Source organism: Hordeum vulgare, chromosome 2H (genome assembly GCF_904849725.1).
Source record: "Hordeum vulgare subsp. vulgare chromosome 2H, MorexV3_pseudomolecules_assembly, whole genome shotgun sequence".
In the NCBI taxonomy this organism is placed as follows: Eukaryota; Viridiplantae; Streptophyta; class Magnoliopsida; order Poales; family Poaceae; genus Hordeum; species Hordeum vulgare.
This window is the reverse complement of record NC_058519.1, coordinates 444,907,815-444,979,903: the sequence shown is the minus strand read 5'-3', so window position 1 is coordinate 444,979,903 and position 72,089 is coordinate 444,907,815. Positions and strand designations below refer to the sequence as shown.

The window sequence follows — 72,089 nt, the reverse complement described above, 5'->3', positions numbered from 1 at the left end:
TTCCCTAAGTTTTCCCCGTCGATCCCCTCCTCTAGCCCTAGTTTCACCGGAGCCCGAGGAGCACCGCCGCTGTCGCTCATCGCCGGTAGCCCTCTGATGTCCAGCTCGTCCTCCCGAGAGCACCAGAAGCTCCAGGACGACGCGTAGATGCCGTAGCAACTAAGAACTAAGCCTGGATCCCTCTGGTTCAAAGCCCCCGACGACGCCCGAACTTCGGCCGCCGCTCCGGCTCGTCGCCGACGCCTCTTCCGGCGACCCTAGCCTCCCCAGATGGTCCTGCCAGATCGGCCACTTCGTGAGCTTGCTGTAGCTGCCAACCGCGTGCGTTTTCGTGCTGTGCAGCGCCGTCTAGGTCGCCTCCGGCGAGCCCTCCGCCGCGGGTTTGGTCGCCGGCGACCACCCTCCGGTGGCCGTCGACGTGGCCGATCAGTAGGGCGTAATCGCCCTCCCCTCAGTCGCTGACACAGGGCCCCACGCCTGGTCAAACCCCAATTAGGGGCTGGTCAGCGCGGGATTAGTCCCAGAGAGGCTGACCAGTGGGGCCCCCCTGTCAGGTTTGACCTGAACAGGTCGGCTGACCCGCTGACGTCAGCCTGATGCAATAAATGGAATTTCCAGTATAAAAATAATTCAGGAAATATTGCAAAAATCATAGAAATTAATCTATAACTCCAATGAAAATAATTTATATATGAAAAAGTATCAGAAAAATTCAAGGATTCTGATTATGCTATTTTCAACTATGTTTGGAAAAGTTACAGAACCCTAAATTGTGAAATAAAGAATAATTCAATTCTTTTAATCACTTTATAAATGGAAATTGCAAAAATATCCAAATTTCATTATAAATACAATGATCACACACTGCCCTAGAGATAAATCAGTACCATAACATGACATTTCATGCATGTTAACATTAGGTTGATCTGAGCATCAGGTCGAATCAATTAAACCGGTATCCGAGAATACCCGTTTGAATTGCTATTCGAATGTGATTCAAATCAACTCTAAACCTAAAACATCTTGATTATAATAACTTATCACTTGCATTCTCATGCCTTGCTCATGCATCATTTTGATTGCATATGATTGTTATTGAATGTTGCCGTTCATTTCGGTAGGCTCCGCACCCCCGGATTCCACCGAATATCCGTCCGACGGATATCGTTCCTCCTCTGAGCAACAAGGCAAGCAACCCTTTTGATCATCCCGATAACACCTATGTTCTTGCTCCTGCACCTATTTATTGCATTAGGATCAAATGCTTCAACTGCTTTTGCCACGATAGTTGGACCCACTTCCTTTGCATGACTTAACCTTGTCACAGTAAATAGTCGAACCTTGCAACCTAGCATACCTGCCCTTTGCATGTTCACAGAGATCAAATTTGGAGAAACTTCACCAACACTGATTCTTAAATTGTTTACCCCTAATTCATGATGTTATATATCCATGAATATATACTTTTATGATACGATGTTCTACAAAAGATTGACATATATATCTAAATAATTTGAATGCATGCTATGCGAGTGGTGAATCTAAGAAATATATACACTTGTTGAATATTGACATATATATATATCTAAAAAGTTTCAATCTCGATTATAGTTTGTACCTTTATTTGAACTTAAAAATGATCTTATAGGGACGTACAACATGAAAAACTTACCTTGTTCATTGATTGTCTTGGATCCTATAGTGGAAGCATCTTTAGCTGCTCTCTCAATCCTTCATGACAAAATGACCACTCTTATTTTGGATTCTTCATCTTGTCATAGAACTAAGAAATGTAATTACAATTATTCAGGAAAACATTTTTTTGTTGCATTAATGAAAGAACTAAGCAATATAATCCAAAGGTAGCCTAAGTTCTCGACGTCGACGATGCCCGACCCACATTCTCGTCGCTGACTCGGTGGCGACAGCCTGCTTGAGAGGCGCCATGTGCAGGACTGGGCTCCATCGGGCTAGCACTGGGAGGAGCTACCTTTCGGGGTGCGCAACTTGGTGAGAAACAGGGTTCCCGTTGTCGACCCAGAGCTTCTATGGTGGTGGTCACGTGGGCCACTTTCGGTGCCGAGGCTGCCGGCCCCCGAGGAGGAGGTACGTCATCGTGTCAGGGAGGAGGACGAGCACGTCCGTCTCTACATGGAATCGTTGGACGCCAGGTTCTCCAATACCTGGCAGGTTCTTCAGGGATCTCACCTGAGTTGTGATCCAGTGATGGTTCCTTCTCTTTGGGTGTACACCGCCCACGCCTCAGTACAACGGCATCTCTTTATTGGTTCATCAGTTTGATAATATTAATCGAGAGACGATGTGTTAGTGATAATATTTGAGAGATGTATGCGAGATTATATTCAATAATATTAATTGGATGATGCATTAATTAAGTTGATTATTCGATGTATTAGTGATATTATATATATGATGATCTTGCTAGGTAAAGTAAATACTAAATTGGTTTATCTTTCTTCTCGATTAGTTAAGCTATGACGGTAGAGACAGAGACCATGATCAACAATATGTCTTGTACGACATAATACGCTCGGGAAACCAAGAGAATGAAGAACTAGATGATGGCTCACAATATCTCAACCCATTTGGTGAGGGAATTGTGGAAGAACAACCAAGAGACGAAGGGGGACCAGACAATGATGACGAAGAACTTTTTCTCGAATCAATAAAGTCCGGCGAGGTATATATTTGGCCTATGGTGATCATTAGATGTATTAATAAATCTGTATATATATATATATTAACGAATATCTTTGTTAGCCCTCCGAATCGAGCAGATCGTCTACAAGCAGGGCACTACGAGGCCCGGCCAAAAAGTTGGCCGAGGGCACAAAGTACAACATCGACGACATAACAGAAGGTGGCAAACAGGTGATCCCAAACCTAATGTGGACAAATTTGTCCGTCAATGTGGAGTTATTGTCAGGGACCAAATCTTGATCTCCATTAAAGAGTTGCATAGGCCAAAGAAAGACCGAGAAGTTAGTTTTGTGGACGAAAGAGCAAAGAATCTGCTTTGGGATACGCTCATGACACATTTCACCCTACCAGAGCATTTTTCACATGCACAACGGGAGAAAGTCAAGAAGTATGCTCTTAAGAAGATGGACACATAATTCTGCAACTGGAAGAAAAGGTTATGGTCCGACTTCGGCAAACAAGACAAGACTCCATATTCACTCGACAATACGAGAAGTTAAAAGATCACTCGGACTTATTTGTGCAGTTCAAGCAATCAGAAACAGCTAAGGAGCGAGCGAGGATAAACAAGCAAAATGCTCAGAAAAAGGAGCATCACCATTCTCTGGGGCCACGTGGCTACAAGAGTGGCATCCCTAAGTGGGATGAATACAAGCAAAAGATGATTGATGAAGGGGTCACTCTGTAAACTATTACTTGGCCCGAAAGGTGCAGGAATTGGTTTTATGGGCATAGGGAAAAGTTGGACCCAAACACAGGGGTGATTCTGGAGCATGCAAGTCTTAAAAATGCCTCTAATGCTATACTTGCTGCAATAGAAGATGCTCAAACGGGGGTGTTCCAGCCCAAGAGAGAGAACGACGAGCTTATACGCGCCCTCAAGAATCCTGAACACCCGGGACGAACATGAGGCAAAGGTGTTGGTCTATGGGTTGAGGGGTTTAAGGACTGGAGCGACTCTTACAAAAGCCGTTCGAGAAAAAAGAATCTAGAGGCAGCCAAGAAGAAGCAGGATGCTGACCGGCTTGCGGAGTTGGAACACAAATACTTGCGGCAGTAGGAGCACATCGACACACTTATCCAGCAAAGGGCGTCTCAGCAGCTGGAGCAACCAGATCCATCATTCGATAGCACCATGCCAGTGGTGTCGAAAAGCAGCGTGGGTTCCACGAGGGTCATTGCCGATGATGCACTGCTGGCTCGTTACCCCGTGGATGGAATCACAAAGGCGAAAAGTTGTGAACTTCACATGAAACTCAAGAACATATCCATGAAGGTAGTGGACGGCTAAGCTTTACCAAATCCCCCTGATGCAACCTTACATTCCAGTCTGATTCCAACTGGCTATGCTCGCATCGAGGTGGATGAAGTGGTGCCAGGATATGAGTCACTAGAGCTCAACATTCATGGAGGTGAAGGGCAGCACACACTACAAGAAGTCTTACGTGGTCTGTGCTTATGGAGAAAGGACTGCATAGTCTTTCCAAGGCCACCGACTCCTCCAACAAGTCCGCCGTGTTAGCCGACTCCACCCCACCACCCCGACATGGAGCATAACGCTAGTCCGCCACCGCATCAGCTGACTCCATCCCACCCCGACATGAAGCCCAACGCGAGTCCGCCACCGTGTCAGCCGACTCCACCCCGCCGCCCCAGGACGGAGCCCATGGAGAGTACACGGTCATTTCATTTTCTGATGAAGAACTAGAGTCCAAAGTGGAAGAGATCGCCAAGGAAGAAACCGTCCCCTCCTGTCGAAAATAAGTTTTCTTACGAGAAGAGCACGGAGGAAAGAGACACCCAAGTGGCGGAGGAATTGAAGGCCCATTTTGGACCGAAATTGCCCCCGCCGCCAAAGGAGATAGTACCTCTGGAAACCGTACAACGCGTTCTGGTCAATCTTTCTAAACCGCCTCCGCCAGAAAGAAAATAAAACTATGAACGCTCTATTTGCAAGTCATGTCAAAAAGGGCTAACGATCCGTCCTAAAAAAAGCAGGAAAACCATTCCCCACCTGGGAGAACAGTCAGTGCAATCGATCCCGCCACTCAAGGTGGGTACCGAGGTTGTAATTAATGCCGCTGCAGCTAAAGAGATGGCTGAAAATATGGCTATATAGGCCACTGTCACCGTTGAACAACTCCTATGCGACAAGGAAATGCCCACGATGGAAGGGGAGAAACTAACATGGACATTTGCCCCCGGGCAAACTCCCGTCAGGCCTGAGCTTGTCAAGGAGCTACCAACACAAATGTACAGATTGCATACCTGGTACATGAGGGAAGCAAAACTCGGGCGAGAGAGCCTCATGGTGAAAGTCAAGGCACAACATTTTTTCAATGAAAAGGAAGTGTGGGTTGAAAATCCAGAATTGTGGTACTTATTCAATCAAGACGCGCTCTACAAATCTCTCGTCACTTGCTAATGTTTGTGAGTGATTTCTTTCTGTAATTTAAGTCTCTAGCTCATCAACTTGTTCATTTGCCTCTACATATCCTCACTATATTCTTTTGTGTGATGTTATGTAGAATGAAGATGTTTGAAATGAGAAGAGATGGAGTCTTTGGCGTTGGCTTCATTGACCCAAATACCATTAATGATAATATGTTAAAAGATCACAAATATGAAACATAGGACAACTTGTTCCGGTTTTTGGAGATACTAAATACCGAACCAAAAATATTATTTCCTTACACCTTCCGGTGAGTGTTACCTTCTTGTACTATAAATTCTATTTTGCTTACTCGATGTTAAGTACTCTACGTACGTATAGTACTTGATGACTTATGCATGCATCCCCTCTTATACAACGCAGTTTCCACTTGATCTTGCTAATCATTACGGTTGATAAGGGAACAATTCAAGCACTGGACTCACTAAAAAAAGACCTTGAAGAGTACATGAACCCGAGGTTGATTCTCGACGGGTAATTTCAATCATTATCACACTATGTCGGCCTCTTTAGTTCATTTCTTGATATCAAGTAATCGATGACTCCTTTATTCTTTTCTTTGCCAGGCAGGGTTTGTACACGCTTCATCAAGAAGTTTCGCGGTGAATGGAAACCAAAGCTGACATGGCAGCCCAAAGGGTAATTAAGTAGTACTAGCTAGCTATGTTCGCGCATCTCTTTAGTTCTAGTTTCAATACCATTATAATGCTCAATTATTATCTTACTGAATTCTATTCTCATAAAATGGTGCATGCGGCAGGAACAGTGGTGCATACTATGTTTGCGAGAACATTCGCTTTATTACCGAAGCAATGAAGAGCAAAGATCAACGTCGTAATCTTTAGGTACGTAAACACTATTCACAATTTGTTTTATCATGGTCTAATATATATACACACAACTAATATATTCACATTGGTCTCCTTCTTTAAAGATGGAAGAGATGCAGCAAGCGCTCCTGCCAAAGGAACGCATATAAGCACTTTAAGAGGAAATTTTGGGGTTTTTGCTTGAGCAGGTCATAGAGAATACCACTACACCAATTAATGCATGCATGTAATGATCTGCAAGTTGTAGGAGAAATTGTACATATCAAATTGTATATATATATATATCAAGAGGAAATTTCGGGGTTTTTGCTTGAGCAGGTCATAGACCCCGCCGGAGAATACCACTACACCAATTAATGCATGCATGTAATGATCTGCAAGTTGTAGGAGAAATTGTACATATCAAATTGTATATATATATATATATCAAGAGGAAATTTCGGGGTTTTTGCTTGAGCAGGTCATAGACCCCGCCGGAGAATACCACTACACCAATTAATGCATGCATGTAATGATCTGCAAGTTGTAGGAGAAATTGTACATATCAAATTGTATATATATATATATGTGTGTGTGTGTGTGTGTATGCATATATATGCATGGTACGAGAAATTCTATGATATACTACAAGAAATTCTATGATATATGATTGGTCCTACGAGAAATCCTATCATATATGCATAACGTGTACGGTATGTAGTAGCATAAGATATGTTCTAAATGAAAAATAATTAAACGGAAAACAGAAAATTAAAAGAAAAAATAAACAACAAACCAGTAAACCCCAAAACCCCAAATCCTGAAATCCTTTAGTCCCGGTTGGTGTTATCAATCGGGATTAAAGGTCCTCACCCCCCGGCGCACACTGTCAGCCATGTGGAAGGGAATTAGTCTCGGTTCGTGGAAAACCGGGACTAAAGGGGGGGGCTTTGGTCCCAAGTTATTAGTCCCGGTTGGTGTACCGGTAGTAAAGGCCCTTACCAATCGTACTATAGCCCTATTTTCTACTAGTGCATCAAACAATTTCAAATTCATGATATTCAATCCAACACAAAGAACTTCAATTAGTACCCCAAGATTTCTATCGAAGAAATTAGGGCAAGATGTGTATCAACCCATATGCGTAGATTACCCCAGTGTCACCTCGGGAATCCATAAGTTGAGTACAAGAACATATATCAAGTGTATCAATAGAACACCCCATTTTCACCACGGGTATCCTCATGCAAGACATACATCAAGTGATCTTAAATCTAATATTCAATTTGACATAATAAAACCTCAAAGGGAAAGATCCACTTCATCACAACAAGATAAGAAGGGATGAACACCATATGATGCAAGTATATTAACAAAGCCTATCATACATCAAGATCGCGACACCTCAAGAACACGAGAGAGAGAGAGAGAGAGAGAGAGAGAGAGATCAAACACATAGCTACGGGTACATACCCTCAGCCTCGAGGGTGAACTACTCCTTCCTCGTCATGGTAACTGCTCGGCTGATGAAAACGGCCTCCGGTGATGATTGCCCCCTTTGACAGGGTGCCGGAACAGGGCTACTGATGAGATCACTTCTGAAAGAGTCTTGCGGCGGCGGAGTGGAAGTTCTAGGTTTATTTTTGAGGGTTTATCTATTTATAGGATTTTTTAGCATTCTAATCATGCTAAATAGAGCGACAGGGTGCTCCCAAGGTAACAAAGCATGCCCTAGGAGGTGGCTGCACCCTGTTGCCTTGCGAGAAACTGGTGGCCCCCTCTGGTGGTTCTTCGCTCCATTATTTCTTATGTGTTCTAGAAAAAATATCAAAAAGTTTTGGGCGATTCTGAGACCTTTTTATTTTTTGCACAAAAACAACACCACGGTAGTTCTTGTGAAAACAATGACAATCCAGGTTAGTTCCAATTAAATTATATAAAGTGCATCAAAACTTTATAAAAATACAGTAAACATGGGTACATATGGCATAACTACTTCATAAATTACCAATATTTCATGGATACTTCATAAATTATCAGCACCCCCAAGCTTAATTCCTACTCGTCCTCGAGTGGGTGAATGATAAAAGTAATAATTTATGAAGTGTGAATGCTAGCATAGTGCATAATTTTGATCAATGATAATTTCAACCACTTTTCTAGCATCATAACTAGCAACTATTTCTCATAAAACTCACCATGATATAGTAGCAATCAATCCACACGTCATGGTTCGAACAATGCATTCTTTTGAAACTTAACAACCTATGTTCTTAGTCATCAAACAGTTTCAATGCATATTTATTTTTAGCAAAGTCTTAGTAGGAGCTCCATATACTCTACTCAAAGCATATTTTTAGAACAAACATCATCAAACGAACACACAAAAAGATCGGGGCTTAATGTTTCGCCTTCCAATGCACCTATCATAAAGATAATTGTCAACAATAACGAATCATGTTCAAATATATTTGAGTGGATACATATGCCTTGATATTTACCCACAACATGATTCTTTCCAACTAATAGATTGAGGTTGGAATAATAAAATGACTCAACATGAAAGTAAATAACTTCAAAGTAAATACATTGTCCCATCACACAAGAAAGCATGCATTTGTAGAGGGTCTAGAGCTTTTTGTTCAAAACAAAGATGAATATATTATGGGTGGCGTGCCTTTCCTTTCAACACCACAACAAGGGGTTTCAATATCTTCCATGCTAATCACATTATTGGCAGTTCTCAAGTAGAATTGAAATTTTTCTGCCCCTCGACCATTCAAACACATTGCATGGCTAACCGTATCCACGGGTGCCCTCCAAACAATCAACTTTCTAAGGGGACTTCCTGTTTATTTTATTTTTGTATTATGCAAGACTAGGCATCCTTTTTACCAGCCTCTCCCATGCAAAAGTGCATAAACACTCATCATGGAAATAACCTACTTAGCATGGAAGATACTAACCACCCGATCGCTCCATGAGCGGTACATGCACACAAAATAGAAGTTTATTTGAAGGTTTTAGACATGGCAGATGCAATTTACTTGGAATGGCAATGAAGTACCATAGATACGTAGGTATGGTATACTCTCATGGAAGAAATTTGGCTCGAGGATTTGTATGCACAAGTAGTATCTCTACTCAGTACGAAGTTAGGGCTAGCAAAAGGTTCTAAACAACCACCACATGTTGGAGGATCAATATAACTTCTATGCAAACATACTCAGACATAACCATTACATTCTCTTCCTTGTCCAACTTAAACAATTTGATCAAGGTTGAATATAATTAATGGGTATTCACAATCATAAAGATGTCAAAGATAATATATTTGTATGTGAAAGTTCTCTTTCCTATACTAATCATTCATGGATTGCTTGTATGACCAATATTGTGATTAGCAAACTTCAATAGATTTTATTTTCTAAGCCAAATGTGAAACTACTACTAAGAATATATCACATTGATAACTTCATATTTATGATATTTCATTTATTCACAATTTTCTCTTAGGATATATATGAAGCACAAGAGTATACATCAAACTACTCTCAAAAGATATAAGTAAAGATCAATGAGTAGTAACACAATTAAGTGGCTATGTGAGGACTCTCTATAAATAAATATTTTCATATCTGATAATTATTTAAAACATAAAAGAAAACTAAAACGCACTCCAAGAAAAGCACACATCATGTGAATGAATAAAAAGTTAGGATCAACATAGGCTAACCGATATTTGTTGACGGAGAGAGGTGGGGTGCGTAGCATCCCCAAGCTTAGATGCTTGAGACTTCTTGTCATATTGACTTGGGGAGCCTTGGGCATCCCTGATCTTGAGCTTTTGCATTTCGGTAATTCCTCTCATATGCCGGTTTCACTAAGTCTCAAAAACTTCATCCACACAAAACTCGAAATGAACTCGTGTGATAGGTTAGTACACATAGGAATAAACCAACACTTCATGTACTGCCAAGACAAGTTGCATAGTAATTTTACAAAATTAGGTACTATATACTATCGTTTCCGGTATTTATATGTACCAATATAAGCCATGAAAACTCTAGGATATAAGTAGATAATAAAACCATGGCAGCAATCTGTCCAAACAGAATAGTCTCTATAAATTCACTTCAAAAGTGAACTTATGTAAGTTCAAAAAATCTGAAAATTTAGGACATACTATATAATTTGTATGATAGTAATGTGTAAAAATTTCAGAAACTTTCCATGTTCTTGTAAAATAAATAAATTCAAATACGAGTAGTACAGTAAAAGTTTCTGCTTTTGAACATGACAAATCAAACATGCAATTCAAGCATCCTCAAGGAAATTCTTGGTCATTTTTATTGAAAAAATATTATAAATAAATTCAAAAAAGTTTTAAAAGAATAAAATGATCCTCCATGAAAAAATAATATTATGTGACGAATAAAAATATAGCTCCAAGTAAGATATATCAATAGTATTGAAGACGAAAGAGGGGATGCCTTTCGGGGCATCACCAATCTTAGACACTTGACTATTCCTTGGATATTACCTTGGGGTTCTTTTGGCATCCCCAATATTAAAATAACAGTTTTTTAGATCATGATGAGGTGCAACTTTGCAACAGATATTTAGGCATGTAGATGAATCCTAATATGCATTCAAATGAAATAAACATGTAGAGCATAATGACTCAACATGTGCATATGAAGATATCACACCTAGTATTTTGCCTTTCCTCACTAAGCTAACATAGCTAAAAAATTAGGGTCATCATTTTTTTCTCTGTGTGATGCAATGCTTGAACTGGTTGCTATTTACTTGCTTGTTTGATTGTGTTTTAATTCCCAAAAATTCTCTCTCTCACTAGACTAATCTCCTTGATCCAAATCTTTGCATGATGATCATGCACGTGTATAGGACCTAAAACTAATTTTTACAAAAGTTTATTCTAACCAAAAATAAATTATTTATACTAGCTTTTCAAAACCCCCTAAATTGAGGTTTGTACCACAAGTCCTCGAATTAGGGAGGAAGTTTTGCCCCAAATATTTTATTTGGATCCTATTATCCAAAAGACTACCCAAAACCACAAAAATATTATTTTAAAAGTTAATTTACCATTTTATTTAAATACCTTTTTGTGAGGCTAGATATGGTCTTTTATAGGGGAAAATTAATTTTGTTATTCCAATATATTTGAGAAAATTTAGGGAAACTTAGTGAACATATATTTTCCATATATAAAAGTTTCCACACATGGTCATGTTCAAGATATTGGACAAAACCCTTCAAAACTTTTTCTCTCTGTTTAAAGTATTTTAAATATTTCTATAATAAATATTCTCAAATAATTCCAGTAAAATTATAGCATGTCACACATGATATATGTGATGACCTTGCCAAGTGCTACCTCAATCCTAATTGTTTTGATACACCAACATATTCTAAAACCATCTTTGTCCAGATCCAAATGTCACATCCCTAACCCTTAAGCAAGATAGCATTGTGCTCATGTCTTCTTTGCATTTGCATCTAAGAAGTTTCAACAAAAACAACAAAGTGGCAAAGGAAAAACTCAAAACCCTAGCCACCATTTCAATTAAAGGAAATTTCAACTAGTTCAAAATCAATGAACCCAAAATGGCCTCAAGAAATGTTCAAACTTTCTGATAAATCATGAAAGTAAATGAGCATTGGAGAAAACTATTTTCTTGGCACTTTAAGCATTTTAAATAAATGCAAAAGCCACACGTTTCAAATTTAAAAACTTGAAATCAGAAACTATAATTTTCCAAAAATGTTGGAAGTCTTGGAAATGAGTGGGGATATTATAACAAATATTTCAGGAGGTCTAAAATAGTTTTTACTTTTTGTTTTGGAGCTGAAATAATTAGCAAAGCAATAATTAGCAAAACAGAAAAACAAAAATAGAGAAAATGGGAAAAAACTTACCTGTCGCCCAAGCCTGGCCCGGCCCATCTCCCCGCTCGTCCCCTCCCTCGCGCCAGTAGGTAGCAGGAGGTGGCCGCCGCCTCCTCCGGCGCGGCCACGCACCTGCGTACCTGCCTGGCCGCCGGTTCGCGCTGGTGACGACGGGGATAAGCTCCCCAGAGCTTCCCCTATCCATTCCCCGCCTCGGTTCTTCCCCTCCTCCCGGATCCCCTCCTTCTCCCTGCTGCCGCCATTAGAGCCGAGCTCGAGCTCGAGCTCGAGCTGCCCGTGCCCCTGGCCATAGGATCCCCTCCCAGAGCACGCCATTAGCTCCGCCTCGTCTCCCTGGTCGTCTCTGCAGAAGCCGAAGCCTCCTCGAGCCCTGCAACGGCCGCAACGCCGTCGTCTTCCTCCTCCGGCCGCCGGACCTCTTCCATCGATTCGTCGCCCCCAGGCCTTCCCCGAGCTGTCTGAGCTCTGCTCTGCACTCCCTGTGAGCATGCGGTCGTTTCCCCTAAGTTTTCCCCGTCGATCCCCTCCTCTAGCCCTAGTTTCACCGGAGCCCGACGAGGACCGCCGCTGCCGCTCGTCGCCGGTAGCCCTCCGATGTCCAGCTCGTCCTTCCGAGGGCACCAGCAGCTCCAGGACGACGCGTAGATGCCGTAGCAGCTAAGAACCGAACGTAGATCCCTCTGATTCAAAGACCCCGATGACGCCCGAGCCTTGGCCGCCTCCAAGCTCGTCGTCGGCGTCATCTCCGGCCAGATCAGCCCCGGCTAGGTGCAGAAATGAAGCTGCGGGAGACGTGTCGTTCCTGTGGTGCTCCCCGCGCAGCATTTGGCCCCCTGTGCGCCGTTTCCGAGCCCCTCCGCCGTGCTGGTGGTCGCCGGAGGCTCCCCGCCGGCGAGGACGACCTCGCCGCCGGTGGAGGTCGACGTGGCAAGCTAACCCAGCCGATTAGTGACTTAATCACTCGCTGACAAGTGGGCCCAAGGCCAAGTCAAACCTCAGTTAGGGCTGGTCAGCGCGGGATTAGTCCCAGAGAGGCTGACCAGTGGGGGCCCCCTGTCAGGTTTGACCTGAACAGGTCGGCTGACCTGCTGACGTCAGCCTGATGCAATAAATGGAATTTCCAGTTTAAAACTAATTCAGGAAATTGCTAAAATTTGTAAAAATCATAGAAATTAATCTGTAACTCCAATGAAAATAATTTATATATGAAAAAGTATCAGAAAAATTCAAGGATTCTGATTATGCTATTTTCAACTATGTTTGAAAAAGTTACAGAACCCTAAATTGTGAAATAAGGAATAATTCAATTCTCTTAATCACTTTATAAATGGAATTTGCAAAAATATTCAAATTTCATTATATATGCAATGATCACACACTGCCCTAATTACAAATCAGTACCATAACATGACATTTCATGCATGTTAACATTAAGTTGATCTGAGCATCAGGTCGAATCAATTAAACCGGTATCCGAGAATACCCGTTTGAATTGCTATTCGAATGTGATTCAAATCAACTCTAAACCTATTACATGTTGAAATTAATAACTTATCACCTTGCATTCTCATGCCATGCTCATGCATCATTTTGAGTGCATATGGTTGTTATTGAATGTTGCCGTTCATTTCGGTAGGCTCCGCACCCCCGGATTCCACCGAATATCCGTCTGACGGATATCGTTCCTCCTCTGAGCAACAAGGGAAGAAACCCTTTTGATCATCCCGATAACTCCTATGTTCTTGCTCCTGCACCTATTCATTGCATTAGGATCAAATGCTTCAACTGCTTTTGCCACGATAGTTGGACCCACTTCCTTTGCATGACTTAACCTTGTCACAGTAAATAGCCGAACCTTGCAACCTAGCATACCTGGTAGTTGCTTGAGCTATGATGTGCCTTATCCTGCTATGCATGCTATGCTTAGAGAGTTGTGTATGGTCTGTCATCTGGGAGATGAACAGAAATGAGGAATGTGTTCGGTGAGCAAAGGTTGTGTGTTGAACTTGATTTGGTAAAGGTACCAGTGAAAGGCTGTGTAGGAGTACATGGCGGGTTGTTTCATTGGAACCGTCCTTAGGAACTGAGTTCCGTGTATGTAATCCAAGACTAGATACTACCACATGCTGGGCCCTGAAATATGACCCCGCTCGGCCTATTAATCGCGTAGTACTCGGTCCAGGAGTTGCAAGTAGTTTCTGGTGTTTATAGTAATGCTGGAGGCCGTGCATGGTGCTGACCTGAGAGGTGGACCGTGATGCGGTAGGAAGTGGCACGGTGTACCAAGTGGCACCCGGATGGTGGGCTTGGGAACCCTGCGCACATCGTTTGAGGCCGTGGCGGAAACCTCGGCCGGACTTCCGTACGGGTTACTCTCAGATAGGCGATAAACCTGGACTAGGTACTAGTGTGGTTAACGGCCGTGGCCGACTCCCTCGCTGGGCTTCCGCTTGAAGGTTGCCGAGGTGCATGACGTGCACATGGCGATAAGTGGCGGGAGCATGTGTGACGAAGTACACCCCTGCAGGGTTATGATCTATTCGAATAGCCGCGTCCGCGGATATGGACTACTTGGAGACATATGTTGTTCATAGATAACTTCAATGGCTACTCATAAAATTGTCAAGATAAGCGTGAGTGTCGTGGACGGCATTTCCGTATGGAGACGGAATGATTCCACGATAGTGTATTGTTGTGGTGTTAGTGGACTCGTGTGCGAGAAATCAAGTTGTCAATTTTTAAAAAAAATGCAAGTTGTCTAGCCACGAGTCAAATGCTGGCTTTCCGCCTGAAACCCCACAATACCTTTTGATACCTTGCATGAGTAGTTAGTTCTCCTAAAGTCTTGCTGAGTACCTTCGTACTCATGTTTGCTTAATAAATGTTGCAGAGATTGCTAATGACCCTAATGGAGGGTTCTTCGTAGACATCGACGACGACGAGTAGCTGGTGTCCCAGCTACGATCTGGCCCTACGTCGGCTCTGTAGTATAGTCAGGCCATGTGCCTTCTAGTTGCCCTGTCTGTACTCAGACAGTTTATAACTCTTCCGCTGGCTTGTATTGTATGACTGCTATTATGGGTCGTGAGACCCTTAATGTGTAATATTATGTGTGTGGCTCTTCCGAGCCTCTTAAATAAAGCTTGTATGTTTATGGTTATGTTGTGATGCCATCGATGTATCTATACATATCGGTATGCCATGCGTACGTGTGTCGTACTTGATATGTATGGGGTTCGATTACTTAGTTGTGAACTTTAGTAGCACTCCTTACAAGGAAATGCCCCTTTGTGATCCAACGAGCCTTGGTAGTTCGCTACTGCTCCGGACACAATGGTTGACCGGCATGTGTCCTTCTTAGCTGCTGTGTCTGTCCCCTTTGGGGAAATGTCACGCGATGTAATGGAGTCCTTGTAGCTTGCTACGACTCGTCTACATTCGCTGATGACCGACACCTGCTTTGTTGGGTCATGTATGCCTGTCCTTGTGCGGTACTGCCACTTTGGTTTATGACTAGACATGTCGATCCGGGTTCTTTGACATTGGATTGCTAGCGACACCTTCGCATACGTGAGTCAAAAGACGCAAACGGTCCCGGCTAAGGTAAGGCTGCAGCCGTGGAGTTAACCGTGCGTGAGACCACAAAGGGATGCGATGTGTTACAGGCTGGATTCCTATGGCTTAGGATCGGGGTCCCGACAACGTTGGTATCAGAGCCTGACTGACTGTAGGATTACTAAGCCAAACTGGTCGAAGTTGAGTCTAGAATTTCTTAGTTATATATAAGGGAATTGTTTGGGGAAGGGAACGTAAGACTCTTGTTCTCCTCTCAAGATATTCTATTCTGGTCATCCTCGTCTTTTCTGCGGGAATTAAGGACTAGGTTACTCATCTTCTCCTAGGCTCGTGTTTCTGATCGGTAGATTATAGGACTACGGGTCGAGAGATATTGGGTTTCTTTTATTCCTAGGAAGCAGGAAGTAAGTTTGGTGACCAGAGAATTGAACTTGATAGTTGAGTGGTTACGCTATTCCATCTTTGGGTTGTCTCAAATTTGTTTTGAGCATTTACAGCCGTTATGCTGCCCAATTTTGCATTCAGAGCTCTAATGCTTTTGCATTACTCTCTATTTACAGATGCCTGGCCGTCCTTCTCGTCAGGTGGTACGTTTGACCAGGTGCATTGATGTACCGGGTCATACGGCCATGCTGGTCAGGGTGATGTCGGTGTGCGGTTACCGCTGGTACCCCGAGTACACGGTAGAGGAACAGTACCGAGACTTCAACCAGAGATAGTACATCTGCACTGTTAGGGTATTTCCAGACTACCCTGGAGCTGAGAAGCCAATCCATTGGTCCTATGGGTTGGGGGTCACCGTTGACATGGCAGTACAGGATGCTGCCTATTCAATGCTGACTATTATGAGAGCGAGACATGCACTGCTGTAGAATTCAGAGTTCTACTATGTTCCGGCCTCTTAGTCTGGTGAAGAGGGATACCTCAGTGGAGTCTATTTTGATTCTTCTATGGAGGATCCACTTTTGCAGTCCACTGTTGAGATGCTAGAGAACAGAGACAGGGATGCTCGTGCTCTCCGCATGGAGCTTTATGCTACCCGTGCCCGTCTGTGGACAGCTTTGACGCAGCTGGCACCGGTAGTCCAGACAGGGTATGGAGAGATGGAGATGCTGAACCCTGTTAGGACCCATCTTCCGGCCCACGTTGACTGGCCAGCTATAGGAGGAGTCACACCTCTTCGGGGACCCCTCTTACCACCAGTCAGGGGACCAAGGCCACATCCGTGTCCTTATGGATCCCAGGGATCTCAGGCTAGAGTGTTTCCTGATCCGCAGGTTGAGCTTCCAGGTCATGGAGGTAATCTCTATGAGATGTTCTATGCGGATGCCTGAGCTGTGAGCGGAAGGATAGTATGGTAGTAGCCGTATGTTCACAGTCCTGCGTGACTTGTGAAGTATGGTAGTAATGTGAAATGAATTCCGGAGGCCTAGATAAATAATGTATAGGAAGCTTGTAAGCCTCTGATGAGTAGTTCCACCATTTCAGTAGTTTGCTCTTCGAGTAAGTTTGTACTGAACTATGTAAGGGTGTGTATGAACCATGGTGTATATATAGCAGTTGCTTGTTACCATGTTGTTCGGATATTCATTTCCGCATTCCGTGTGTTCAGTACATTCCTAATCCATAGCTAGTATTGATATGATATTGGTCTAAGCTATGAGTTTGTTTGTCAGGATGGTGTTCACCAGGTTGAACCGTGCCCCTGCTCATGAGCAAGGTGAGGGTAGTCAAGCTTCGCAGGAAGACCTGCCTCACCCACCTTCTCTGGTAGAAGTGATGCTTGAGGCAGAAAGAAACAAAAGGGAGACCAACCGACTGCTAGAGCGTATTGAGCAGAATACGGCTCGACAGCCTAGGAATGCTGCAGTGTCTCTCAATGACTTTGTGAAGCTGAATCCTCCAAAGTTTCATCATTCCGTCGATCCCCTCGACGCTGATGACTGGTTGTGCAGCATCTCACGCAAGATTCGCTCTGCAAATGTGACTGAGGCCGACAAGGTGACCTTCGCGACGTATTTCCTGGAGGGACCCGCCAATCTGTGGTGGGAGAATTTTGAAGCTATGCGTCCCGCTGAACCAGTGGCCACATGGGCAGACTTCAGTGCAGCTTTTCGTCTACACCATATTCCAGAGGGCCTGATGGACAGAAAGAGAGAGGAGTTCTGTGCCTTCACTCAGGGCAAGTTGTCTGTGGATGCCTATAGTCGCGAGTTCGGTAACCTCGCCCACTATGCAACAGAAGAGGTGTCTACTGACGCCAAGAAGCAAGCAAGATTCCGTAAGGGTCTGAGCCCTGAGCTCCGTCGAGACCTACGCCTCCATGAGTGTGCAAGTTTTGAAGCCCTGGTCAACAAAGCGATCAGTGCGGAGACTGGTCATTCTGACTTCGAAGCCACAAGGAAGCACTCTCGTGACTTTGGCTCATCTACTGGTTCCGCGTTTCCAAAACGCAGGCTGTGGGTTCCAAACAGTTCTCTACCGCCAAGATACACTCCGAGGCCATCCTACGTGGCGCCTCAGACGAATCAGGCCAACCCTCCAGCAAAAGCTTATGGTGGTCCAGCTAGCAATGCTGCACCACGTGCCAACCAGGTGATATGCTACAAGTGTGGAGAACCAGGGCATTATTCCCGTGAGTGTCCTTAGAATGTGGGTGCCAAGCAACCCGGAAAGTCCGTCGGGCAGGCCAAGTCGGGCAAAGCGTTCTATGTGAAGCCAACTCCTGCACGTGGCCGTGTGAACTATGTGTTAGCAGAAGAAGCTATAGAGGATCCCGACGTCATGCTGGGTACGCTTCTTGTTAATCATCACCCAGCGTCCGTTCTCTTTGACACTGGGTCTTCTCATTCCTTCATTTTCAGAAAGTTATGCACAGTTGCATAACATGTCATTTTGTGATATGCCAACCCCATTGGTTGTCCAAACCCCTGGTAGTAAATGGCAAACTTCTAGGATAACCTATGGCAATGAAATTCTAGTAGACATGCTAGTTTTTCTAGCCTCATTGATAGCATTGAAATCTTCGGATATTAATATCATCTTGGGCATGGACTGGATGTCAGCTCACTATGCCAAGATTGATACTCAATCTAGAAATGTCCAGCTTACCCATTCCTCGGGTGAGATAGTAAATGTCTCTACTCGAGCTGCCAAATGCCAACTCTATTCCCTAAATGCCAACCCTCTTCCGGAACTTGAAGACATTCCGGTAGTCCGTGACTTACCGGATGTTTTTCCAGAGGAACTGCCAGGAATTCCACCTGACAGAGATGTAGAGTTTGTAATAGATCTTGTTCCGGGAACTGTTCCAATAGCCAGAAGACCTTATAAGATGGCACCCCTGGAGCTAGCCGAACTTAAGAAGCAATTAGATGAGGCCTTGAACAAAGGTTTCATTCGTCCTAGCTCTTCTCCTTGGGCTTGTCACGTCCTCTTCGTCAAGAAGAAAGACGGAACGGATCGGATGGTTGTAGATTACCGACCAGTTAACCTGGTCACCATAAAGAACAAGTATCCGCTCCCCAGGATCAACGATCTGTACGATCAGCTCGCTGGATCCTGAGTCTTCTCCAAAATGGATTTGAGGTTGGGATACCATCAAATCAAGATTAAGAACGGGGACATTCCAAAAACGGCCTTTGTTACTCGTTATGGCCAATATGAGTACACCGTTATGTCCTTCGGTTTAACCAATGCCCCAGCCACCTTCTCTCGGCTGATGAATTCAATCTTCATGGAGTATTTGGATAAATTCGTCGTGGTATACCTCGATGATATTCTCATCTACTCAAAGAATGAACTAGAACATGCCGAGCATCTAAGGCTGGTATTGATGAAACTTCGAGAGCATCGCCTTTATGCCAAATTTTCAAAATGTGAATTCTGGTTACCAGAAGTGACCTATCTAGGCCACGTAATCTCTGGTAAGGGTATTGCTGTCAATCCCGAGCGAGTTCAAGCTGTCCTTGATTGGACTCAACCTGAATCGGTTAAGCAAGTTAGGAGTTTTCTTGGTCTAGCGAGCTATTGTCGCCGCTTCGTCGAGAATTTCTCCAAGGTTGCAAAGCCTCTAACTGAACTCCTCAAGAAGGATAAAAAGTTCGAGTGGACACCACAGTGTGAGCATAGTTTTCAGGAACTGAAAAGACGCATGACTTCCGCACCTGTGTTGCTACCACCAGATTTTTCTAAGGACTTTGTTATCTATTGCGACGCCTCGCGACAAGGATTAGGTTGCATTCTCATGCAATATCGTCATGTGATCGCATACGCATCTCGACAGTTGCGTCCACATGAGGATAATTATCCCACACATGACCTTGAGCTTGCAGCTGTGGTCCATGCATTAAAAACCTGGCGACATTACCTTTTGGGTAATTGTTGCGAAATATTCACCGATCACCAAAGTCTGAAGTATATCTTCACCCAGCCGGATTTGAATCTCAGGCAAAGACGGTGGGTTGAGTTGATCTCGGATTACGACTTAGGGATAACTTACACCCCGGGGAAGGCCAATGTTATGGCCGATGCACTAAGTCGTAAATCTTATTATAACAATTTGATGCTACAACAAGGTCAACCACATCTCCATGAGGACTTTCGGAAGTTGAATCTTCATATTGTTCCTCAAGGATTCCTTTCTACCCTGGTGGCGAAGCCTACTCTTAAGGATCAAATTATAGCTGGCCAAAAGCGTGACAAGGGTATATCACGGATCAAGGAGAATATTTTTAGCGGAAACGCTAAAGAATTTTCCATGAATGATCAAGGTGTTGTGTTCTTCCAGAATCGTTTAGTGGTTCCTAAGAACCCACATCTAAGGTAGTTAATCCTTAAAGAGGCTCATGATTCTCCTCTCACCATTCATCCCGGTAGTACTAAGATGTATCAGGACCTACGCCAGAGGTTCTGGTGGACTAGGATGAAGAGAGAAATTGCTGAGTTCGTTGCTAACTGCGACGTTTGTCGCCGAGTTAAGGCAGAACATCAAAGGCCTGCTGGCACCCTTCAACCTTTAGCTATTCCTGAATGGAAATGGGATAAAGTTAGCATGGATTTCATTACCGGATTTCCCAAGACCAAGAAAGGAAATAATGCTATCTTTGTGGTCATTGACCGTCTTTCCAAAGTGGCTCATTTTCTTCTTGTTCGTGAGAGTATAACACCTAGCCAGCTAGCAGAGTTATATATCTCTCGAATAGTGTCTCTTCATGGTGTTCCCATGGAAATTAACTCGGACCGTGGGAGTATCTTTACTTCTCGCTTCTGGGAAAGTTTTCAGAATGCCATGGGGACTCACTTATCCTTTAGCACTGCCTTCCATCCCCAATCAAGTGGTCAAGTAGAAAGAGTGAATCAAATTCTAGAATATATGCTCCGAGCTTGTGTTATATCGTTCGGTATGAATTGGGAGAAGTGTCTTCCATTCGCCGAATTCGCTTATAACAATAGTTATCAATCAAGCTTGGGCAAAGCCCCTTTTGAAGTTCTCTATGGACGAAAATGTCGAACACCTCTTAATTGGTCAGAAACCGGAGAGAGGGAACTCTTTGGCCCGGACATGATCCAGGATGCAGAAGAGCAGGTTCGCATTATTCGTGAAAAGTTGAAAACAGCCCAGTCTCGTCAAAAGAGCCAATATGATCGTCATCATAAGGCTGTGACCTTTGAAGTTGACGAGAAGGCTTACCTTCGGGTTACACCTTTGAAGGGTACCCATCGTTTCGGTATCAAGGGCAAGTTGGCTCCTCGTTATATTGGACCTTTTCGCATTCTTGCCAAACGAGGAGAAGTTGCCTACCAGTTGGAACTTCCTCCGCATCTTTCCAAGGTTCATGATGTTTTCCACGTCTCGCAACTCAGGCGTTGCTTTTCGGATCCTATCCGTGAAGTGGACCACGAAACGCTTGATCTACAAGATAACCTTTCTTACCGAGAATACCCCGTGTGTATTCTTGATCAAGCTGAGCGTACCACTCGACGTCGAAACCTCAAGTTTCTTAAAGTTCAATGGTCAAATCATTCTGAAAAGGAGGCAACTTGGGAAAGAGAGGATCGTCTCCGACTCGAATATCCTGCGTTATTCCCGACGACTTCTAAATCTCGGGACGAGATTCTTTTGAGTGGGGGTGAGTCGTCACATCCCTAACCCTTAAGCAAGATAGCATTGTGCTCATGTCTTCTTTGCATTTGCATCTAAGAAGTTTCAACAAAAACAACAAAGTGGCAAAGGAAAAACTCAAAACCCTAGCCACCATTTCAATTAAAGGAAATTTCAACTAGTTCAAAATCAATGAACCCAAAATGGCCTCAAGAAATGTTCAAACTTTCTGATAAATCATGAAAGTAAATGAGCATTAGAGAAAACTATTTTCTTGGCACTTTAAGCATTTTAAATAAATGCAAAAGCCACTGGTTTCAAATTTAAAAACTTGAAATCAGAAACTATAATTTTCCAAAAATGTTGGGAGTCTTGGAAATGAGTGGGGATATTATAACAAATATTTCAGGAGGTCTAAAATAGTTTTTACTTTTTGTTTTGGAGCTGAAATAATTAGCAAAGCAATAATTAGCAAAAAAGAAAAACAAAAACAGAAAAATGGGAAAAAACTTACCTGTCGCCGAAGCCTGGCCCGGCCCATCTCCCCGCTCGTCCCCTCCCTCGCGCCAGTAGGCAGCAGGAGGTGGCCGCCGCCTCCTCCGGCGCGGCCACGCACCTGCATACCTGCCTGGCCGCCGGTTCGCGCTGGCGGCGATGGGGATAAGCTCCCCAGATCTTCCCCTATCCATTCCCCGCCTCGGTTCTTCCCCTCCTCCCGGATCCCCTCCTTCTCCCTGCTGCCGCCATTAGAGCCGAGCTCGAGCTCGAGCTGCCCGTGCCCTTGGCCATAGGATCCCCTCCCAGAGCACGCCATTAGCTCTGCCTCGTCGCCCTGGTCGTCTCTGCAGAAGCCAAAGCCTCCTCGAGCCCTGCAACGGCCGCAATGCCGTCGTCTTCCTCCTCCGGCCGCCGGACCTCTTCCGTCGATTCGTCGCCCCCAGGCCTTCCCCGAGCCGTCTGAGCTCTGCTCTGCACTCCCTATGAGCATGCGGTCGTTTCCCCTAAGTTTTCCCCGTCGATCCCCTCCTCTAGCCCTAGTATCACCGGAGCCCGACGAGGACCGCCGCTGTCGCTCGTCGCCGGTAGCCCTCCGATGTCCAGCTCGTCCTTCCGAGGGCACCAGCAGCTCCAGGACGACGCGTAGATGCCGTAGCAGCTAAGAACCGAGCGTAGATCCCTCTGATTCAAAGACCCCGATGACGCCCGAGCCTTGGCCGCCGCCAAGCTCGTCGCCGGCGTCATCTCCGGCCAGATCAGCCCCGGCTAGGTGCAGAAATGAAGCTGCGGGGGACGTGTCGTTCCTCTGGTGCTCCCCGCGCAGCATTTGGCCCCCTGTGCGCCGTTTCCGAGCCCCTCCGCCGTGCTGGTGGTCGCCGGAGGCTCCCCGCCGGCGAGGACGAACTCGCCGTCGGTGGAGGTCGACGTGGCAAGCTAACCCAGCCGATTAGTGACTTAATCACTCGCTCACAAGTGGGCCCAAGGCCAAGTCAAACCTCACTTAGGGATGGTCAGCGCGGGATTAGTCCCAGAGAGGCTGACCAGTGGGGCCCCCCTGTCAGGTTTGACCTGAACAGGTCGGCTGACCTGCTGACGTCAGCCTGATGCAATAAATGGAATTTCCAGTTTAAAACTAATTCAGGAAATTGCTAAAATTTGTAAAAATCATAGAAATTAATCTGTAACTCCAATGAAAATAATTTATATATGAAAAAGTATCAGAAAAATTCAAGGATTCTGATTATGCTATTTTCAACTATGTTTGAAAAAGTTACAGAACCCTAAATTGTGAAATAAGGAATAATTCAATTCTCTTAATCACTTTATAAATGGAATTTGCAAAAATATTCAAATTTCATTATATATGCAATGATCACACACTGCCCTAATTACAAATCAGTACCATAACATGACATTTCATGCATGTTAACATTAAGTTGATCTGAGCATCAGGTCGAATCAATTAAACCGGTATCCGAGAATACCCGTTTGAATTGCTATTCGAATGTGATTCAAATCAACTCTAAACCTATTACATGTTGAAATTAATAACTTATCACCTTTAATTCTCATGCCATGCTCATGCATCATTTTGAGTGCATATGATTGTTATTGAATGTTGCCGTTCATTCCGGTAGGCTCCGCACCCCCGGATTCCACCGAATATCCGTCTGACGGATATCGTTCCTCCTCTGAGCAACAAGGCAAGCAACCCTTTTGATCATCCCGATAACTCCTATGTTCTTGCTCCTGCACCTATTCATTGCATTAGGATCAAATGCTTCAACTGCTTTTGCCACGATAGTTGGACCCACTTCCTTTGCATGACTTAACCTTGTCACAGTAAATAGCCGAACCTTGCAACCTAGCATACCTGGTAGTTGCTTGAGCTATGATGTGCCTTATCCTGCTATGCATGCTATGCTTAGAGAGTTGTGTATGGTCTGTCATCTGGGAGATGAACAGAAATGAGGAATGTGTTCGGTGAGCAAAGGTTGTGTGTTGAACTTGATTTGGTAAAGGTACCGGTGAAAGGCTGTGTAGGAGTACATGGCGGGTTGTTTCATTGGAACCGTCCTTAGGAACTGAGATCCGTGTATGTAATCCAAGACTAGATACTACCACATGCTGGGCCTTGAAATATGACCCCGCTCGGCCTATTAATCGCGTAGTACTCGGTCCAGGAGTTGCAAGTAGTTTCTGGTGTTTATAGTAATGCTGGAGGCCGTGCATGGTGCTGACCTGAGAGGTGGACCGTGATGCGGTAGGAAGTGGCACGGTGTACCAAGTGGCACCCGGATGGTGGGCTTGGGAACCCTGCGCACATCGTTTGAGGCCGTGGCAGAAACCTCGGCCGGACTTCCGTACGGGTTACTCTCAGATAGGCGATAAACCTGGACTAGGTACTAGTGTGGTTAACGGTCGTGGCCGACTCCCTCGCTGGGCTTCCGCTTGAAGGTTGCCGAGGTGCATGACGTGCACATGGCGATAAGTGGCGGGAGCGTGTGTGACGAAGTACACCCCTGCAGGGTTATGATCTATTCGAATAGCTGCGTCCGCGGATATGGACTACTTGGAGACATATGTTGTTCATAGATAACTTCAATGGCTACTCATAAAATGGTCAAGATAAGCGTGAGTGTCGTGGACGGCATTTCCGTATGGAGACGGAATGATTCCACGATAGTGTATTGTTGTGGTGTTAGTGGACTCGTGTGCGAGAAATCAAGTTGTCAAATTTTTTAAAAAATGCAAGTTGTCTAGCCACGAGTCAAATGCTGGCTTTCCGCCTGAAACCCCACAATACCTTTTGATACCTTGCATGAGTAGTTAGTTCTCCTAAAGTCTTGCTGAGTACCTTCGTACTCATGTTTGCTTAATAAATGTTGCAGAGGTTGCTAATGACCCTAATGGAGGGTTCTTCGTAGACATCGACGACGACGAGTAGCTGGTGTCCCAGCTATGATCTGGCCCTACGTCGGCTCTGTAGTATAGTCAGGCCATGTGCCTTCTAGTTGCCCTGTCTGTACTCAGACAGTTTATAACTCTTCCGCTGGCTTGTATTGTATGACTGCTATTATGGGTCGTGAGACCCTTAATGTGTAATATTATGTGTGTGGCTCTTCCGAGCCTCTTAAATAAAGCTTGTATGTTTACGGTTATGTTGTGATGCCATCGATGTATCTATACATATCGGTATGCCATGCGTACGTGTGTCGTACTTGATATGTATGGGGTTCGATTACTTAGTTGTGAACTTTAGTAGCACTCCTTACAAGGAAATGCCCCTTTGTGATCCAACGAGCCTTGGTAGTTCGCTACTGCTCCGGACACAATGGTTGACCGGCATGTGTCCTTCTTAGCTGTTGTGTATGTCCCCTTTGGGGAAATGTCACGCGATGTAATGGAGTCCTTGTAGCTTGCTACGACTCGTCTACATTCGCTGATGACCGACACTTGCTTTGTTGGGTCATGTATGCCTGTCCTTGTGCGATACTGCCACTTTGGTTTATGACTAGACATGTCGATCCGGGTTCTTTGACATTGGATTGCTAGCGACACCTTCGCATACGTGAGTCAAAAGACGCAAACGGTCCCGGCTAAGGTAAGGCTGCAGCCGTGGAGTTAACCGTGCGTGAGACCACAAAGGGATGCGATGTGTTACAGGCTGGATTCCTATGGCTTAGGATCGGGGTCCCGACACCAAATTTGAGTAACTCTACATTGCCAAGATTCTCCAATGGTTCTCAAATTTTGTGGACATGATCAAACCCCCTAATAATGCATCCACACCAAGTGGTGCATCAAGGAGAACAGATCCACTTGTCCAACTCCCACCAAAGCCATTTCTGCTGATTTTTAGAATTGGGAAATTTTGCATTGTCAAGTTTCTACAATTCGGCATAAACGTTTTGGGCATGCTCTAAACATCAAATAATGCCACCGCAACAAGTGGTGCATTAGGGAGAAAAGATTTGCATGGCTAGATCTATGGAAATCCATTTCTGCCTATTTCTAGGGTTTATAGAGTTTACATTGGAAACTTTCATCACCAAATCCCAAAATTGGTGATTAACCTCATTTGTACCTATAATTCACTCATGTTAAGTTTAATAGCAATCAGAGCAAGTTATGTTTCCCAAAACAACATCAAACTCCTTTTACGATAAACTAGTGTGTAGGATCGATAGAAGGTGTGTCTAGAGGGGGGTGAATAGACTACTTGTCAAGATAAAAATCCTAGCCCTTATCCGATGTTATGGTTGGCAAAATTTAGCAATTCTAACAAGTCTAGTACACCCTACACATGCTAGACAACATACATGGCAGCGGAAAAGTAAAGACTTTGCACATGTAAAGGAGTAGAGTCTATGAGATCAAACGCAAAGAGGTTGACACGGTGATTTTTGGCATGGTTCCGATAGGTGGCCCTATCATACGTCCATGTTAGTGGAGACTTCAACCCACGGAGGCTAACGGCTACGAGAGTCCATGGAGGGCTCCACCCATAAGGGGTCCACGAAGAAGCGGCCTTGTCTATTCCACCACGGCTTCTGCCCACACAAGACTAGCGTGTGATAGTCTGGCTTATTAGGATGATAGACTACTCATATCAATAAGGAATTCCTTCTTTTCTGGAAGCCCATTCTAACAGAACTCCCAGGTTAAGCATGCTCGGCTTGGAGTAGTTCTAGGATGGGTGACCGACCGGGAAGTTGATCCCGAGTGTGCATGAGTGAGGACGAAGTGCGCAGAAAAGACTAGTATTGATATGTGGGGCCCAAGAAAGAAGGAATTCCTTATTGATATGAGTAGTCTATCATCCCTAATAAGCCAGGCTATCACACGGTTCAGAAGCAAACCAGGACTAATAATCCAAACGTAAAGTCTGTTTTCTACTAGTGATGCATGTCAAAAAATTAGCCAAGAGATACTTGAGGTGATATTGGAGTATCTAGTTGACATTAGGGTTTATTGATATGTATCATAGGTGTTATTCTAGTACGAACTCTAGGATTGTTTGTTACACTTATAGGAATATCTCAATAGATTGATCGGAAAGAATAGCTTTTAGGTGGCTCTACTACCTACAACAATTTCATCTTATGTTCTCCGATATATATGAACTTTGGAGTGATTCTTTGTCGCACGTTGAGGGATGATCATATGGTTGTATTATGTTAGCATTGTTGAGAGTTTGCACTAGTGAAAGTATTAACCCTATGACTTATTTCCAAGCATTGCAATACCTTTTATGCTCACTTTTACTATGTCTTACCTTCCTGAATTTATATTTTTAGATTACAAAAGCCTATTTCTACTATCCATGCTACACTTGTATCACCATCTCTTCGCTGAACTAGTGCACCTATACAGTTTATGATTGTATTGGGTGTGTTGGGGACATAAGAGATTTCTAGTATTTGATTGCAGGGTTGTTTGAGAAAGACCATCTTCCCCCTAGACCTCTCATGAATTAATAAACCATAGGTCATCGACTTGAGGTGAATTTGTCGTTGTTCTACTAAATACTGCACGTGGAGGCCCAACAACGTCTACAAGAATAAAGTTGTGTAGTGGACATCATTGACATCGTAATCCATGTTGTTTGCCTCCTCGTAGGCATAGTCCACTACATTTGTTAAGTCCTCAGTAGTAACAACTAGGTAGGTGGAGGTTCGGGAAAAGTCCCTGCTTCCCTAGGTTTGTCTTTGATCCAATCATAAATAGAGTTCTCATCGTTCGAGATTCGTAGATTGAATCCGATCTAACATCTCATTCTGGAGCGCGAGGTCGGCCTTGCCCATCGCTTGATAGTAGGCGGGGCTTACTGAAGTTTGCCCGAGAAGCCACCTGGCATAGCTTAGGGATTTTCGCTGGTCAGGCGTGATGCCTCCTTCAGTAATGCGGAGCTCGAATCCGAGCTTAAGGCAAGACCCGAGGTACGGATTGCTCCACATCCTTAAACGGATATTGAATCTGGTGTCGAGGCATCAGTGTCTATAATCCTCAGACTGGTATGAAACCCAACCCAAAAAGGCAAGTTCTCCATGTGAATACGAAGCATACTCCATATTGCCAAACCTGATGCTATGGACGACAGAGAGGTTCTCGACCTGGCCGAGGTGACCGGACAGGTCAGTGTGCATGCTGGTCAGATACAAAGATATTCCCATAGCCGATGTAGCCGTTGACCTAAAGATGATCCCTCAAGCCTTTGCGACCACACAATGGGATGTGTATGGTCCACCAAAGTCGATGCTAAAACCGGTGGATCTTGGGTAGGGGGGTCTCGAGCTGGTAAATTTGGCACGATGGTAACATGAAGTAAAGGGGTCACAATATTTACCCAGGTTTGGACCCTCTCGAAAGAGGTAAAAATCTACGCCTTGCTTGGATTGTATTGATTATGAACGGGGTATAAAGTATATGAAGATCTACCTCGACATCATATGAATGTGTTGTAGTTTCTAAAAAACTTGTCTTTGTGGAGCAAACCCCTTGGCTTATATAGGCATCAGAGTATCTAGGATTACAAGTATATCGGCTACAACTAGAGATAACATGTTGATCATTTGAATCTGCCTTGAAGTGTACGCCAAGTCTTCAGAGGATTTCATGTTGATTACGTTGAGGGCCATGGCCTGCATGGACCATTCTTCGGTTGTTAGTGGGTCCTTGACCCGACCCATGAATGACGGGTTGACATGTTGTGCACCCCCTAATCCAGGACAATGTCACACCTTGTCCCTCATTTCGTGGATGCGGTGGAGGAAAAGAACTTGGAGGATCATTTGGAGCCCTTTTGGGGGGTGGGGCAAGAGCGAAGACCTTACCAAGATCGCGGAGGATGCAACTGAAAGGGACCGGCAGATTTGGAAACCCGCCACCACTGATTGTCATGCTTGAGACGCGCCCACAAAGGCGCATTGCCAGACTCAGGCCAACATTGCCACACTCCCACTCTACCCCAACCCCATCGTCATCGTTGCCATCACCATGGTAGTTGTGGCCATAACTAGCCCCCGTCGGGTAATCCGACATCACCGCAATTATTAGCTAATTATTAATTTGATTAAATATTGTTATATGTTCTATCAATGTAAGTCACACTATGAATAATTTTTAGCCCAATTTATTAGGAATGAAATCAAATTGAATCAAATGTGTTTTGAATTTTCAATTATTGGGAAAGCATTGTTGTAGTCAATGACGAGCGGGACCCACACGTAAGAAAAATATATAGGCGGCATTTTTGTCAAATCTTTGTTCGTGCACACTCCCAGCAGTCTCAAAATCCCTGTCCATACATTGCCTAAGCTAGAGGTTGTCTAAGTTAAGACTCGTTCATGGAGCCATTTGATATGTTTTGTGCAAGTATTCCATCGAATAAACTCGATGTGTACTCCAATTTCTTTAACTTCCTGTCTCGACTAAATCAACAACGACCCTGCATCACTAGAGTCGTCGCCATAGAAGATCCAAGACCGTGACATGGCAATTAATTGGAGCATTCAAAGGACCGTGACGGGGTTCGGTTTCGAGCAGTTAGGTACAATGTGAGAGATAGGGAAGACAAACGCTTTTCAAAAACCGGCTGCACTTGTGTGGACCATCCAGCACCCAATCGCCAGCTGGTGATGTCTCATATATACCCCTAATCTATACGTACTAATAGATCAAGGTGTCTTTTTCCAAGTTTTTAATCCGTTCACCACGCAGGGTTCGGTGCTTGGTTAATTTTTTTTAATAGCGAGGTGATACTAATTATTTGTTCATCCGTATCCTAGAAAAAAGAACAGTTGGTCCAATTTTTTTGTGCATGGATTCACACTGTGGCCCAAGCCAGCCCACTTATCCCTAGCGGAAGGAAAAGAAAAAATAATTGCAGTGTACGGGAGTCAAACTAGGGATCTCATGTTAAGATAACTAGTAAAATATGCCCGTGCGTTGCATCGGGAGAAAAAACACGTCGCATCCACACATTTTGTATTTAAAAACTGCATGTTCGTGTTCAAGGCTCATCCAAATCGGCATCTTGTGGTTCTGTCTAGTTCATCTAATAAACATATAACACTAATTTTATAGACTCACAAAATACCATAAACCATCCAGAAGTTAGCTGGTCAAACATTACATGTGTGTGTAGCAAAGCAGCATATTCTTATTTTTACCATTACCATCAATGAAAAGGAAATTATAATAGACAAACAATGTCATAAGGTGGGTAAGAAATATGCAAGTATGGAAAGTATTGGCAATTAAAATGAAAGTACACAAAAATTTTCTTGGCAACCAAAACTCAGGTTCTCCATATTACACCACTGTAGTAATGTAATGGGGATTATCAATCTTCTAAAATATAATAAGAAGGGTTAGCTTATAAACTGTAAACATCGTTTTATAGCTAAATAAGTATTACTCCCTCCGTTCCTAAATATAAAACCTTCTAGAGATTACACTATGAATATGAAGTAACAAATATAGCTTGAGGAAGTAGAGGGAGCCTTTTCTTTCAAATTAATAATGTGTTTCCTCCCAACACTGCCATCTGGAATATGTACATGAAGGTATACTGGAATACAGTGTCATGGTTTATAGTTATATAATTGTTTTTTCTCAGATGATTATCAAAGACTTACATGGCTCAAACAGAAATACATTTCACATAATGACATGCTTGCATTGATTAGAATATCAGGTCGGTTAGAGTGGGCAAAGGGTTCGCAAATTTGTATGACCTGAGCTTCTTTCACAGTGTATTTCTCCAACAGCGTCTTCTTATGCTCCTTTGTGAGGAGCACGTGCTCAGGAACCAGATCGTGATTCTTAATGTTTATAAGAAGCTCCCCTTCCTGCAGGACAGGGCTACATTAAACATCAGACATGGCGAGAAGCACTGGATATTAGTCATACGAGCACGAGGCATGAATGTAGAGCTCGACCTGGAAGACCTCGAGCTGCAATTTCTCCTGCGATAACTTGAGCAGCAAGTTGCGGGAAAAGGCGGTCAGCGCCTGCTGCACGACGAGTATGCCATTGTACACGTTCTCCTACTTCATCTTCTCGGCGTAGCTCTTGACCGTCTTCACGCCGGGCTTGGGCTCGTTCGGGAAGAAGATGTAGATCTGGAGGGGGCATTGCCAACACCGTCAATCAGTCGATGCCCTAGATATAAGTAGAAAATAACAAAGATACATAAGATATATAGCTTGAGAGGTTCTTTTGAGCATGCTAACCAGACCAAAATAGAAACCAACCCATAACATAGGTAAAACTTACTTGTAGCGATATGCAAGCTCTGTGAATAACTTGTGAACGACGTCATCACCCCGAACAAATGCCGAGGCACGTCTTGCTGCATCTAGTGTACCCTATAAAACAATAGAATGCCCATCAATATAGCAGCAATTGCAGGAGAGGAAGTTTCATGAGAAAGAGCTACAGAAATCATGCACTATAATACACTTAACGTAGAATCAGATGCGGGACGAAACCAAGAATATCACCGTGCTTTATTAGTATCCAAAATTCAGATTTTCAGGGGGGTGGGGTGGGGGTGGGGGGGACGCTCATACATGTTCATGAGATAATTCGCAAGTTATCTGCTAGCACCTAGGAAAGTGTGCAAGCCCAGGCATACTATGTAAGAATCATATATATGGAGATTGGTGGAGCAAATTTACCTGAAAAGTGGCACCTATGACTGTAGCAGATTTCTCACCTACGCCAATGGCACCTAAAAGGGCCTGAAGCCAGTTCAGGTGGCATTCCATTTAAACCGGGAAACGATGAGACATAAACACAAAGCAAAGATGAACAGACACAGCACTGCCAAGCTTACTTGAGTAGACAACATTGCACGGATGTATGTCGAGAGCCCCTATAACAAAGAGTCATGGATAAGGCATATATAAGAACTGAAGACCAAGTAGTTTGGGGGTCCAACAAGCTTGCAAACCGTTACTGTAGAAAAGTGATTTACCTGTAAGGTATCCCACATCTGGAATGGGACGTAGTCAGGAGTGACGCTACCAGGAAAGCCCTACGAATCAGAGAGTCCTCGCTGATGAGTTACCACAGGTGAAACGGAGAAGAACACTCCACCAAAATCCAAATTAAGAGCCACCAGCTTAGTCATAATTAGTAGTTGTAAACAGGCTATTTTTTTCCTGCTGAATGTCCTTATTTCTGCCAGGCAATGCTCATGAATGATAGTAAAAGAATCGGGAAAATTGAATTGCTCCTCTGTTTTAAATAGCACTCCAACCCTTCTCCACATTCACTTGTGCCTTCCTCATGGTCCATGCCCTGAGCTGTGGCACCATGACCGTGGCACTTCCGTTGTTGAAGGCGTAAATGTGGGCCCTACCGACGTCAGCGAGCACCGCCGGATAAACTCTGGATGTGATGCAAACCCTACCCCCGCCGCCGACCGGTCAATCTGCAAGGCAGCATCCAACCATCCATTTTCAGTTCTGACATGTAGGAAATGAATAACAGGAGAAATGGCATAGCCTCCCAGCTTACCAGGGTTGTGAGTGATATCTTCCTTTCCTTTGCAAGATCAAATTCAAAGAAGCCTCCATAGGCTGGTTTCTCTAGTCCTGGTCTCAGGGAAGACCTGTGCACACAAAAGATAATATTTCAGTTTAGTTTTCAGACGTTTATAGAGAAGACTAACCAAAATTACGGCATGAGACATAATCACTGACCTTCTTAGGTCAGAGCACATGAGTACCATGTACTTTTCCTATGACTTGTAGACTCTGCAATACACCTCAGTGTGCTCGTCCATGTTGTCGGAGGCCAGAATAACAAGTCCAAATGGACCTATACCACCAGGAACCGATGCACCCGCTTCCCCACAATGCTTCTCGGGGTCCAATAGCCAGGAAGGATCAAAAGGATCGGCTTCATCAATGGACGCCAGCTCAAAATCTATCTCTACATCAGCCCGTTTCAAGAAAATGTGCGCCTGATTAGCTACAGTTGCTCTGAAAAATACACAACACACCAAAGCTTAAGTATGTATGCCTATCCTTTTGTTTCCAAAAATGTACTACCTCTGTAACTAAATATAAGACGTTTTTGCAGTTCAACTTACATTTAGTTACAGAGATAGTACTATCCATAATTAGTTATTATCAGAAGACCCTGCAGCTTTTACTGGCATAAAACTTTTCTTAAGTAAAAAAAGGATTCTTCGGAAGACCAAGTAAGCATCTGTGAAAAGGAAACTACCTGAAAGGCGTCAACTTCCTTGATCTGAGATAGGTCTCCCTTGTTGAGCTCTAGTCCTTGATGGTTGATTTCATTTGTTCGAAGGGACTCAATCTCCTCAACTGGCCATTGTAACAACTGCTTGCCATCGGCGGCTAACCAAATTGTCCTGGGGATCGTCTAAATGTAATAAAAACTGAGGTTAAAAATGCTACACTGTCACTATTTCAATACAGCCAATTAGGGGAAGATTTCCTTACATGGAGTCCTGCCCAACCCTTTGCAAGATCATCTGAAGGACTATCTGTCTCCCTGGACCAAGCCCATACAATCCTCCTGCCCTTTTTCGAGTCGAAGAATGATTTTGAAGCATAGAAAGTGCCGTAATCTATCCTCAGCCACAGCCGACCATCATCTACGACATTATCTGGCACAAAGGCATCACGTTGGAGATCATACACCCCAATCATGTACTTGTCAACGGAAGCTGTAAACAAGGAGAAACAGAGGACAATTTACAATCAACTGACCTAGAACTAATATGTGTTTACATTCACTCGTTGGCTTTCTATGTTTTTTATTAAAAAGTACTCGAGGAAGGAGATAATCTTTGAATTTGAACGTTTTGTAGGTAACATGAACCATACAACCCATATGTTTCCGACCAGCCAATCCCTTTTCATCCATCATTTCGTTAGCGCAGCCCAAAAAAATTGCGACCAAGCCCGGATTCGAATCGAGTGATTGCTACTTCAGGTTAAATAGTCTCGCATCGTTCTCTCAAAACAACTTCCATCGGTTTATATACATTAGAAAGTTGCCTAGAATATGAGCATGAGCCTTAAAAAGGACTGAAAATTAATGAAGAGATGGATTTCCATAAGGGCGAAATTGGGCAGGCTGTAAAGGAAAGGAAAGATGGATCCACAGAGGGACTTGGGCACGTTGTTCTGCATGATCCTGGATTTCAGGAGCTATTAGAGGGAATGATGATTCGGGAATAAATGGAATTGAGGCTGTCTTGGGTATTTAAATTAAACGTCGCGCATGATGTTGGATTTCAGGAGGTATTTTAAATAACATGCATTTCAGGAATAAAATTAATTGAGGTTGTCTTGGTTGTTTAAATAAAAAAATTGAAGGAAGGATGGAATTCATGACGCTGCCAATTAGAGGAAAGAAGATGGATTTCTGGACTAGGATTGTCGTGTACAGTGATCGCCCGCGTTTGCTAGAAAGGATCAAGCCAAACCGAACAAAGAACCTGGGCAGCTAGGCCGATCCCTTCAGGTCGATGTGTTGTGTCTAATTAAACGACGAACATGAGGTGTTTTAAGCACTGCAACCTCCGAGATCCGTGAGCAGCTGCTGATGTTGTTGTCGCCTACCACCATCTCATGTCGTCATGTCCTCACTAAAAAGTTTTTGTAATGAAAAGGGAAGAGAAAAACGGCGGAAGACCCCTCCCCCTCCCCTTCCGCGTCGCTCCCGTGAGTGATCGGGAGGGCTAACCCTAGCGTCGTCAGGTCGGGCTCTCCCTTTCCTCCCCCTCCCCTTGCCATCGCCGGTGCGTGCCGTCGGGTTAAGCCCGGTCCGCATCGGCGACAGCACGGCTCCTCACTACCACTTGAAGACGAGGCGCGAGCCGGGGTGTTCGGGCAGCAGCGGCGCGCGGGTGCCGGGCCCGCCGGCGTGGTAGCTGGCGTCTGGCGGCGATGTTGCGGACGCTCGATCCGGCGCGGTGGGCTACAAGTGGTGGCGCCCGTCGTGGCGGCGACGACCCGATCTGGATCCCGTGGGTGCGGATCTAGTCGACGGCTGGCCTGGTGGCCGCCGGTGGCTCCCCCTGCTGCTCGTGGAGGTTCCTCATGCCTTCATGGGTGCGTGGGGTGGTGGCTGCTCGGCTGCAAGACTGGTGGCGGCGCGCTCGCCCAGATCTAATGGCGGGATCGGGGTGGGCGGCGCGCGGCCCAGCGTGGTTGGTGCTCCGGCCGTGGGAGGCTGCACGTGGAGGTCCGGCACGGGAGTGGCCTCCTGGTGGTGTGGCGGCTACACGGCAGCTCGGCGGGCCGGCTGGGGCGGCGGTTGGTTTTTCAGCGTCGGCTCGTCTGTAGGCGGTCCGTTTCGACCTCCAGTCCCTCTCCTTGTTGTCTGGCTGCTTCCTTCCCCGACTAGGGTCCATCGTTCGTCTCGCGCCCGGCTAGGACCGACCTCGTCTCGCGCCCTGCAACAGGACCGACCTTGTCTCATGCCCGACAGCAGGATGGGTCGATGGAGGCCTGTTGGGGACCGCCCATGGGTGTGAAAGGCGGGTCCTTTTCGCTCGTATCTGTGGTTGGGGTAGTAGTGGGTCTCGTGTGAGGTGGTGTCCAGGTCTGGGTGCCCATGGCTAGGTGCTGCCTGGTGCCCATGGCCGTGTGGGCGGCGTGGTCGCCGGGGTGTGGCGTCCGGTGGTGGTGAGTGTTGGTCAGGGGAAAACCTGATCCATGTTTGGACGGACCGTCGGCGGCGTAGCTCGCTCCCTTCTTGAAAGCGTCGTCGCAGCTTTCACTGCCCGTCGTGTTGCTTCAGCGGAAACTATGTTCCTCGGGTCGGGCGGTGGCAGCATTCTCGTGTCGTAACCTTCCTGAAGGCGACGCCTTGGAACGCACGGTTCGTCATATACGACTTCATCTCTTCGCGGTGGCATATGTTCACGGTTGAGAACTCCGGTTGCTCTTGTAGTACTAGGGGTAGTGTTGTTACGCTTAGCGCCTATGTATCAACCCTTAGGTGTGTGTGTGTGTGTGTTGGGGTGGCATGCAGTTGTATGTGAGTTGTGTTCGGTCGTTGTTTTATCTATAAAGCGAGGCGAAAGCCTCTTTCGATAAGTTTTTGTACTTCCGCCACGATAAGGAGCGAGCCAAGTTTTGTTCATCTCCATGACACCTATCAATTTCACCTCCATCCAAGTTCCGCCGTGGTATCACCATTCGCACATAAGCAAGGAACTTGTTACTTTCGAAATTAGATTTTGAAGTATTTAAACTTTGTTATGCCTACAACTACATTGTCTTCATTATGGTGGCAACCACCACTTGGCCGATTGTCTCTTTATTGTCATGTTGATGGACTATTATATGCAAATTGAAGTCATTTGTACAATATACAAATTCACACAAGAATAAATAGTACTGTCTTATTTGTTTCTTACATTCTTTTTTACATTGTAATTTCTAGACATGCAAAGATAATTAATTTTCTTTCATTTCATATATGATGAGTTTTTCATGTAATCATAAATCATGTGAGTATTTTCTTTTCTTACCATTGGTTTCATGTGTGTCTGTTCGCTTTTGTTTGCAATTATGTAACAAGATTCCAACTGTTTTTTTATGTTGGAGCCCAGTTGTAGTAGTGCATCCCTCTAATGGTTTCAAGAATTGTCGTGCTTTCGGGTTCAGATGGTGCATTGGAGACAGGGATCGAGATGTCAACATAGATGAGCGGGATGAGCCAGGTGTGAAGTATGTGAGCCTATCTCATCGGGTTTGACCGCGTCTGAAAACGTTATGATTGGATTGACATCGTATACTATTTTATCTCCTGTGTTGCAACGCAGACGCACTTTTGCTAGTAATAATAATGAACGATGTATTTCTTTAACTTTTTGGTTCGTCCACCTACCCTAAAACCGTCCATAAAGTTAAAGTAAATTACCCACAATGCCATCCATAAATGAAAAAACTCTTCTTCAATTATTTCTCTAATTTTTTCGTCTGTTATTGATGTTGCACCTAAAGTTGAAGTAAATTACCCATCCCGCCATCCTTAAGTGAAAAAAATTGTTTGTTAATTTTTTATTTGAATTTTTAGTCTATCTTTAAAATTGCCTATAAAGTTGATGTAAACCCACCATGTCACCCGTAAGTGAAAAAACTCTTTGTTAATTGTTTGTTTAATTTTTTTTTTGTTTGTCGCCGAAAATGCCCCTAAAGTTAAAGTAAATTACACAACCCATAACTGGAAAAAAAACTCTTTATTAGTTGATTCTTTGAATTTTTAGTTTGTCATCGAAACTGCCCCTAAATTTAAATTAAATTACCCACCTTGTCAATCGTAAAAGTGAAAAAACAAGTGTTCCTCCGAATTAGTCATACGTCATAGGGTCCTCCATTTTTTCATCCATTGTGAGACTGACATTTCATTTTCTTCTCATACACGCATCGAGGACATATTAAAAAAAATACATGGATCATGGATTAAGTCCAACATCGACAAATTGTGAGCATATTAGAATGCATGTTTCTTATGTCGTCATGCATGTCGGTTGGTGCATAAATATTCAAATACATGAATATACATGGAGTGCGAATATTTGAAACATGATTTGAGTACCATAATTTTATTATCACATTGCGACTTGCAGGCCCTTTCGCTAGTCTATAACTAATAATAATAATGGACGGTGTGTTTCTCTGATTTTTTTAATCCATCCACCTATCCTAAGCAGCCAATAAAGTTGAAGTAAATTACCCACCATGCCACCTGTAACTTAAAAATTCTTTGGTAATTGCAATTCTGATTTTTTTTTCATCTATCATCATAATTGCCCCTAAAGTTGAAGTAAATTACCCACTTCGCCACCGTAAGCACAAAAAACTCTTCATTATATCTTTCTTTGAATTTTGAGTCTTTCGGCGAAACTATCCCTAGTGTTGAAGTAAATTACCCATCCCATCACCCGTAAAAGTGAAAAAAAGAACGAAATGTTCCATTGAATTATTCAAATGTCATAGGGTCCGCCGGTTTATAAATCCATCGTGAGACTGATCTTTTCTTGAACTTCTCATATACGCATCAATGATGTACTTAAAAAAATAGACCCATCAAGGATCAAGTCCAACATCCAACATCAGTCCATTGTGAGCATGTTAAAATGCATATGTGATATGTCTTACGTCCGCATGCGCGCCGGTTGATACACAAATATTCAAAAATGTGTATACATGAAGTGTGAATATTTGAAACTTGATTTAAAAACCATGATTTTATACCCCGTTGCAACGCACGGGCCCTTTTGCTACTAGAATATAAATGGGGAAAAAGAATTATATGTATTGAGTTGGCTTCTCTGACAAAAGAAGTAATTGTTTTCTTACCTTGAACTGAAAATGTTGCACTGAAAGTCTATTAATGATAGTTTTTGCTAACTAGTAGAAGAAAACTACTGTTTCTTTTTATGTACACGATGGAAATGTTGGACAGAGAAACTTTCGTCTTTCACCATCATATCATATCATGGCGGTCACCATCAATTTAGAGGAGGCAGAGACCATCACCATATGCCCAAGACGTATTCAGCCCAATCTGAAGAAAAGGTCAGGAGGTATCGAGCCCACGTTCAAGTTCAGCCCAAGTCATGATCTGACTTCATTCATATCCTTTATGTAAAGTATAAATTGGCTCTAATTTGTCTATTAAATAAATTGCCTCACAAAAAAAAGTGAAGTTTGATCTGACCGGAGCTATAAATTAGCCATTGGTTTCATGCGGCTGATCCAGCTCAACAAATAGACACAACAACTGATAGAGTTTACTTACACGGAAGGTAATTGCCATACACTTTTTGTTTTCCCTGTGATCTCAGTAACTCATTGATGGTCCATGTGCACAATTTGGTTGAGATAAGCTTGCACGATTGTCAAATCTTAATAAGCAGAAGGCTATGGCAGCACATAAATTTCATGCAACAGATTTCCAAATATGCCAATACCACTTGACACCAACAGTTTCAAAACAGAGCGATAAAAGTGATGAATAAACCTGGGAACATTGACTATGGCAGTACATGAATTTCGTGCAAACACAGATTTCCTAATATGCCAATACCACTTGACACCAACAATTTCAAAAGAGAGCGACAAATGTGACGGGTAAACCTTGTAACATTCTACATGCCCGCGATCTCCAAATGCGTTGAGTACCAGTTAGTGGGTATTTTGGGTGCTCCTGCAGTGTCGATTCAGCCTATACTCTTGCACAATTAGGGATAAAGATAATATCTGAGATCAGATAATGGTCATGTTATTGTCCTTCTTGGATGATTTCTTTCTCTTCTTCCCGGTGCAAGGCTCCTTTCCTTTCAGGTTTTGAGAAAATGTTCGCAACTGGTCCATAAGACGCTCATTTCTATGCGCTGGGAATGCACAATGCAATAGTCAGTGTGAGGAAAAAATGCATTAAGAGAACCATAAAGAGACTATCACCAACATTTTCCTCTGTAGCTTATCAACTATGTAGTCAACACTTGTAAAATTTCAAGTATACAAATATCTCAAACGACCTTCTATAGAAAAGAACAATTCCAGGAAGCCAATATTCTTTCCTTCTCTTTCAGGCATGAGTAAAGACATTGTTTGCATATTAGTACCTGTGAGGATAACATCGTCCATCCTAATGGATTTACGACTAGCATGCTGTGCAAACAGCTCAACATCCTTAGCCAGCTGCTCTGCACATTGCGAAGATTATGTTAATTACACTACCCATATAGTTTCCAAATATGCAAATCTAACAAGATTCAGAACCAATCTTATTCTGCAGAGTGCAAATAATCAGTTCCAATACAGCTAGTACAGCAGAACGCTGTAGTTTCAGAGATGCTGCTCTGAAAATCCACTTACTGATGTTCTGATACATCTCCTTCACTCTCACCGTGGAAACAAAATTTTGTGGTTCCCACAAGATCCCCGATTCTGAGCTGGAAATGTGCTGAGCTATTGCTTTCTAGCTGATACAGTGTGCCACTTAAAAGGATGTGATTCTGGAGTTTGTGGACGGGATGGAGTGATCTTCAGTGCAACTTGATGTCTTAATTTTTCACGTGTATTCTATAACCCACCGAGGTCTGGAAGTCAGTTCGACCAGACATTACCTAAACACATAAAAAAGTGGTTTGCTCTCTTCAAGAGCACATTTTCAATTCAACTAAATATCTTGAATTGTGTTAGAGGAGCATGCAAAGCAGATTGTTTCTTAACCTCATCATGAATACTTTTTCTATGCAGAGCTTGTTGTAATAGAAAAAACCATTAGTACCATTAGTATCAGCATGAAATTCGAGATACTGAGTAACACAGAAACAAACATCTACCAAATCAAAGCCTTCTCTTAAAGGTCAAATCAAATAGAAGTGCATCCCTGTGACACAAAAAAGAAGTTCATTGCTCCAGGGACACAGTAGAAATCAAACATGAGTTTGTGGTAAGATCTAATGCTCCAGGCATTCTGGACAAATCTAACATGAAGCGCATCGCTCCAGCTCCATTCTATCTTAAACTGCCACTAGTCAACAAGCACACATTTTGGCTAAGGTAAATCAGCTGATTCTGTTCCACGCCAAGACTCGGTCTAAAATTGACCAGGTGGATATTAAAAGATGGGCAGAGTCAGTTGTGAGAGCAAATACAACAAAAGGAGGTAAATATTTAGGGAACCTGCGCTCTTGAAGGCCAAGTCCGCGATGCAGGCGACGACGGGACCCGCAACCTCCATGCCCGCCTTCCTGCCTGCAAAGCACGAATGCTCCATACATTACTGCTCCGGATCCCGATCGCAGTTGCAAGAGCAAGAACTGATAGCGGAAACTGGACGCCAGGTGAAAAAGTGGTGCCATTTTAACCAACCTTCAGAAGTCGCGATGTTGATGACGGCGAGCCTGAAGCGGTCGCGAAGGAGTTCGGCCTCCGCCTCCGCCTCGAATCTATCGGCCTCACCGCCGTCGCCGGCGAGTGCGTCGGCGGCGGCGGCGAGGGTTTCTACGTCTGGGTCCATGGGTGGGGGTTGCCAGTTTGGCCCCTAGGTTCAGATCTGGCCAAACGGGCCAGCTAAATGGGCCCGACAGCCCGCGTGCCTGGCACGGGCCCGGTCCGGCACGAAGCACGCCTCGGGCTGTGCCTGGGTCTGAAGGATGGGCACGCGGGCCGACACGACACGACCAGTTTATTTTATATATATATTTAGATATTTTTAATATATATATATATATATAATATAGCTGAATAGGTCTAAAAATATGCCCATAAAAGTTTAAAAAATGCGGTCCAGCATGCTAATCGGGCCAACACGTCGGCCTGTTTAATAACCGAGCCTTGCTTGAGCCTAGAGGCACAGCCCACGGGCCGGCACGGCACGGCCCAACTAATAAACGTACCTGGGCGGACCGTGTCGTACGAGGCCCGATTACCACGGGTCGTGTCGTGCGGGCCCGTTTGGCCAGGTGTGCCTAGATTTATGTGTATTTCACTTCAAAGGTTTGCGGTGAAGTATTTGAATTCTAGTTCGTATTCTTTGGTTTGATTATTTATCGGAGCTTCTTTTCAAACAACCGGCAGGAGTTGTTAGAATTTATCCGAGAATCGTAGTCGATATATGAAGAATTAAACAATCACATGACATCAAGATTCAGCAAACATCGGCTATATTTCGAGGCATAATTATAAACGTTCATTCTCATTACATCATCATATTACCGTACACCAACCATACGAACGTTGTCTCCCTTTATGTTGGCATATGCTATTATGTTGGCATATGTTATATGATTCGTCTTCTCTTACATTATACATAAGATGTTTAGTATACAAATTCTACTATGTCACTATACCTATCTTGTCTATATACAGTACGACTCTAAATTCAACTATAATCTTTTGTATAAATATTCAATACAATCCCAACAAACTCCGCCTTGATGAATATACTGAATCACCTTAGATTCATTTGTGCATTGAACCTTCATGTACATTGGACTTGAGATTATATTATGAGCACCGCTCCTACTCTCATACTCCCAACTTTCAAAACATGTGTTCAATGTCGCCAATTAGGAACTCACCTGCAATTGTAGTCCCTTCTCCTCTCTTCATAATAAAAGTCAAATTAAGTTACACTTCTCTTCATAGTCAAAGCTAAATTACTTTACACTAGTTTTCATTCCTAACTTTTGAAGAATCCGTTATTCCATTCAATTCCATCACATATCGGTTATCGTGTCCGTGAAAGTGAACAACTCGTATGTTGGACGCCACATGTAAGAGTTACCCTAACTCACCATCTTAGCTCTTTATTGACTAATGTCTGAAACTTGAACGAATTTCACCATCACCCTCTGTCATACTAAGTCAAAAATCCGAGTCGTCTCACCATTTTCCGCTCTTACATGTCCCACAACTATAACAGTGCACCTCCATGTGTATTTGTCATCCGCACTTTGCCACGTGCACTCAACATCACAAAATATATTACCCTATACTATTCAAGCTTTCGACATTCCTAGACTTTCCACCACTTTCTCAGATTCTCCATGGTTGAGTCATGTCCATCTCTTGATATCGATGAACCCAGTCACGAACTAGAATCTGGTACTCACCAACATTGCTACAACACCCTTTGCACACTTTATCTGACCACATGTCTAACCGCATGCCTCGTTGCTATCACTGCGCCGAGCCTCTACTATTCTGGTCGAGTCTCATGGATAGGTAGATCACACCGCCTCAATCCCTACAACAGAGAACCACCAATCATTACCGACCAATGTCAAGTATCATGTCTCCATCGGACCACTGGACCCCAATCCAAACCACATGCCTCTAGCTTTTTTTGTTGAAAATAGGATTTGACTGTGCGAGCTCTTGTGTTGTAGTCCCTCTATCGAAACTGAGTGAAGTCTTCTGTCAGAATCTAGCTCCACCTTGTAGGATCTAAAGTATGTCTAGAGGGTGGGGTGATTATACTACTTGACCAAATAAAAACTTAGTCGTTTCCCAACTTTAGTTATGGAACACTTTTAGCAATTGTAACTAGTCAAGCACACCCTACACATGCAAGTCTAAGAGTATTGCAGCGAAAAGTAATGAAATGCATATGTAATTAGAGGGTAGGGATAGGAAGATAAAACGCAAATGTTGACACGACGATTTTTGGCATGGTTCCGATAAGTGGTGCTATCGTACATCCACATTAGTGGAGACTTCAACCTACGGAGGGTAACGGCTGCGAGAGTCCACAGAGGGATCCACCCACAAGGGGTCCACAAAGAAGTGGCCTTGTCTATTCCACCATGGCTTACGTCCACAAAGGACTAGCCTCACTCGGGGTAGATCTTCACGAAGTAGGAGGCTCCCAAGCGACACCTAACCAATCTAGGAGGCACCACCATCCAAAAGGTAATAGATGTGGTAGAACGACGAACTCCTTGCTCTTGTGTTTCAAAAGATAGTCTCCTCGACACTCAATCACTCTCTCACAGATTTGGCTTGGGTAGAAGAGATAGATTGTGTGGAAAGAAACTTGGAGAGGCTAGCGATCAACTTTCAAATGGATGGATTGGAATTTCTTGATCTCAACACATGAGTAGGTGGCTCTCTCTCAGAAAAATGGATATGGCAAGTGCCGTGGGAATGATCCTGACAATAATACCAGGGGTACGAATGAGGGGCAGAGCCTAGCTAGAGCGCAGTGGATACACTCGGATGTATGAGTTCGGGACCCACTCGGGAGTGGTAACAACCCTATGTCTCGAGCCTCGGAGGCTGGTGTTTGCTTATAGAATATGTGATAGTACAGAATGCTGAACCCTTGGTCAGGAGCCCGGGGGCGGCTTATATCGAGTGCACCACGACTAGTCGGGCCTCATTACAAGGGCGAGTAAATGCTAAAAACTACAGGAGTTACTAGTAACGGCAGCCCTAACTTCAGCGTTACTGGTAACACACGTTTTCACTACACTTCATGTGATAGTTTAAGTCTGTAGCTGTTGTAGTCCCTTCGTTACCCACGCCTTGTTGTAGTCCAAGTGTAGAGGTACATCCAACTGATACGAGACGGTCCGAGTGGCCTCATGCGGGCCGAGTGAAGGTATACTTGTCCAAGTGAAGTGATGACTGCATAGGTGGATTTTGGGATATTGATGTCCATGTCGGGTCTTGGGCAGGCCTAGGGATGCAGGCCTGTAGGACTGCCCCTAAGGTACAATCCTGTTAGTAGCCCCCGAATCAGCTGAGGTTTTACTAGCCGAGTGGAAAGCACTCACTTGTGCCCTCGGTGTTTCGGGTATGGCGAGGTCGTAGCTCGGGGCTACATCACTCGGGCTCTCAGTAAGCCATTGTGGATTCAAGAGTGAAAGGTTCTGAGTGCTGGAGCATGTCGGGATGCTTCCAATCGATAATGGTTGAATACCTTTCGAAAAGGTAAATTCAATGACTCGGACAATCGCGAGCTCGGGGCTCTAAGTGTCCATTCGGTGAGGTAGGACGGGTCCCACTCGCGCTGTGGTGCAGGCGATCTAATTGCCTTCTTGTGTTGTATGAATTCTTCTGGTCCCATGGAAGGAGGAGCGGCAGGGTATTCGGCTCACTTCATTAAGCACCACGGATACGGAAACCATTCGGGTCATGAGGGGGAGCGGATTCTCCTCAATATTCTGAATCGATGGAGTGCGCTCGGGAAGTGGAATCAGCGGCAACATGGGTAATGGAAGTAGTGGAGGGGTGCCTCGATTTTTTTGCATGACATATTGTTGTCGTGCTACAGGACTGCTGTCACCGGGATCCTGCAGATCTTCCTCGTGTTGACGGAGCACTCGATGGGGCATCTTCCTGTAGGATATAAATAGGCCGAGGTAGTGCAGGAAGGGAATAACGCGCACCAGATCTGAGTTGCCCTCGTTCCCTTTCTTGAACCTTGCGGTCTCCACCTCCGTCGTTTCTCAACCTCTCCCGCTCTGCCGCGTAGCATGGCGAAAGGCGCGACTGTGGAAGCCGAGCGGGCCAAGAAGGATTCACGTGGTTCTTCTTCGAGTGCTGGGATGCTCCCAGTAGGCTGGATCCACGGAAACTGGATGCCGTCCCGAGTCTCTAAGGAGGGCATGTTGGACCTGGAGAGCGAAGGCCTGGTGGTTCCGGGCAGCTGGCGGTTGCCGGATGAAGGCAAGATGAAGCCTACGCGAGGGGTGACAAGCTGGTGCTCCTGGTCACCCATGTGGAAAGAGGTTTCTCCTTGCCCCCGCATCTGTTCTTCCGTGCTTTCCTCGACTTTTTTGGCACACAGCTTCACCATCCTCCCCCAATGATGTCTCGTACTTAGCTGCTTTCGTATCTGTGTGCGAGAATTTCCTCGGGTGCTACCCGCACTGGGGATTATCCAAGCAATTGTTCACGTGCCGAGTGATGATAGTGAAAAAGCCTTCTCAGTCGGGGGGGGGGGGGAAGACGCATGTAGTGCAACTGTGTGGGGGTTTAGGAATATAGCTCAGGGGCAAGATTTGTTTTCCTCAGATGTCCTTCCCGATTCGGTGAAGGGTTGACAAGACTCGTGATTCTATCGCGAGGATATCCCAGTCGGTGAGGGTCAGTCGGGCCTTCCGCCTTATTCGCCCGAGCGAATTCAATCGGCTCCCTCATTGACCGTGTCAAAGGAAGAGAGGACGGACGTAGATATCCTGGTGATAGCATTGATTGCCTTGTTGCGGAAGAACATCAATGGGATGGACCTTCTAGAAGTCTTTTTCGAGTGAAGGATCCAACATGTCTAGGCCAGGGCTCATCCCATGTGGATGCATAGTGGTCTGGATGACTCAACCCGCATTCATCCAGAGGACATGAGGACAGAGCAGCTGGAGGAAAAGTTCAAGGCCATAACGCATGTGCGAGACAATACCAAGGGCACCATGTAACGCCCAAGATGCGATCCTATACTTGCCGCTTTAAAATCCTCAATTCCAAACCAAAACCCTAAGCCTAGTGAAGCTAGAGAGAAGAGGGACGAATACATGGTTGGTGAGAGATTCATCGGAGGAGGAGATACAACTTGAGGGTCCAATCAGGGAGACCATAGCATGTCAGCGACGGTCGGATGCCAGAGGGAGAGATGTGGTGGCGACAGGGGTTGGGGGTAACTGGGGAAATGTGGTCCTTGGGAAGGAGAGGCAGAAATTTCAGCGGTCGGCGAAATTTTTTGCTAGGTGCACAGAAACTTGGCGCACAAAAATTAATCGGATGCAATTTTTCTGCTTTTAGCGTGTGCAATGATACAGAACATACAAAAGTTTGCCCCTCCCCACGTATTCCCTGGTTATAGTGCACATGCATGTCATTGCATAATTTAACATCAACTACTAACCTGGGTATACAAATTAGCGGACACATAGCTCACAGTTACTAAACCAAGCAAGTTCACTAAATAACTGCTTGAACTAGACATAGCTCCAACAAAAGACCGTCTCTCTAAACAAAGGCTATGAGTATTACACATAATTTTAACAAAGATGTCGACGAGCCGCCACCCTATGCCTCGTCGATGCTCAATGATATGTCGACGACTTGTCCGGGCGACATTCCGCCGGTGCTCGAGTTCGCATCCCCGATGATGAATTCAATCATCATGACGTCCTCGTCCTCGGTGTTACCCTCGTCATTAATGTCGCTTTCATTGTTGTAGTACTCATAGTAGTGGCGCCGAGAAAGACTGCGTTGGTACTCCACCGCCGATTTCTCGATGGGCAGGCGCTTCTCGACCTCCTCCTGATCCACGCACAACTCCTCCTAGCGATTGTTGCTCTCGATCGACTCCCGCATCTCTAGCTTTTTCTCGGAGATCTTGTGAGGAAGGGGCTCCATGGCCTCCACCGCCGCATGGTCGGCATGCATCTTGGCATCCACAATAGTCACCTCTTCGGATGTGTGGTGCATGATGTATTCTGAGGAAGCCTAGAGTATCTTGGCATGGGCATTCTTGATATTTGTTTGGATGACCTCAACCCAAGCCAAGGCGACCTGCAAGGCACGGTATGCTGCTCGAGTGCTCTTGGCATTTCCACCCGCCATCACAGCAGCTGCAGTTGCCGTCTCCATGGCTACATCCGCCCTTTCAATCGTTGCAGAGGCCTAGTCGGTTGTCGAAGAGGCCCTTTTGGTGGTTGTGGCCACTCGCAAGGCGGATGTGTTTGCGCACTTGGCTGAGGCTGTCGCGTTCTTGGCAGAGGAAGGAGCACTCAAGGGCAAGGGGGCGGTCATAAGCACCCTTACAAACCGTTCTCACAACGTCATTGTTTGTAGAAAGGGTTTCTTGGGGAATGGGGATCGAGGGTGAACGGAATCCAAGCTCGACGAAGCCAACGAAGCTTCCCTTGTAAGCCATTAATAGATCCTTGAGCTTTCTTTGCAAATTGTTCCTATATAGAACCGTGTGTATATAGTTCATTTTTTGTATTGAAGTGAAAAACTATTTTGGGGTACAGTGGTAACGGGTATTGTTTTAATTGTAAGAAAAATATCCCTACCGTGACAATGCACGAACGACATCCTATAATTTGGAGATATTTGGGGTTCAATTGGCAATTTTTACGTTAAGTTAGTTTCTAGAAATTTAACGTCCATAATTCAAAACTGAAACACATGAACATGCAAGTTGAAGCCAAAACTACTGGCAAAATCATATTTACATACTACTTGCTTCCATATATATGACACGTGCAATAAATTTGAAAGAATTCCAAACATCTTGAGTAACGGTTTGGACACAAGCATTGGGAATCTAGGTTTTCCAATTCAAAAAATGAAAACATTGCTCAAAAGTACATGAAAATTTGAATGATTTCCCGATATGGGGCCAAGATGTAGTGGTTAAAGTAATGACTTGTTCAAGATAAGCTTTGACACACGCCTCTCATAGACCAGAGCATCACACGAAGGTTTGTGGTTCCGAGAGAGAACACGGAGCCTTGTTTGATGATGAACCGCTACTCACTGCCTTAGTCGGCCTATTCTTCGAGTGTCACAATGCTAATATGACCGACATCCTAAAACTTGGAAAATATCGGGATTCAATAGGCATTTTTATACATGCAATTAGTTTCTAGAAATTTAATAGTCATAATTCAAAACGGAAACCCATGAACTTGCAAGAAGAAGTAAAAACTACTGGAAAATCACATTTATGTACTACATGCTTCTGTATATATGCGACATGCAATAAACTTGAAAGAGTTCCAAACATCTAGAGTAACGGTTTGGATCACAAGCATTGGGAATCTAGGTTTTTAAACACAAAAACTAAAAAAATGCTCTAAAGTATATGAAAATATACATGATTTCCTGATATTGGACCAAGATGTCGTCGTTAAAGTAACGGCTTGTTCGAGATAAGCTTTGACACATGCCTCTCACAAACTAGAGCATGACATGATGGTTCGTGCTTCCGAGAGAGAACATGCAGCGTTGTTTGATGATGAACCGCTAGTCGTTGCCTAATTCGGCCTACCTTTTCTTTCGTAATTACAATGCACGAATATGACCGACATCCTAATATTGAAAACTTTCACAATTCTATTGGCATTTTTATACATTAAGTGGGTTTTGAAAAAATTAATGGACATAATTCAAAACTGAAACACATGAACATGCAGGATTAAGCAAACACTACTCGGAATATCATATTTACGTACTACTTGCTTTTGTATATATGGCCCATGCAATAAATTTCAAGAATTTCCAAACATCTTGAGTAACGGTTTGGACACAAGCATTGTTGATTTAGGTTTCTAAATTCAAAAAATAATAAAGAAAATCTCTGAAGTACATGGAATTCTGCTTGATTTCCTGACATGGGGCCAAGATGTTATGGTTAAAGTACCACACTTGCTACCGAAACACAAAAAATATATTAAATAATATAGGTTTTCGAAATCAAGATAATAGAAAATGATCTAAAATACATGGCACCAACATGACATGGCATTTTCTTCTTTATATTTGAGTCACACAAAAGTATTTCTTTATTATATTTTGCAATATTACCACAGTATAGTAAGTTTGTAGTAACACAAATGGCATGCATGCATTACATTTGGATAGAAAATGTAAATATTTACCAAGAAAATCGGGTACCATGTGATTGACACTCTATTTCGCATTTAGTGTTTTGGAAGCCAATTTTCGCGGGCTATTTATCTCATGCGTTCGTGCATTGGGAACCATCGATGATGTAAGACACACACGTGTGTTGACACAACAATCGTCTCCAATTGAGCCATTGAATTCTGGCGACCGGTGCGTCCGTTGCACTCTCCGCTCCCCCTCCCCCATTTTTCCACTCGTGTCTATCAAGATTCCAGCCGCCTATAAATGTTTCCCGTGGAGACATCATCCCACCTGCATTATATCGTCTCTCTCCCTACCCCTCACATAAAACTCTGCCATGGTGCGTCGCCACCCCGCGAGGACAGGGCGCAGTGTAGCAATGAGGAGGACCCCTTTGCACCCGTGACATGACGTCACGCCAGACTGTTGGGGAAAGTTGCATGGAAAACAAAAAAAATCTACGCACACGAAGACCTATCATGGTGATGATCATCTTCGAGAGGGAGATCGGATCCACATACCCTTGTAGATTGCTAAGCGAGAAACGTTAAGAAACGCGGTTGATGTAGTGCAACGTCTTCGCGATCCAAATCGCCGTCATCCCATGATCCGTCCCGATCTAGCACCGAATGGACGGCACCTCCGCGTTTAGCACACGTACAAGTCGATGACGATCTCCGCCTTCTTGATCCAGCAAGAGAGACGAAGAGGTAGCTGAATTCTCCGGCAGCACGACGGCGTGGCGGTGCTGATGGTGGAGATACTCTGGCAGGGCTTCGCCGTGTCGTACCGATCTAGCTACGAGGTGTCACGAAGTAGTGGAGGGAGAGAGGTTTGCATAAAGGCTTGAGGTGCAAAAACCCTCTCAAACCTCCATTATATATAGGAGGAACAAGAGGTAGGCTGCCTTGCCTCCTACTCCAAGTAGGAGGGTTCGGCCGAGCCAAGGAGGAAGGTATCCTCCTCCAATTCGGTTTGGTGGAGGAGTCCTTTCCTTCTTGTCCACCTCCTTCCTTCTTTTTTCCTTTCTTTTCCTTTATTTTTGCCTTGGCGAAATAGGCTTATTGGGCCGGCCTCACCAGCCCGCTAAGGGCTGGTGCGCCACCCATGGGCCTATTAGGTCCTCTCCCGGGTGGGTGGCCCCTCCCGATAAAACCTCGGAACCCATTCGTCACTCCCGGTACTTTATCTGTAAGGCCCGAAATCTTTACAGAAGCTAAATGCAACAATCCTATATATCAATCTTCATTTATGGACCATTCCGGAGACACTAATGACGTCCGGGATCTCATCCGAGACTCCGGACAACATGCGGTTACCAACATCAATAATTCAACTATATCGAAAATGTCACCGAACCGTAAGTGTGCAGACCCTGCGGGTTCGAGAACTATGTACACATGACCAAGACACTCTCTGACCAATATCCAATAGTGGTACTTGGACGTCCATATTGGATCCTACATTTTCCACGAAGATCTTATTGGTTGAACCTCTATGTCAAGGATTCACACAATCCCGTATCTCATTCCCTTTGTCCTTCGGTATGCTACTTGCCCGAGATTCGATCGTCGGTATCGCCATACCTATTTCAATCTCATTACCGGCAAGTCTCTTTACTCATTTTGTAATACAAGATCTCGTGGCTAACTCTTTAGTCACATTGCTTGCAAGGCTTGTTTGTGATGTTGTATTACCGAGTGAGCCTCGAGATACCTCTCCATCACACAATCCATGCTAATTCAACGGACACCTTCGGAGATGCCTGTAGATTACCTTTATAGTCACCCAATAACGTTGCGACGTTTGATACTCACAAGGCATTCCTCCGGTGGCAGTGAGTTACTGACCTCATGGTCATAGGAATGTATACTTGACATGCAGAAAACAATAGCAACAAAATGACACGATCACATGCTATGTTTATAGTTTGGGTCTTGTCCATCACATCATTCTCCTAATGATGTGATCCCGTCATCAAGTGACAACACTTGTATATGGCTAGGAAACCTTAACCATCCTTGACCAACAGGGTAGTCAACTAGAGTCTCACGAGGGACATTGTTTTGTCTATATATCCACACATGCATTTATGTTTCCATTCAATACAACTATAGCATGGATAATAAACGATTATCTTGAAATAGGAAATATAATAATAACTACTTTATTATTGCCCCTAGGGCATATTTCCAACATTCTCCCACTTGCACTAGAGTCAATAATATAGGCTCACATCTCTATGTGATTTACAATGTAATGAATCTAACACCCATACAGTTCTGGTGTTGATCATGCTTTGCTCGTGGGAGAGGTTTAGTCAGCAGATCTGCAACATTCAGATCCGTGTGCACTTTGCAAATATTTATGTCCTCCTCCTTGATGTAATCGCGGATGGCATTGAAGCATCGCTTTATGTGTCTGGTTCTCTTGTGAAACCTTGGTTCCTTGGCTAGAGCAATGGCACTAGTGTTGTCACACAATAGATTGATTGGATCCAGTTCACTTGGCACTACTCCAAGATCTGACATGAACTGCTTCGTCGAGACACCCTCCTTAGCCGTCACTGAGGCAGCTATATACTCCGCTTCACATGTAGAATCAGCTATGACGCTTTGCTTGGAACATCACCAGCTTACCACACCCCCGTTAAGAATAAATAAGTATCTGGTTTGAGACTTAGAGTCATCCGGATCAGTGTCAAAGCTTGCATCGACGTAACCCTTTATGACGAGCTCTTCGTCACCTCCATAAATGAGAAAAAAATTCCTTAGTCCTTTTCAGGTACTTCAGAATATTCTTGACCGCCGCCCAGTGTTCAACTCCTGGATCACTTTGAAACCTGTCTGCCATACTTATGGCCAGGATGACATCTGGTCTTGTGCACAACATTGCATACATGATAGACCCTATGGCTGAAGCATAGGGGACGACACTCATCTTTTCTCTATCTTCTGAAGTTACTGGACATTGGGTCTTACTCAACTTTATACCTTGTCACGCAGGCAAGAACCCCTTCTTGGATTGTTCCATTTTGAACTTCTTCAAAACTTTATCAAGGTATGTGCTTTGTGAAAGAGCTATTAGGCGCCTTGACCTAGCTCTATAGATCTTTATGCCCAATATGTAAGCAGCTTCTCCTAGGTCCTTCATTGAAAAACTTTTATTCAAGTAATCCTTTACGCTTTCCAAAAACTCCACATTGTTTCTGATCAACAATATGTCATCCACATATAATATTAGAAACAATATAGAGATCCCACTCACTTTATTGTAAATACAAGCTTCTCAAAAAACTTGTATAAACCCAAATGCCTTGATCACCTCATCAAAGTGCTGATTCCAACTGTGAGATGCTTGCACCAGTCCATAAATGGATTGCTCGAGCTTGCACACTTTGTGAGAATTCTATGGATCGAAAAACCTTCGGGTTGCATCGTATACAACTCTTCCTTAAGAAACCAGTTAAGGAACACCGTTTTGACATCCATCTGCTAGATTTCATAATCGAAAAATGCAGCTATTACTAACATGATCCAGACAGACTTAAGCATAGCTACGGGTGAGAATGTCTCATTGTAGTCAACTCCTTGAACTAGTGAAAAACCTTTTGCCACAAGTCAATCTTTATAAACGGTCACATTACCGTTTGTGCCCGTCTTCTTCTTAAAGATCCATTTGTTCTAAATAGCCTTGCGACCTTCAGGTAATACTTCCAAAGTCCATACTTTGTTTTCATACATAGACCCTATCTCGGATTTCATGGCTTCTAACCATTTGTTGGAATCTGGGACCACCATTTCTTCTCCATAACTCGCAGGCTCATTGTTGTCCAACAACATGATTGAGAAGACAAGATACTCGTACCACTCTGCAGCAGTACGTGCTCTTGTCGACCTGCGAGGTCCGACAGTAACTTGATCTGAAGCTTCTTGATCATCATCATTAGCTTCCTCTTCAACTGGTGTTGCCTCGAAAGAAATTTCTTTCTGCCCTGCGCCACCATCTTGTTGAGGCAGAGGTTCCGCAACCTCATCAAGTTCTATCTTCCTCCCACTCAATTCTTTCGAGAGAAACTCTTTCTCAAGAAAAGCTCCGTTCTTAGCGACAAACACTTTGCCCTCAGATCTGAGATAGAAGGTATACCAAATTTTCTCTTTTCGGTAACCTATGAAGACACACTTTTCCGCTTTGGGTTCCAGCTTTTGAGGCTGAAGCTTTTTGACATAAGCATCACATCCCCAAACTTTAAGAAATGACAACTTTCGCTTCTTGCCATACCATAGCTCATATGGTGTCGTCACAACGGATTTTGATGGTGCCCTATTTAAAGTGAATGCAGCTGTCTCTAATGCATAGCCCCAAAATGATAATGGCAAATCGGAAGAGACATCATAAAATGCACCATATCTAATAAAGTACGATTATGACGTTCGGACACACCATTACGTGTGGTGTTCCAAGCGGTGTCAACTGTGAAACAATTCCACATTGTCTTAAGTGAGCACCAAACTCGTAACTCAGATATTCACCTCCTCAATCAGATCGTAGGAAGTTGATCTTCTTGCTATGATGATTTTGAACGTCACTCTGAAATTGTTTGAACTTTTCAACCATTTCAGACTTGTGCTTCATCAAGTAGATATAGCCATACCTACTCAAATCGTTGGTGAAGGTGAGAAAATAATGATATCCGCCGCGCACCTCTATGCTCATTGGTCCGCACACATTAGTATGTATGATCTCCAACAAGTCACTTGCGCACTCCATTGTTCCAGAGAACGGAGTCTTAGTCATCTTGCCCATGAGGCATGGTTCACATGTGTCAAGTGATTCAAAATCAAGTGACTCCAAAAGTCCACCAGCATGGAGTTTCTTCATGCGTTTTATACCAATATGACCTAAGCGGTAGTTCCACAAGAAAGTGGCGCTATCATTATCGAGATTCAATATGAACAAACCCCTCACATTGGGTGCATGACGATAAAAGATATTACTCATATAAATAGAACAACCATTATTCTCTGACTTAAATGAGTAACCGTATCACAGTAAACAAGATCCAGATATAATGTTCATGCTCAACGCAGGAACTAAATAACAATTATTTAAGTTCATCACTAATCCCGATGGTAACTGAAGTGAGACCGTGTAGACGGGACCACATCAACCTTGGAACCATTTCCTACGCGCATCGTCACTTCATCCTTCGCCATCCTTCGTTTATTCCGTAGTTCCTGTTTCGAGTTGCAATGTGAGCAACAAAACTGGTATCAAATACCCAGACACTACTACGAGAGATGGTGAGGTACACATAAATAACATGTATATCATATATACCTTTTTTGGCGTTGGCCACCTTCTTATTGGCCAGATACTTGGGGCAGTTGCGCTTCCAATGACCAGTCCCCTTGCAATAATAGCACTCAGTTTCCGGCTTAGTTCCAGCCTTGGGTTTCTTCTTCAGAGGGCAACAACTTTGCCACTCTTCTTGGAGTTACCCTTCTTGCCTTTTCCGTTTTCTTGAAACTAGTGGTCTTATTGACTATCAACACTTGATGTTCTTTCTGGATTTCCGACTCAGCGACTTTCATCATCGCAAATAACTCATCGGGTGACTTATTCATCCCTTGCATGTTATAGTTCAACATGAAGCTCTCATAGCTAGGTGGCAGTGACTGAAGAATTCTATCAGTGATAGCTTCTTGCGGGAGTTCAATCCCCAGCTCAGCTAGACGGTTAGAGTACCCAGACATTCTGAGCACGTGTTCACTGATAGACGAGTTCTCCTCCATTTTGCAAGCATATAACTTATCGGAGGTCTCATACCTCTCGATCCGGGCATTCTTCTCAAAGATAAACTTCAAATCCTCGAACATCTCATATGCTCCATGACGTTCAAAATGTCTTTGAAGTCCCGCTTCAAAGCCATACAAAACTGCACATTGAACTAGTGAGCAGTCATCCTTACGTGCTTGCCAAGCGTTCAAAACATCTTGGTCTGCCGTAGCGGGTGGTGCATTGCCTAGCGCAACATCAAGCACATATAGCGTTCGGCCAGTTTGGAGGATAAGCCTAAGATTTCGAGCCCAGTCAACAAAGTTGCTTCCATCATTTTTCAGCTTAGCTTTCTCTAGGAACGTATTAAATTCAGGGTTGCTACTGCGCAAGCCATTGGTCTACAACATAAAATGTTGCAAAGATTACTTAGACTATGTTCAGGACAATTGAGTTTAGCTAATCATATTACTAATAAACTCACACTCAAATAGACATCCATCTAGTCATTCGAGTGTGGCATGATCCAACTTCACTAACTCAAGTCCGATCATCACGTGAGTTGAGTATAGTTTCAGTGGTGAACATCTCCATGTTGATCATATCAACAAAATGATTCATGCTCTACCTTTTGGTCTCTTGCGTTGTGAGGCCATGTCTATACATGCTAGGATCGTCAAGTTTAACCCGAGTATTCCGCGTGTGCAACTGTTTTGCACCGTTGTATGTGAATATTGAGCCTACCACACCCAATCATCATGTGGTGTCTCGAAACGACGACCTGTCACAGCGGTGCACAATCGGGGAGAACACAATTTTATCTTGAAATTTTAGTGAGGGATCACCTTATAATGCTACCGCCGTTCTAAGCAAAATAAGGGGCATAAATGGATTAACATCACATGCAAATCATAAGTGACATGATATGGCCATGAACTTGTGCTTCTTGATCTCCATCACCAAAGCACCGGCATGAGCTCCATCGTCACCAGCGCCGCACCATAATCTCCATGATAATGATCTCCATCATCGTGCCACCATCGAGGTTGTTGCGCTATCTATGCTATTACTACTAAAGCTACAACCTAGCGATATAGTAAAAGCATCTGCAAGCACAAACGTTAGTTTAAAGACAACCCTATGACTCATGTAGGTTGCCCTAGCATCAACGTGCAAGTTGATATTTCACTATCACAACATGATCATCTCATACATCCAATATATCATATCATGTCTTTGGCCATATCACATCACATGCATATCCTCCGAAAACAAGTTAGACGTCCTCTAATTTGTTGTTGCATGTTTTACGTGGCTGCTATGTGTATCTAGTATGATCGCATATTTATACGCAAAGCCACAATGGTGATATGAAAATTGCTATTTAACCTTCTCCAAGGACTGCTGAGGTCAAATCCGATTCAACTAAAGTTGAAGAAACAAACACCCGCCAGTCATCTTTATGCAACAAGTTGCATGTCAGTCGATGAAACCGGTCTGTCGTAAGCATACGAGTAAAGTTTGTCCGGGCCGCTTCAATCCAACAATACCGCCGAATCAAGAAAATACTAAGGAGGGAAGCAAATTGAACATCAACGCCCACAAACTCTTTTGTGTTCTACTCGAGATATGATCTATGCATGAACCTAGCTCATGATGCCACTGTTGGGGAATGTTGCATGGGAAACAAATTTTTTACTACGCACACGAAGACCTATCATGGTGATGATCATCTACGAGAGGGAGATGGGATCCACATACCCTTGTAGATCACTAAGTGGGAAGCGTTAAGAAACGCGATTGATGTAGTGGAACGTTTTCACGATCCAAATCGTCACCGTCCTACGATCTGTCACGATCTAGCACTGAACGGACGACACCTCCACGTTCAGCACACGTACATCTCGATGACGATCTCCGCCTTCTTGATCCAGAAAGAGAGACGAAGAGGTAGCTGAGTTCTCCGGCAGCATGACGGCGCGTCGGTGATGATGGTGGAGCTACTCCGGCAGGGCTTCGCCGTGCCGTATCGATCTAGCTACAAGGTGTCACGAAGTAGTGGAGGGAGAGAGGTTTGCACAAAGGCTTGAGGTGCAAAACCCCTCTCAGACCTCCACTATGTATTGGAGGAACAAGAGGGAGGCTGCCTTGCCTCCTACTCCAAGTAGGAGGGTTCGGTCGAGCCAAGGAGGAAGGTCTCCTCCTCCAATTTGGTTTGGTGGAGGTATCCTTTCCTTCTTGTCCACCTCCTTCCTTTTTCCCCTTTCTTTTCCTTTATTTTTTCCTTGGCCAAAATAGGCTTATTGGGCTGGCCTCACCAGCCCACTAAGGGCTGGTGCGCCACCCATGGGCCTATTAGGTCCTCTCCCGGGTGGGTGGCCCCTCCCGATAAAACCGTGGAACCCATTCGTCAGTCCTGGTACTTTACCGGTAATGCCCGAAATCTTTCCAGATGCCAAACACAACAATCCTATATATCAAACTTCGTTTATGGACCGTTCCGGAGACACTCGTGACGTCCGGGATCTCAATTGGGACTCCGAACAACATTCGGTTTCCAACATCAATAATTCAACTATACCGAAAACGTCACCGAACCTTAAGTGTGCAGACCTTGCGGGTTCGAGAACTATGTAGACATTACCGAGACACTCTCCGACCAATATCAAATAGCGGGACCTGGACGTCCATATTGGATCCTACATATTCTACGAAGATCTTATCGGTTGAACCGCTATGTCAAGGTTCACACAATCCAGTATATAATTCCCTTTGTCCTTCGGTATGTACTTGCCCGAGATTCGATCGTCGTTATCTCCATACCTATTTCGATCTCGTTATCGGCAAGTATCTTTACTCGTTCCGTAATACAAGATCCCGTGGCTAACTATTTAGTCACATTGCTTGCAAGGCTTGTTTCTGATGTTGTATTACCTAGTGGGCCCCGAGATACCCCTCCGTCACACGGAGTGACAAATCCCAGTCTTGATCCGTGCTAACTCAACGGACACCTCCAGATATGCGTGTAGAGTACCTTTATAGTCACCCAGTAACGTTGCGATGTTTGATACACACAAGGCATTTGTCGGATTTCAAGCTCTTCAAAACCCTAAGGATTCGAACTCAGGGGCGCGTGCGGAGACCGCGTTGCAGATACGGTATGTCGGCTCGTTACTCTATGGGCAAGGCAAAGAACTCACTCGATGGCGAGGAAGGCACATGACACAAAAGTTTACCCAGGTTCGGGCCGCTGGGAAGCGTAAAACCCTACTCCTGCTTTTGTGGATTGCTCTCGTAGAGGTTGAGGTAAGAATTAGTATAGCGTTCTTCGGCCTCCTGAGGCTAGGTGGCCTCAGCGGCGCGATGGTGGTTGAGTGAAATAGTTCAGGGTTGGATCCCCCCTCTATGAAGCAACCTATCCCCTATTTATAGTGGTTTGCTGGACGGTGATGGGTTGGATGAGATCTATCATGTAATCAAGTTAGTTTTGACGGGGATTGATCCCTAGTATCCACTATGTTTTGAGATTGATGTTGCTACTACTTTGCCATGCTTAATGCTTGCCACTAGGGCCCGAGTGCCATGATTTCAGATCTGAACCTATTATGTTGTCGCCAATATATGTGTGTTCTTGATCCTATCTTGCAAGTTGTAGTCACCTACTATGTGCTATGACCCGGCAACCCCGGAGTGACAATAGCCGGAACCACTCTCGGGGATGACCATAGTATGAGGAGTTCATGTATTCACCAAGTGTTAATGCGTTGGTCCCGTTCTTTATTAAAAGGAGAACCTTAATATCCCGTAGTTTCCATTAGGACCCCGCTACCACGGGAGGGATAGACAATAGATGTCATGCAAGTTCTTTTCCCTAAGCACGTATGACTACATATGGAATACATGCCTACATTACATTGACGAACTCGAGCTAGTTACATATCTCTCCATGTTATAACTATTGCATGATGAATAGCATCCGACATAATCATCCATCACCGATCCAATGCTTACGAGTCTTTTACTACTGGTCCTTGCTACGTTACTTTGCCGCTACTGCTGTCACTGCTGCTACTATTACTCTGTTGCTACTGTTGTTACTTTGCTGCTACTGCTGTCACTGCTGCTACTGGTTACTGTTGCTACTGCTGCTATCACCCTACTTTGCTACTGATACTTTGCTGCAGATACCAAATCTTTCAGGTGTGGTTGAATTGACAACTCAACTGCTAATACTTGAGAATATTCTTTGGCTTCCCCTTGAGTCGAATCAATAAATTTGGGTTGAATACTCTACCCTTGAAAACTGTTGCGATCCCCTATACTTGTGGGTTATCAAAACCTTTTTCTGGCGCCGTTGCCGGGGAGGCACAACTATATTCTCTGAGTAACTTGGGATTTACGTCTGCTGATCACTATGAGGAATATGAAAGATCCAAGAAGTAAAGTCTTGCCCTCAACTACGAGGTTAGGTAAGGAACTGCCATCTAGCTCTGCACTTGATTCACCTTCAGTTATGAGTAAGTTTGCAACACCACCTCCTGCTAGAAATCTTCATATGTCGCCTGTTCTTGATGATGCTACTTCTGCTGCCCATGATACTTATGATGATGCTATGCTTGATACTGCTTTGCCTGATGATGCTATGCTTGATACTGCTTTGCCACTAGGTGCCCTTGATGCACAAATTGCTAGAGTTGCTGCTAGATGTGATGATACTTCTGAAACTACTGATACTATTGAAGTAGAACCTGCTATTTTGCCTGCTAGAGCTACCTCTCCTAGATATGAATTGCCTGATATGCCTGAGTGTTATGTTATGGAGGGAGAGATAGCTGAGGATTTTCTTGCGTTTAAGGATAGCTATGATGTTGAGAATTTACTGCGCAAGTGGAAAGAAGAATCTCTGAATGCTAGGATGAAATACGACCCGAAGTTTGCTACTTCGCCTATCTTTGTGACCGATAAGAATTATGAATTCTCTGTCGACCCTAAGTTAATCACTCTGGTCAAATCTGATCCTTTTCACGGTTATGAGTCTGAAACGGTTGTAGCCAATCTTACCAAACTGCACGATATAGCCACCCTATTCACTAGTGAGGAAAAGATCCGCCACTACTATATCCTCAACCTGTTTCCTTTCTCGCTAAAGGATGATGCTAAGACCTGGTTCACTTCTCTTGCTCCTGGTTGTGTGCGTAACCCCAAGGATATGGTTTACTACTTCTCTGAAAAATATTTCCCTGCCCATAAGAAGCAATCTGCCTTGCAGGAAACATACAACTTTGCACAAGTTGAAGAAGAGAGTCTCCCACAAGCTTGGGGGAGGCTCGTCCAGCTGCTGAATGCTTTGCCTGATCACCCTCTTGAGAAGAATGAAATACTTGATATCTTCTATAATGGACTTACTGGTGCTTCTAGAGACCACCTAGATAGTTGTGCCGGTTGTGTTTTTAGGGAATGAACCGTAGAACAAGCTGAGATCCTATTGAATAATATCTTGTGCAATGAGAATGCTTGGACTATTCTCGAACCACCTCCGAAGCCAACTCCGAAGAAAAGAGGTATTCTATTCCTCGGTCCTGAAGATATGCAAGAAGCTAAGAAATGTATGAAAGAGAAAGGCATTAGATCTGAAGATGTCAAAAATCTGCCGCCTATCGAAGAGATCTATGGTCTTGATAACCCGATACAGGTAGTAGAAGTAAATTCTCTTCGTAGATTCAATGAGAGTGATATTCCTTTTGATAAACATGCTAGCTTATGCCTGGATGAATTTGATAAGTTTGTTGCCAAACAACAAAGTTTCAATGATTATGTTAGCAGACAATTGGAACATAATGCTCGTATGCTTAGTCATTTAAGTGCTTGTGTGGACAGAAATGTCAATGATCTTAAACTTCCGAGTAAACATGCCTCTATGGTTACCACTCAGGTAGAACAAGTACTTAAAGCTCAAAATGACTTGCTCAATGAGTTGAACGACAATTCTGTCAGAGTCGTCACTAGAGGCGGTAGAATGACCCAGGGACCTTTGTATCCCGAGGGTCATCCTAGGAGAATTGAACAAGATTCTCAAGGAGTTAGCACTGATGCACCTAGTCATCCTAGGAAGAAGAAGAAAGATGATAGGGATTTGCATGCTAGCAACCCTGTTGCTGCTACACCTGAGAGTCCAAACGATGTCTCTGTCTCTGGTGCCGAAACACAATCTGGTGATGAACATGAGCCTAATGATAATATCAATAGTGATGTTCATGATGATGCTCAACCTAGCAATGATAAGGATGTGGAGATTGAACCTGTTGATCTTGATAACCCACAGCCTAAGAATAAGAGATACGATAAGAATGACTTCGCTGCTAGGAAGCATGGTAAAGAAAGGGAACCATGGGTTCAGAAACCCATGCCCTTTCCTCCCAAACCATCCAAGGAAAAGGATGATGAGGATTTTGAGCGATTTGCTGAAATAACTAGACCTGTCTTTCTGCAAATGCGTTTGACAGATATGCTCAAAATGTCTCCATATGCTAAGTACATGAAAGATATTGTGACTAATAAAAGGAGGATACCTGAGGTTGAGATTTCCACCATGCTCGCTAATTATACCTTCAAGGGTGGAACTCCTAAAAACTAGGTGATCCCGGTGTGCCCACTATACCTTGCTCCATTAAAGGAAACTACGTTAGAACTGCTTTATGCGATCTTGGAGCCGGTGTTAGTGTTATGTCGCTCTCTCTTTATCGTAAACTTGAACTGGATAAGTTGACACCCACTAAAATTTCTCTGCAAATGGCAGACAAATCAACTGCTTTCCCTATCGGCATTTGCGAGGATGTGCCTGTTGTGGTTGCTAACGTCACTATCTTAACAGACTTTGTTATTCTAGATATTCCCGAGGACGATGCCATGGTGGTCATCCTTGGAAGAGCCTTTTTAAACACTGCAGGGGCTGTTATAGATTGCAACAAAGGCAATGTCACTTTCCATGTCAATGGTAATGAGCATACGGTGCACTTTCCGAAGAAACAATATTGAGTACATTGCATCAACGCTATCGAAAACAATTTCATCGATTCTTATTGGGAGCTTTGAATGCCCTATTCCACGTGTTAAGATGAAGTATGATTTCCTTGTTGGGGAGATACACATGCCCATTGAGGTAACTTAGTGACTATTCGAAAATTCTCTGTTCTCTTTTGCGATTCGAAAAGGTTTGTCAAGGAGACTTGATCAACCTCATTGACATATTTCTTTCGATGACCATGAGATGGATGAATCGAGGAGTCACAAACCTGTGTTCCAAGCTTTCACCTTCGGTTTCTTAGAAGAAAAATGATAGGTTTAGTTTAGTTTTCCCCGTTTTCTGCTTTTAGCGTACCATGGAAAAGTACCCCGAAAATAAAAGTTCTCCGAACATCCTGAAAATCAAGTATAATTTTTTCTGGAATTTTTGAAAAATACTGAGACGCACAGCTAGTCTGGGGGCTGCACCAGTGGGCCACAAGCCCTGGAGGCGCGGGCCCCCCTGGCCACGCCTACCTGGCTTGTGGGGCCCACGTGCACCCCCTCCACTCATTCTAGCTCCCATCTGCTTCTCCTATCTCCTGAAAAAATCGTTTCGTAGCTCAAATCCATGTTCTTGCTCTTCTTGCTGGGATTTTCGATCTCCTGGTGCAAAGCATCATTCACCGAACTGTTTTGGGGAAATTGCTCCTTGGTAAGTGACTCCTCCATTGGTCCAATTAGTTTTTGCTCTAGTGCCTTATACTTTGCGTATTTTTGCTGCCTTGGTGACCATGTTCTTGAGCTTTGCATGCTAATTTTAGCTGGTCCCAAGTAGTTTTGATGCGTAATATGGCCTCTAGGCACTTATGGGAGTAGTTGCTACGAGTTTAGTTGAGCCTTGTTCACTTTTCCTTTGGGTCGCTGAAAATTTCAAAAAAAGGAAGATGCTCTGGAGAAACTATCATGGTGGTTCCTCAAGCAAGAGAGGTCCCCGTCTTGCGATTCGGGAGCCCGATCCTTACCAACCGAGGAACACACAGGTACAACCATGTGAATGGCCTTCTGATGAATTCATGATTGAGGCAGGTTTCAAAGACGAGTTTGATACACTTGTTAACAACGTCGGACTCGAAGAATTCATCTTCGATAAATGTGAATAGTATGTTGCTCTCACTACCTCTTTTGTTCGTAGATTCAAATTTTCAGTTGGCCGTGATACATTTGTACTATTTGATCTCTATGAAAAATCGTATACCATGGATTTAGAGGATTTCAATAGAATTTGCAAGATACCTATTTGGGGTAGTCTCAATGATCCTCCTAAATCTTCGGTTAGAGATTTTTTCTCTGGTATAACTGTCGTAAAAACTAGAGATATTACACAGGCTACCACGGGGAACATTCATTTTCCCGCCTTGCATTATTTTGCCCTCTTCATAGGTAGATGCATTAATGGCAAGATTGAGCATTGTCACCTCTGCGCACCCGACCTTAGTATTCTTAAGAGCACAATAACGGGTGATAAAAGTTTCAACATGGGAGCTATTATAGCAAGGAGGCTGAATAATAATGCTAATGAAGGGGATTTCTTTGGTGGGATCTATGCAACCTACCTATCCGCGAAGGAGATCCCTCGCTCCATACAACTTTCCTTGATCGCACCACTTTGACACGCTATCAGTTCCTTGAGAGGGATGATGAATCCCTCCTATACCGGTTACTATTTAACCGACAGCGTGTTTTCCATATTACCCTTCCTACTCCTGCCTTCTTTGACTTTCAGGTAAAACAGAGATATTACATAACTAGAGGAGAGGCAGAAGAGTATGAGAGGGAGGCAAAGGCTGCTCGTCTCCGTGAGGCAGCTATTCAGGCAGTGGCTGCAGCGCTCCCGTATAACCCTCATTATGATTTTGGGTATCGCCCGGACCATCCATGGGAGTAGACCAACTTAGTCCAAAAGCCTAAGCTTGGGGGAGTACGTGTTTCTCACCGACTTTACATTCTTGCTTATGCTTTCATTTTGTTTGTCGATGTTCACACTTTGCCACTGTATCATCCATGCTAGTTTATTTTCTTTTTCTCATTTTCTTTTTGTGTGTCTGTCTAGTTTGAGAAAACCCAAAAAGATTTTCTTTTTCTTCTTTTGCTTGTTGGGAGCTTTCCCGTGTAAATAGTTTTCTTTTTCTTTGGGTAAGGTAGAAGACCATGGCTACAATGTTTAGTGGCTCTCGCATGCATATCTATTTATTTGTTATAGAGCCATATTACTTTGTCTTCTCCTTTGTGTTTGCTTGCAGATTCCAGCTTGGTCCAATGCACGAGCACGCTTATTATTGTTCACATCATTCGGTCGTGCAAGTGAAAGGCAATAATGATGATATATGATGAAGTGACTGAGCCGGGAAAAGCTGGTATGACTCGATCTATTTTGTTTTTGTAAATATGACTAGGTCATCGTTCCTGATTCAGCTTTGTTGTGAGAGAAACATGTTTGCAATGACAACTTACAGATCATAGTTTCTGATGCCATGCTTAATTAGCTAGGAGCTTATAATGGTTTGTCTTGGTTGCCAACATGAATTTTGAGATGACTATGATGTAGTATGATATGATGGTATCCTCCTTTGAATGTTTCAAGTGGCTTGACTTGGCGCATGTTCACGCATGTAGTTGAAACAAAATCAACATAGCCTATATGATATTCATGTTCATGGTGACTTATGTCCTACTCATGCTTGCACTGAATGTTAGTTAATCTCAATGCATTTTGATGACTGTTGTCGCTCTCTAGTTGGTCGCTTCCCAGTCTTTTGCTAGCCTTCACTTGTACTAAGCGGGAATACTGCTTGTGCATCCACTTCCATAAACCCAAAGTTATTCCATATGAGTCCACCATACCTACCTATATGCGGTATCTACCTCCGTTCCAAGTAAATTTGCATGTTCCAGTCTCTAAATCTTCAAGAAATAATCTGTTTTGCATGCCCGAACCGCTCATGTGGTGACATGGGGCTATCCGTATCTTCCATGCTAGGCGTGTTATCCTCGATATGTGTTTATTCACTATCATTCACGAGAAAGGGGCCGGTAATTGGAATTCCTAGTTCCATGCTCAAATCGAAAAGATAATTGCAAACAAAACTCCCCTGGATTGGTGTTGGTATGGACGGCACCTGAGGATTTGGCTAGTCGTGGAGTGTGATTGATCAGTGGTGGATGAGTCAAAACTTTACTTTTTTCTTTGGGAACCGCCTATAGCATGTGTAGCGTGGAAGATGGTGAGAACTCTTGGTCATTGAGTTGACAATGAAAGCATGCCACCCAAAATTATTATCTCTATTTTCAAAGCTTGAGGTCTGGCACCTCTGCAAATCAATGCTTCCCTCTGCGAAGGGCCTGTCTATTTATGTTCCTGTTGAGTCATCCTCCTCTTATAAAAGCACCAGTTAGAGAGCACCTCTGTCATTTTTATGCTTTGCTTCTAACTGTATTGAGTATGACTTTGACTGGATCTTCTTTGCCATGTATTACAATGTTTAGTCAGCCCTTGGTCTTTGAAGGTGCTCTGCATTTATGTTTTGCGGTCTCAGAAAGAGCTAGCGAGATACCATCTATTCGTACTGCTTCATGATTGTTTTGATTGAAGTGTTGACGTTTGAGACTTTGTATTATTTGCTTGCTAGTTGATTATGCCATTGATATGAGTTTACCGTGAGACCTAGATGTCATTTGCTTATGTGGTTAGCTTGTGATCTTGCTGAAATTCTGGTTATGAGTTAGACATAGTTGCAACAACAAGATCAAACAGAGTTCGTAAAAGTTTTTCTTTTGTCTCTTTCAGTTTGTCAACTGAATTGCTTGAGGACTTCATTCCTACAAATAATTTCAACAACAATGTTTATAGAGGGTATTTCAATAATCCTAGGCCATATCCCGATACTCCCTCTAATAATTATAACAATTCTTATGGAAATTCATATAATAATAAAAATAGGATACATATTGAACTAGAGAACAATATCAAAGAATTTATTATTTCTCAAAATACTTTCAACACTATGGTAGAGGAAAAAATAAACAATGTTGGTAATTTGTCCAGAAACATGGATAGGCTTGTGCATGATGTTGATACTCTCAAAATTGAATTATTCCCACCTAAAAACTATATATCTTAATCTCTAAAAGCTACACAATTCAACATAGATGAATGTAGAAAAATAACGAAAAGGATGAGAGCTAAACGTGGAATCGAAGAAAAGGCGTTCACATCAAATTTTCATGAAAATAATGATGAAGATATTAAAATGATTGATGTGTCACCTATTGAATCTCTATTTCTCAGTATAAAACTTGATGGTAAAGGGTTGGAGATGAGTGGACTTGAAGTACACTATTGCAGGATGGTCCAAAGACGACACATCAATCACACACCCTTAAACGGAACTATGTCGGATGCATGAATCACAAACGGTATAGTTCAAGCACCATCACCAATAGCACGAACTATTTGTGATGGCGGACTCATCAAATATGATTCAGAAAAGATTTACGTGTGTGATTTGAGCCATACAGTTTTTCCATACGAGCTGTTTGCCATTAGCTAAAATAACAAAAATGGTTAGCGATATCAAGATGGGTGTGATAGAGGGCACACAATTCACTACCATAAACTGTGTGGATGATATAGCAGAGCGCAAATGATTCGGCATAACAACATGTGTGCGATAAACAACAAACATGTGAGTAATAAGAATCATGTGTGAACAGGAGAAGTAACACACATGATTGGTGCTAATAACCTATGCGTGTTGTGGGGAAATGCTTGCTGTATAAATTTGTGAGTGGGTGATGAAATCATTATCGACGGGTTTTCTAGTTTAGTCTGTGTTTACTATAATTTGCTCTGTCTTCACAACATCTATGTTGTGCCTATAGAACAAGAACATATGTACTTATAAGAACATGATTGCATAACCAAAAAAGAACACAATGACATTTCAAATATTGTATCACAAATTCCAGAAATATTACAAGGTTCAAATGCCAGCATTAGAAGGCCCAAGTTCAAAGAATGCAATGTACAAACTGATATTAGAAATCAAATCCAATCTTTAGAATCCATGGCATGAAATTGGGAGCGAGGAGGGCTATGGGTGGAGGTCAAAGGGCTCAATTCTTGGTCAACCACCTGCACGTGCGCAACAGACTACTCACATGCATCCCGCTCAGCCTGCACGGCGGACTGCTCGCGCTTGTCCTGTCTAATGAAACCTGCACGTATAACACCTCCTAGCCAAGAAAATAAGGGGGACACATGGGGATATGTAAATGCTTAGTGGAACACAGAAGTTTTTTTTAATTAAGAATCACGTTTGTGAACTTACCGTTTCTTCCTCCTCTCTCCCGTCTTGTCATTGTTTTGCCTCCCGTGGAATCTAGTGCATGCTTCGGCACCGCATAGGTGTTTCTTTTGGCCACATTCCTGCACGGCGTGCCGGTTCCCACACAAGCTTCCGACAAAAGGTTCCCCATCGGTTTCCTGCCACAAGGGAATGAGCATAAGAACAAGCGCGCAACACACACGGATGCACACCTAGTGCAGCCTGGCCCATCTACCAAGCATGCAATCCCAATGAAGCATAGCCTCTACCATCAAACTTCTCGATGATGAAAACGATCTGGTGTAGGCGCAACGGCCCATCGAGGCCAATCGTGTGCCTGGCGATGTGCCGGACAACGCTGTACTGTGTGTCAGTGCAAGGGTTTAGGAGACCCTTTGTGCAGGGCGCGGCAGCACCGCCCACCTACATAGCCACCTCATCACTAAGAGGCTACACCGTGTCGCACAAAAATATGGTCGGTAGTGCTCCATAGATCAAAACATGTGTGTCAACACCGAGAGGGCAAGGTTCGCTGCACATCAAGACCGATGGAGGGCCGTAGAGTGAGACGCGATGCGCGATAGAGCAAGAGCAGTTCCATCCCTGCTTGCCTACTGTCCTACCCAACATGATGTTGCAGCTGTGTCCATGACATGTTAGTAGCACAATTTCTTTCCAGGAATGGGTAGCAGTTGTCTGCGTCGGACTTGCACCAAAGCCCAGCCGCACCATACTTTCACCGGACACCGACAATGGTGTTCACATGGGTCGCGCCGTTCTCCTTATCCGCACCCGCCTCGATGCCAACAGGATGGTCGGTAGGCTCGAGAGCCTCCTTCACCTAGATGTCCAGCGGGGAGCAGTAGAACAAAATGGTCATTGCAAACTCGAGATGGTAATCTATGAAGAAATAGCCATCTTGGAGCTCGACATCGCTTTCTAGCTGTATCACGAGCGTGTCGACCGCATGGACGAATGCATGACCGAGTTCAGGCACAGCCAAGAGCTTCCGTAGGTTAGGGTGGTAGTCATGTACATGTTTTATTTTGTTGAATCATTTTGATGTCGATCCCAATATCTAGACAACAATCATAAAAATTATATGTTATGATGTGTGAATGATTTATGTTCCATTGTTATGTTTCAATATGTGTAATAGCTAGAGCCATAAAATGAGTACAAAAACAAATAGAATTATGAACCTAATAATATATATTAATTCTTAAATAGCTCATTACATACATCGTACATATATCATCACATATACTTCATGATATTACTTAACTAATACGTACAATGAATAAAAACTAAACTAATAATGCCTCCTTGAGCGGCGAGTAGTAAAGAGGCAACCTCTTGCCAGCGGCTCCCTGGTGCATGGCGGCTTCCCAATACGGAGGGAGTTCGCTAACTCCTCCTTCCTCGTAACGCTCGACGTACTGACCAGCCTCTTGCTGGCGGAGGCGCATGGCCATGTAGTAAATTTCACTGGGCCCCCACCGGAGCTCTTTGGCGGTGGCACACTCGAGCTTATTGGCACATGCCGACACAACGGTGAGGCGCCTAGCGTCACTGGCTTTCATTGCATGGTACCGTTCGTCTTTATACACTTCCTCCACTTATCGACGCGCCCGCCACCAAACTGCCAGCTCCTTCTTTTGCGATGCGGCACTTAGGGCATTCTAGGACATCAGGTTCCTGGCGCGCTCCTAAGCCTACTCATTGTTGAACTCCACTTTCCTTGATCTCTCAGTCGGCGGCAGTGGCTTCCGCAAAGCCAGATTGTACTTGCCCCAAAATCAATCTTTATTTGGGGGGTCTGTGTTGGAAATATGCCCTATAGGCAATAATAATATAGTTATTATTATATTTCTTGTTTCAAGATAATCGTTTATTATCCATGCGATAATTGTATTGAATGGAGACATAAGTGCATGTGTGGATATATAGACAAAACAATGTCCCTAGTGAGCCTCTAGTTGACTAGCCTGTTGGTCAAGGATGGTTAAGGTTTCCTAGCCATAGACAAGTGTTGTCACTTGATGACGGGATCACATAATTAGGGGAATGATGTGATGGACAAGACTTAAACTATAAACATAGCATGTGATCGTGTCATTTTGTTGCTATTGTTTTCTGCATGTCAAGTATACATTCCTATGACCATGAGGTTATGTAACTCACTAACAACAGAGGAATGTTATCGGCGTTCTGGGAATGGGGGTCCCCAGACCTGCCTGCGTGTGGCCCAGGGCCGGCCTACTTCATCAACCAAGCATCAGCAGGCTTGACATCACTCAACGCAAGGCCCTCATGAGGGGCCAAGCCTCACAAGGAGGAACGACATCAAGACCTATAGGGGGCCTCCTCAGGACCACTCCGGAGCGGCGGACATTCCGAGGCAAGGTCTAGGCTCCGGAGTCAAGGATGACGCAGAGGAAGGACAGGAGAATCACAGATGACAGGGCCGTGCAGGTTACCCGTTGGTGCAAAGGAGGCAAGGACGTACGCGGGACTCGAAGGCATCTTCCAAATGTTTCCACTTTGGTGTAACAAAGCCACCGCCGCCCGCCAGCAGGGCGGATGTCACCCCTGCAGTGCGGGCAACCACTTTGTAGGCGAAGACCACCTTTAGGCAGGGAAGCACGTTCCCCTGTCCCCCTTTAAAATTGGCCACTGTGGGATCCCTTCCCGCCGAAACAATAAGGGAAGAGGATCGGGGCTGCCAGTATAAATAGGGGATTGGTTGTTTCATAGAGGGGGGATCCAACCCTGAACCATTTCACTCACCCACCATCGCACCGCTGAGGCCACCTAGCTTCAGGACGCCGAAGAATGTTGTACTAGTTCATACCTCAACCTCTACGAGAAGCAATCCACAAAAGCAGGAGTAGGGTTTTACACTTCCCAGCGGTCCGAACCTGGGTAAACTAATGTGTCATGTGTCTTCCTCACCATCAAGTGAGTTCTTTGCCTTGCCCATCGAGTAACGAGCCGAGGTATCGTATCTGCAACGCGGTCTCCCCATGCTCCACTGAGTTCGAATCCTTAGGGTTTTGCGGAGCCCGAAATCTGACATTTGGCGCGCCAGGTAGGGGGCGCATGTCGGAGCCTCCACGCGGCAGCAAGAGCCAGATCTCGACTCGGCGACTCCATGGCGAGTGCAACCTGCAATGACCACCGGTCCACGGTGATGGACGTCGTCCGGGCAAGAAGGGCCGCCCCTCCGGTCGCCTTCATTCTCGGCAGATCGCAGGCGCCACCTTCCGCCCGTCACGTCAACCGTTTCATGCAGCACGGGGGGGGGGGACTCACCCAAGGCCCGAGCCCCGGGAACGCCGCGTGTGGACAGAGGTCAACATCACCTTCGGCCCCAACGATCACCCCAAGACCACGACGGCCGCCAGCACGCTTCCCATGATGTGCACGCCGACCATATCCGGCCTCCCCGTCACATTCGGCACGCGCTACAACTTCCGCACCGAGCAGATCAACTTCGACATCGCCAAAAGGGCTTCGCGTCGCGAGGCTCAAGAACCAGGCGTCTTTGAGGAGCGACTCTTCAAGCCTTCCGCGACACCGTCTCCTGAGGACCCGATACCACATGGAGAGGAGATCCCCCGGCACCACCTTCAAGGGCTCCGGACTGCGGTCAGGCCTCGGGAGCTCGACTGCCCTTGGCACTGGAGGCTCAGGCCGATGATTGGATGCAGGAACTTGGGGCGTATCTGCTCCACGACACATTGCCGGAGAAGGAGGAAGACACGGAGCGCGTGGAACGACAAGCATCGACCTACTGCATACGATATGACGCCTTGTACCGCAGGCACCCGAACGACGTCGCGCTGTGGTGCATTTCCAGGGAGCAGGGGCGTGAGCTACTGGCTGACATCCATGGAGGGGACCGCGGGCATCACTCCTCTTCGTGCACGCTCACAGGTAAAGCATTCAGGTCAGGGTTCTAATGGTCTACAACGTTGGACAACTCCATCGAGCTGGTCAGGTCTTGCGAGGCCTGCCAGTTCCACGCCAAGCAGATCCACCAGCCCGAGCACGACCTCCACACCATCCTGCTTTCCTAGCCCTTTGCAGTCTGGGGGCTGGACATACTAGGGCCTTTCCCGCGGGCGGCCGGGAGCTTCCGCTACCTCTACGTCGCCATCGATAAATTCACCAAGTGGGCTGAGGTGGTGCCCGTGCGCACCATCCCCGTCGGGTCGGCCGTCAAGCTCATCAAGGGCCTCATGAACCGCTACGGTGTCCCCAACCGCATCATCACTGATAACGGTTCGCAGTTCACCAGTCTGCTCTTCAAGATTTATTGTGCTAACCTCACTACGCAGATAAGCTATGCATCGGTGGCCCATCCATGGAGCAATGGCCAGGCAGAGCGCGGCAACGCGGAGGTCCTACGGGGTTTCAAAGTGAGGAGCTTCAACAAGATGCTCGAAGCTTGCGGCCAGGGTTGGGTCGGTGAGTTCCCATCGGTGATTTGGTCCATCCACACCACCACAACCAAACCCACCGGCGAGACCCCGTTCTTCCTCGTCTATGGAGCTAAGGCGGTCCTTCCCCACGAAATCAAGCACCGGTCCCCACGGGTCTTGGCGTTCGACGAGGAGCATTAGGAGGCTGCACAGGAGATGAACCTCGTGCTCGGAGAGGAAGCGCGCTGCCGGGTCTCCCTCCGAGCCGCGAGGT

At 44.5% G+C, this 72,089-nt stretch overlaps 1 protein-coding gene, 1 long non-coding RNA gene and 2 pseudogenes across 2 annotated transcripts; all 4 read right to left on the bottom strand.

The window, feature by feature from the left end:
• Positions 1 to 30,611: 30,611 nt before the first annotated feature.
• On the bottom strand, positions 30,612 to 31,365 carry LOC123428048 (annotated as a pseudogene).
• A 416-nt stretch (positions 31,366 to 31,781) lies between these two features.
• On the bottom strand, positions 31,782 to 32,146 carry LOC123430230. The gene is made up of 3 exons (XR_006622899.1): positions 32,082 to 32,146; positions 31,941 to 31,979; positions 31,782 to 31,845 (listed from the first exon to the last, which is right to left on the bottom strand). It is a non-coding gene; the product is annotated as an uncharacterized LOC123430230 (long non-coding RNA).
• A 199-nt stretch (positions 32,147 to 32,345) lies between these two features.
• On the bottom strand, positions 32,346 to 34,918 carry LOC123428047 (annotated as a pseudogene).
• A 4,123-nt stretch (positions 34,919 to 39,041) lies between these two features.
• LOC123426579 (protein MHF1 homolog) lies at positions 39,042 to 41,182 on the bottom strand. Its single transcript, XM_045110440.1, has 4 exons — positions 40,987 to 41,182; positions 40,798 to 40,869; positions 39,732 to 39,812; positions 39,042 to 39,497 (listed from the first exon to the last, which is right to left on the bottom strand). The coding sequence occupies exons 1-4, from the start codon at positions 41,132 to 41,134 to the stop codon at positions 39,370 to 39,372; spliced, it is 429 nt and encodes a 142-aa protein (XP_044966375.1). The 5' UTR covers positions 41,135 to 41,182; the 3' UTR covers positions 39,042 to 39,369.
• Positions 41,183 to 72,089: the final 30,907 nt, after the last annotated feature.

What these genes read in the sequence shown, in the direction of transcription:
- LOC123426579 (XM_045110440.1), bottom strand. Translation starts at nt 41,134, where the DNA reads ATGGACCCAGACGTAGAAACCCTCGCCGCCGCCGCCGACGCACTCGCC. An exon ending in CAACATCGCGACTTCTGAAG is followed by an intron (nt 40,870 to 40,986) that starts GTTGGTTAAAAT and finishes CGTGCTTTGCAG; the next exon opens with GCAGGAAGGCGGGCATGGAG. An exon ending in CTTGGCCTTCAAGAGCGCAG is followed by an intron (nt 39,813 to 40,797) that starts GTTCCCTAAATA and finishes CGCAATGTGCAG; the next exon opens with AGCAGCTGGCTAAGGATGTT.